General features: G+C 50.2%; 2 protein-coding genes across 3 annotated transcripts; one reads left to right on the forward strand and one right to left on the reverse strand.

Moving 5' to 3' along the window:
- Nucleotides 1-3,747: 3,747 nt before the first annotated feature.
- On the forward strand, nt 3,748-26,496 carry ANGEL1 (angel homolog 1). Of its 2 annotated transcripts, none has more exons than XM_084892816.1 (10): nt 3,748-3,880; nt 7,119-7,694; nt 8,925-9,151; nt 9,562-9,631; nt 10,884-11,317; nt 13,724-13,850; nt 14,149-14,259; nt 22,439-22,514; nt 23,497-23,660; nt 24,388-26,496. In XM_084892816.1, exons 1-10 carry the CDS (start codon nt 3,805-3,807, stop codon nt 24,546-24,548), a joined length of 2,022 nt encoding a protein of 673 aa, XP_084748942.1. In that variant the 5' UTR covers nt 3,748-3,804; the 3' UTR covers nt 24,549-26,496. The 2 variants fall into 2 exon arrangements, with proteins under 2 accessions (XP_084748942.1, XP_084748943.1); XM_084892817.1 differs by lacking the exon at nt 3,748-3,880 and adding an exon at nt 5,123-5,144.
- A 3,377-nt stretch (nt 26,497-29,873) lies between these two features.
- On the reverse strand, nt 29,874-49,994 carry VASH1 (vasohibin 1). Its single transcript, XM_084893003.1, has 7 exons — nt 48,343-49,994; nt 42,270-42,358; nt 41,085-41,141; nt 39,585-39,659; nt 36,557-36,938; nt 34,675-34,787; nt 29,874-33,851 (listed from the first exon to the last, which is right to left on the reverse strand). The coding sequence occupies exons 1-7, from the start codon at nt 48,637-48,639 to the stop codon at nt 33,779-33,781; spliced, it is 1,086 nt and encodes a 361-aa protein (XP_084749129.1). The 5' UTR covers nt 48,640-49,994; the 3' UTR covers nt 29,874-33,778.
- Between the last annotated feature and the right edge of the window lie 20,264 nt (nt 49,995-70,258).

Genomic DNA, 70,258 nt, shown 5'->3' on the forward strand with positions numbered 1-70,258 from the left:
ATGATCTCAGAGGTGGAGCAGTTCCCAGTAATGACACATCGTGTGTGTCTAAAGTCCAGAGGGAATGAGGTCAGTGAAGAGGCAGTGACAGTGAGCTTCTAGGATTTGAGATGGCTCATCCACATTAATAATGGAGGGAGGACTGGAGGTAGGGAATACTGTGAATCTAGTAGTAGTGTCTTGATGAGAGAGGAGGAATGAGATTAAAAAAAAAAAAAGATAAGGGTGAGGTAAACATGGATGAGTACTTGGGAAATCTCTAATGAACACGTGAATACATGAAACAGTGAATAAGGAACTGAATGAATGCATCAACTCAGACCGATCTGGGATATTCTGGGAATATCTAGATATACATCCTGAGATGCCAGAGGAAACACTGGGCTAAGAGAAGGCAAGTTACTGGGAGTGTATGGGTCAAAATTATCTTGAGAGTTAAACATAGATAATTCTTTTCTACCTCCTATTTATGATGTTGTTTGAGCCCTCTAGACCTGCACAGGTTCAATATGATAGTCACTTAGTGTAGTTACTTGAAATATGGCTAGTCTGAATTAAGATGTGCTGTTCACCTGAAACCCATGTTGGATTTCGAAAACTTAGCACCAATTAAAAAAAACAAACAAAAAAAGAACTACTTTTCATATGCTTTACTAGAGGCCCAGTGCATGAAATGTGTGTATTCGAGTGGTGATGAGGGTCCTGGGGGGGAGGAGGGGGTCCCTCTCACAGCCCAGGAGCCCTCAGGGGATGTCCAACTGATGGCTTAGGCCCACTCCCCGCTGGCAGTTGGACATCCTTAGTACTGCTCCAGAGGCGTGAGAGGCTCCCACCGCCACTGCGCTCACCAGCTGTGAGCCCATCTTCTAGCTGAGCAGTGCTTCCTATTTGGGAGCACACTGACCACCAGGGGGCAGCTCCTGCATTGAGTGTCGGCCCCCTGGTGGTCAGTGTGCGTCATAGCGACCGGTCATTCTGCTGTTTGGTCTATTTGCATATTAAGGTTTTATTATATAGGATTGATTTCAGAGAGAGGAAGGGAGAGGGAGAGATAGATATAAACATCAATGATGAGAGAGAACCATTGATTTCCTGTCTCCTGCACACCTCCCCACTAGGGATCAAGCCTGCAACCTGGGCATGTGTCCCAACTGGGAATTGAAACATGGCCTCCTAGTTCATAGGTTGACTCTTAACCACTGAGCCACACAAGTTGTGCCAAAAAAAAACTTCAGAACATAAAATATTCATTTAGAAATGTTGATGACATGAGCTTCATGTTAAATTTTTTTGATATATGGGGTTATATATATGTCACCTACTTTTTTCTTTATATGTGAGGCTACTAGAAAAATTTAAATTACATATCTGCTTCACATTATATTTCTCTTGGAAAACACTACTCTAGGCCTTGGTCAGTAGCCTCTGAATTCCCAAGGAAAGCATTATGCCACCTTGTGTAGTCAACCAATAGATCAATAAAGGCAGTTCTCATATTGAATTTCTACATGTACCTGTTGGCAGAGTAAAATTTGAAATCTCAAAGCTTAAATTTCCTATATGCAGGAAATTTGCCTCTAAAAGAACATTTTAAATTCCTCAAAGAATTGCAAAACCTTCCACTTGCCCCATTAAGTCAGTCTGTACCCTTGAAACCACTCAGTGGTGGACACAGAAGTTTATCATTGCTTCCACTGTTATCACAGTGAGGGTGAACTGAGGGGCTCATCCAGTCTCTCTTAGACTATTTCTGACATCATGAGGCTGCAGATGGTGTAGTTTATATTTGTAATTCTCTTTTGACTGGGGAAGCCTGTGTCTGCACTTCTGTAGGCCAAGTCTCCCTGAAATCTGTAGTCCTGGCTTGCTTAGCAGTGCCATATTGCAGTCTGAAGGGCCCTTATTTCTGCCAGGGATGGTAGAAGATGACCCTCCATTATCAGTAGCCAGAGATGTTTTTGGCTTAAATTTAAAAATGTATATAACAGTAAACATTGAAAGCTTACCCTGAGCTGAGCACGGTGAGGTAACTAAGCTTCCAAGAGGTTAGATTGACCTGAGAAGTTCCAAGGGTAGAAAGTGGCAGAGCCAGGATCTGGGCGCAGAGGTCTAACTCCAAAGCTTGTGATCCCTACATCATCCTACTCTTTCCAACAGACCGGATTGTGGATCGGGAAACAAAAGGAGACCAGCCATTCTTCATTGGCCTCAGGAAAAGCCTTTGAAAGAACATGGCATCAATTAGCCTGACACCCATTTACTCATACATGCAATGAATAGCCCAGTGGAGGCTAGATCCGTCTGCAGATGTTCCCAAAATGTAACCAGAATAACTTGGTCAGTTTTTAAGGGCTCCACCTCAGACCTGATCAGAACCCCAGGAGTAGGATCTAGGAATTTTTATTTTTAAGACATTTTCCAAGTGGATAAGGAAACCCTAATTTCACAAAACGATAAAAATAGTTTCTAGATAATTACTTTGATTTAGGGTCTGGTTTGGAACTTGGATTTCTGGGTAACCATTGGGGCAAAATGGCAGGAAGGTACAAGGAAGGGCTATTTAAGCCACATCAGAGGAGTGGGCCTGACTTGGGGGGACCCTTAGGTAACATTTGTGTACTAGTTTCTACCTTCAGATCGCTTTTGGGGTTTTTGCAGCTTTTGCTTCATGGGAGGCCAAGGCAGGAGTGCTGTTGCCTGAAGGCACACACTTCTCTGGAGCTAAATAAGGGAAAACAGCCAGAAAGCCACAATACTGACTCTTTCCTGCTTCCTCCTTTTAGCCTTTCAGTGTTATGATGTATCCAGCTGGTCCTGGATCTGGTGACTCCCCAGAGGGCTTTCCAGAACAACCGAGGCTCCAGCCACAAATCGGAAACTGCACAGCTCAGACACTGGGTACCGAAATTGGTAGTATGTACAGTCCTTTCTTCCTCAGTGTGGTTGGGGCAGAAGACTCCGGTTGCAGAGTGGAGAAGAGAGAGGAACAGAGGTCTTTTGGGTAGCATAGAATTGCCAGGGGATCTGGCCTCCCTTTCATGACATGTGCTTTGTTCAGTCAACGAAGATGTAGTTAGCCCTACTATGTGCCCGACACTGTTGCACAGAAATACCTCCACGAAAACCAGCCAAACAAACAACCAGACTTGGTCCCTGCCTGTCCTTGTGGAAGCCCCCTTCCCCATGGGACGTCACCTTTTACCTAGACCAGGTATAAAGAGGATCCATTTGACACAGGATGAGGAAGGAGACAAAGGTGTGGGCTCAGCTTGTGACCTAGAATCTGAGCTGGAGGAGACGGTAGGGTCAGGAAAAAGAAACACGGAGACCTCGCTCTTCCCTCTCTCTGGGCTGAGAAGGGTGACATTATGGAAGCCAGGGCTGGGTGAGGCCTTAGGAAACCCCAACTCCTCAGTGTACAGATGAGAAAACTGAAGGGCAGAGAAGGTACATGGTGGACCCCAGTGAGTGGGCGGAAGTGAGAATAAAACCGTGTCCTCTGGGTTAACTCTAGGGAGCCCCCAGCGTGGCGCTTAGTAATTTCAAACTGCGGCGCTAGGAGGGTTTCCCGGAGTCAGAGGCGGGTCCATTGCCATGGGAACAGGCCCCGCCCCTCATCCACGCGGGTTCCACGGCCCCAATAAAGTTGTTGTTGAAGCTGAGCGAGGCCACGTGAGCCTTCCGGGGGGCGGAGCTGTGGGCGGAGCCTGAGGCGGGGCGGGGCGAGCCGGGGGGCGGGGCCTCTCTGAGAGCGACCGGCGGCTGCAGCGCGGAGGGAGGCGGACGCCGGCGAGGCGGCCGGCCATGATAGCGTCGTGTCTGTGCTACCTGCTGCTGCCGGCCGCGCGCCTCTGTCGCGCCCTCTCCCGCGCCCTCTCAGGTACTGGCCCCGCGTCCTTGTAGGCGGGAGCCGGACCGGGGCAGGCCCCGCGGGGCCGAGGCGGCTTGCGGCGAGTCGGGCCTCACGACCCCCTTCCCTGGCAGTGCCCAGGGTGGTGGGCGGCCCTCCCCCCGGAGCCAGGCCTGGGCTCCAGGAGGCGCAGGCCTGGCCGGCGACCCCCGCGGACGGCCCCTCCTCACGCTGGCTGCGTGGGGCCGCAGTTAGCCCGGAGGCGGGCTGGGGAAGGCAGAAGCCGCCCCTCCCAGGCCCGGGCTGCAGAGCGGTTCCCTGGCCCGCCGGTCACTGCTTTGGGGGCTCGGAGAGGGTTGGCAACTCCGGGCCTAGGCGAATGCCCGAGTTCTCCGGGTAGGAAGGAGCCTGTCGGCCCCGGGTCAGTGGGCTGGAGACCTGTGTTCCCAGGGTCACTCCACAGTCAGTTTCCCCAGCGCCTCTCAGCTCTGCTCTCCGTGAAGGCTCCGGTGGAAAAACATTCTCAGCACCCAGAGCTGCGATCCACCCCAGCTCCGTAGCAGTCCCTGTGCGCTTAGGGATGTAGTGGGATGGATGGAAGCAATGCCCAATTGATGCTGAGGAGAGAGTCTTTCACTTTCCATGAACCGCCTGCCTATTTTCATTCCTGGTCTTTAAGATTCCCGAGGCACTCCGAAATCCTACAGAACTCCCAGATTTCTCTGGCGATCTGGGGGCAGGACAGGCTAACAAGCATGCTCTTAGAAATAAGGGTCCGACTGCATTCTGTGCCTTCCCTTCCTGGAACCCTTCCGCAGTGTGTTCACATAGAGGCCCGGTGCACACATATTACATAATATGTGTGTATTTCATATAAGATGTTTGTTTCTGTCTGCTTTTAGAACGCAAGCTCCAGGAGGGAGGGTGGGATCACACCTGCTGTGTCTCTAGTGCCTTGTACACTCCTCAGAATATAGAGGGCACGCAATTTAGGAATGGCTCAGGAGTAGGCACTTCTGAGGAATGAGAAACGCCACAGAAGTAATTGTTTTCAGGGAGCTAAAGAATATCCCTTCAGCCATGTCTGTCATTCTGGACTGAAGTTTTAAGGGGTCTCAGAGGAGGTTCAACCCCTCCCACCCCCATTAAAATAGCCCCAATGGTTTTAACTTTGTTATATGGTTTCTACATATTTTTAATTTTTTTTTAAATAAAAGGATTCTGCTGCTGAAACACAAACCACCACCATCAACAAAAAAACCTACTAAATTCGGAAACTAGTAACAGCCCACAGGTAAATCAAAGAACCTCTGCCATCTTTTACATATGGGGGGTTTTTCAAGAGACTAAAACCAGCAACCCAGCCCATGGGTTTGAAGCAGTTTTCCTGTCTCAGCACTATTGACATTTGGGCCTGGATAATTTGTTGTAGGGCTATCCTTTGCACTGTATGATGTTCAGCAGTCTCCTTCATCTCTAACCACAAGATGCCCGTAGCATCCCCACAGCTGTGACAACTATAGTGTCTCCAGACAAGGCCAAATGTCACCAAAACTGTTGAAAACCACTATTCACATAGAGGCCCGGTGCATGAAATTCGTGCATTGGTAGCATCCCTAGACCTGGCCAGCAATCAGTAGGCCCTGCTGGCACCTACTTGGGCTGGCCTGGGACCTGTGGGCTGGAGAAAGCTCCTGCATTGAGCGTCTACCCCCTGGTGGTCAGTGTGCATCATAGCGATTGGTTGTTCCACCAGTGATTCTGCTGTTCGGTTGATTTGCATATTAGGCTTTTATTATAGAGGATAGGCCATAAGATAGTGTCAACATTTGAACCATTTTGATGTTTTCCTTGCCTTAAAAAAAATAGAGCTGATAAAATTAATCCAGTGATTGAGGGTCAGCATCATGCATGCCACTTGTTCTGTACCACAAATAAGGGACTTGGTGTGTAAGGAGTGTTTGTTCGGACCAAAGTACTGAGCCTGGAGTTTAGGAGCCCTAATTTTAGAGTTTCCCCCACTTGCTTTCTTGCCTGTTGGCCGTCATTTGTGGATGCTGTAGCAGAAGGGTGACAGCTGTCTCTTGCTGTCACTTGTTGGCACCTGATTTACAGCCTCTGTTGTGTTATGGAATGGGAAAGCTAATGAAGTTTGTGAAAAATTGTGAGTAGAATAATTAACTTTGACAAAAGACCAAGGGTTTTTGTAGGAAGTAAATTGTAGTTCCCCCCCCCCCCCATGTTGCACAGTGGTTAGAGAGTTGGCTCATGTACCAAAGGGTCTTGGATTCGATTCCTGGTCAAGGGCACCTACCTGGGTTTCAGGTTCTGATTGGGGCATGTTCGGGAGGCAACCAATCGAGGTATCTCTCACATCTAAGATTCTCTCTCTCTTTCCCCTTCCCTGCCTCTTTCCCTCCCTCCCACTCGCTCCAAAAATCAATGGAAAAAAATGTCCTCTGGTGGGGATTCACAACAATAAAAAAAGAAGTAAATTGTATAGATTTTGAGACACCTTTCTTGTCTACTTTAGGGCTTTTTCTTTTGGAATTCACTCATAGACCAGGGGATGTATAGAAGTAGAAAACTTCTTGGAAATTATGTAGTTCACACGTCCCCTGTCCCCATTTCACAGTCAAGAGCAAGTCCATCTCACTAGGGGCATTGTCCAAGGTCACATAATTTTATTAACTTCAGTGCTAGACCACAGCTCACTGTTCTAACTCATGGTCGCGTTCTGGTTCCAGTGCAAGTGGCTCTTAGAACCAGAGAGTTGATGTTTCATAGGAGTCTCAACCTCGAAATAAAGAGGTGTGTTTATATGTGACCATCTCTGTCCTAGATTATGTGGGTCAGCCACTCTTTATTCCCACACTGAATATTTATCAGATCCATACCATATAGGTTAGTCAGCACTTGCAAAGCACTTAGAATAGTGCCTGCCACATAGTAAGAACTTGGCCCTGATGATGATGATGATGAACTTCCAGGCACTAAGATGGGTAGGCTCAGAGATGGAACAAAGATGAGCGAAGTGAATATGATTCTTCTTTGCTTTTTTTTTTTTTTAATAGCAAAGGTGGAAATTTATGAAAGAACAAGTACGGACTCCCATGTGGGGAGGGGAAAGAGTCCCCCAGAATGGACTTCCACTTGGGGGAGAGGGTCCCCGTGAATATGATTTTTGTATGGGATTCACATTCTAGCTGGGAAAAGAGTGTGGGCGGAGTGATGCTGTCGTAACATGGTATTTTGGCTCTCTTCCTAGATGCTCTCTTCACCTGTCGGAAAAATGCCCTCCTGGCGAAGAGCTCGCCCCCCCAGGTAGAGGGTGACTTTGCCATGGCCCCTCAGGGCCTGGACCAGGAAGAGTGTGAGGGGCTGCTGCAGCAGTGGCGAGAAGACGGGTCGAGCCAGGTGTTCTCGACTGTGAGCGAGGGTCCCCTCATAGATAAGGGACTAGCCCAGAGCAGCTTGGCACTCCTGATGGATTATCCTGGAGAACAGGACGCTGCTTCCGAGGACAAGTGGTGCAGCAGGCCGCTGAGTGACCTGCAGGCAGCAGAGAACCTAGAGGAGCCTTCCCCTGAGGTCCTGGGAGAGGAGTCACTGCCAGAGGGCGAGGGCCCAACGTGGGCAGCTGTCCCCATGCAGGTGGGCCCTCAGTATGCAGACTGCACCATCCTCCCAATGGGTGCACTGGCTGCAGAGGAGTGGGAAGAGGACCCCGCAGTGGTCGCCTGGAGCCTAGCACCTGAGCCTATGCCCCAGGAAGAGGCTCCCATCTGGTCCTTTGAGAGCCTGGGGCAGCTGCAGCCTCCCCCAGTAGAAATTCCTTATCATGGTGAGTCTGACAACTGGCTGAGAGAGCCAGGGGAGCAGGTGGTCAGGCTGTCGTGGGTGTGGGCAGAGCCATTGCTTAAGAAGTTGCTCGGTGGGCAGCTCTGCCAACTCTGCCACTGCATTCTTTTTCCAAAGACTCGTGCAGTGTCAGATCTAGATGGGTTTTAGAAATCACCTCATCTAGCCCCTGGTCTCTCAGAGGAAAGAATGCCAGTGCAGAGAGGTAGCAGGACATGCCTAAAGTTACTTAGCTCACTAATGGCAGAACAAAGCGGATCCTAGTTCTGATTCTCCATGAGACTGTGTGTCTGGAGGTGATCCAAGGGCTTCTTGGGAGGAAGTGGAGAGCCCTTGGGGCCTCTGCTCTGTGCCTCAACAGAAGGACTCCTGTTTGATCTGTGGCACATACTGGGCTTCCATTAAAATTTAAAGAATGAGTTCTGTGGCTCAGATAGGTTTGAAATCCACTATGCAGCTCCATGCTTTAAGGGAGATGGACAAGTGGTTTCTAGCCCTACAAAATTTTCCAGATTTCGAGGTTAGAAAATACCCAAGGCTGCCGAAACCGGTTTGGCTCAATGGATAGAGCGTCGGCCTGCGGACTGAAAGGTCTCAGGTTCGATTCCGGTCAAGGGCATGTACCTTGGTTGCGGGCACATCCCCATTGGGGGGTTGTGCAAGGGGCAGCTGATCTATGATTCTCATCAATGTTTCTAACTCTCTATCCCTCTCGCTTCCTCTTTGTAAAAATTAAAAAAAAAAAATATACACACACACACACACACACACACACACACACACACACACACACATATATATATATATATATATATATATATATATATATATATATATAAATACCCAAGCTGAGATTCTTGAGAAGTCTTTAAGCTCAGGTGACCATTAAGCACATTCATCTGAGTGAATCCTCTGAGACCAATGGATTTGTCAAAAGTGTGAACCTGCATTTATTGAGCATGCACTTGGTGCCAGGCATTATGCTAGGTACTGGGAGTACAGTAGTGAACAGCCCAAGATTGTCTCTGGCTTTATGGAGCTTACTGTCTAATGTGAGAATGTCCTTAGAGATCTGCTCAGATGGCCACAGAGAGGGATCGGTGACATGGAAGGGGAAAAACTTTGAGAACAGTATCACTGAGACGGGTGGAGATGGTGGGGCCTGTGGGTAATATGTACTTATCATGACCTCTTCTTTCCAACCCCTTTGCAGAAATCCTGTGGCGAGAATGGGAGGATTTCTCCACTCAGCTAGATATGCAGGGCCTGGAGGCAGGGGATGGCCCTCAGTTCCAATTCACTCTGATGTCCTATAACATCCTGGCCCAGGACCTGATGCAGCAGAGCTCTGAGCTCTATCTGCATTGCCACCCGGACATCCTCAACTGGAACTATCGCTTTGCAAATCTCATGCAGGAATTCCAGCACTGGGACCCTGATGTGAGTGAAGAGCGGGGAGGGCAGTGCATCTTACATTTGCTTTGGCCCTGGGCTATTTCCCAGTGCTCTTAGAAAATGAGTCATTCCCATAGTTGTCCACATGATTGGAGTCCTTCCTGGGGCTGAAGTCATTGAGTTTTGGCAGATGCTGAGAAGGCTTTCCCTAGGTGCACTTTCCAGCACCTTTGTGCAGGGAGGGGGACTTGAGGGGGAAAATCCAGTGTATGTGTCTGGTCTCCTCAGCTTCACTCTGGCCTGTTCTTGCTGGGACTGGCTCTCGGTCCTGTGGCAGGGTCAGTGCCTGAGACCCACAGCAGTTTCCCACCTGGCCCCTGTCTGCTCCTGGGGTGGGAGTCCCATTCAGCACTCTGGGCATTCTAGAGTGATTGGTTTCCTTGTAAATTCCCCAGATCCTGTGTCTTCAGGAAGTCCAAGAAGATCATTACTGGGAGCAGCTGGAGCCCTCGCTGCGAATGATGGGTAATGCAGCTCCCTGGCATGTGTGCCAGTCTTTGTTCCTGCAGCCCTGTCTGTTTTCTCCGAAGACACCATGTTTTTCCTTTGTCTCAGTAAACCTTCAGTCTCACCTGCGAGCTAGCTCCTTTATGTGGGTGAAAAAGAAAGAGTTCGAAGTTTTAAAGTAACTGTGACATGTTGCCCTTTAATTCTTGAAATAACCAAACCTGTGAGGTCGAGTATTATTAGTCCCAGTTTACAGTGAAGAAACTGAGTTTCTCAAAATTTCTGTGACTTGCTCAGGGTCACAGAACTACAAAGCTAGTAGGTTGTGGAGCGAGAACTCCAGCTTGTGTGACTTTATTTTATTAATATTATTATTATATATATATATTTTTTTGTTAATCCTTACCCAAGATTATTTTTTCCATTTATTTTTATTTTTGACATGTTTCCATTCTTTAAAAAAAAATTATATATATATATATATATATATATATATATATATATATATTTTTTTTTTTTTTTTTTTTTTTTTTAATTGATTTCAGAGAGGAAAGGTGAGGGAGAGAGAGATTGAAACATCAGTGATGAGAAAGAATCTTTGATTGGCTGCTTCCTGCACTCCCCCTACTGGGGACCGAGCCTGCAACCTGAGTATGGGCCCGTGACTGGGATCGAACCCGGGACCCTTCAGTCTGTAGGCGAACACACTCTATCCACTAAGCAAAACCAGATACGGCTCCATTGACTTTTAGAGAGTGGAAGGGTGGGAAGAGTGGGATAGTGAGATAGAAAGAGATAGATGAAAGAAAGAGAGAGAGAGAGAGAGAGAGAGAGTAGGGGATAGAGAGAAAAATTAGTGTGAGAATGAGAGAGACACATCAATTGGTTGCCTCCCACACATTTCCTGGGGGATTGAACCTGCACTCCAGGTACATGCCCTTGACTGGGAATGGAACAAGACACTTTGGTGCACAGGCCGACACTATCCAGTGACCAGGGCCAACTTGTCTGACTTTAGATTCCATGCTTTCCCTGTCAACTTATATTGCTTCAACCCCTCTCTCCTTCTTTCCCTTTAGAGCCTCTCACTCATCTGGTTGAAACTGTCAGGAAACCTCTGCAGAGCCAGGGGATTGGCAAGGGCAAGGACTCCCATTATTGAGCAGCAGGAGCAATGCCTTCTGCATACCCGTCTGGGTTACTGCCACTGGTTGGAGGGATTCAGGGTTCAAGGATTCTGATCCATCTTCTTGGTGGGGTGTTCCTGCAGGCTTTACCTGTTTCTACAAGAGGAGGACCGGGTGTAAGACGGATGGCTGTGCTGTCTGCTACAAGCCCACGAGATTCCGTCTGCTTTGCGCCAGCCCTGTGGAGTACTTCCGGCCTGGCTTGGAACTCCTCAATCGGGATAACGTGGGCTTAGTGTTGCTGCTGCAACCACTAGTCCCAGAAGGCCTGGGGCAAGTGTCGGTGGCCCCATTATGTGTGGCTAATACCCACATCCTGTACAACCCACGCCGGGGTGATGTCAAGTTGGCCCAGATGGCCATTCTCTTGGCTGAAGTGGACAAGGTGGCTAGGTTGTCAGATGGCAGCCACTGCCCCATCATCCTGTGTGGGGACCTGAATTCCGTCCCTGATTCACCTCTCTACAACTTCATCAGGGACGGAGAGCTCCAGTACGATGGGATGCCAGCCTGGAAGGTGAAATGGGCAGACCACTGCGGGTGGGAACACGGCCCAGGGAGAGGCTTGGGTGTGGCATCAGCGCTACTTCTGTGGCAGGGACTTCAGTTATCCCGATTCTGGCTCCCTCCTGCTTTCTTGTACCCAAAACCTGGAAGTTAGCTCTTGAGTGCCTTTGGCATATTGGAATCCTTTCAGTCTTTATCATTAATTTATGTTGAGTCTATAAGTAATACATAAGTACATCCTAGAAAGAATCCAAATATCATAAAATCAGGCCAAAGCCCCTTTTATTACCTACAATCCCTGCTTCTCCCCTTAGAGTCAAGTAATAGCTGAAGTTTGGTGGCATTTTTCCAGATCGTTTTTATGCATTTATAGTGATACTGATGTTCCCATGATAATATAATCTTAATTTACATTTATTAAGCAATTACTATGTGCCAGGTGCTATTTTAAGCACTTTAGATGTAATCATTAATTTTCATAATTTATATCATTGCCTCCATTTTACAAATAAGAAAACTTAAGGCACAGAGAAACTAGTAATTTGCTTACACTAGATCTGTGGTCGGCAAATTGTGGCTCGCGAGCCACATGCAGCTCTTTGGCCCCTTGAGTGTGGCTCTTCCACAAAATACCGCAGCCTGGGTGAGTATTTTGAAGAAGTGGCATTAGAAGAAGTTTAAGTTTAAAAAATTTGGCTCTCAAAAGAAATTTCAGTCATTATGCTGTTGATATTTGGCTCTGCTGACTAATAAGTTTGCCGACCACTGCTCTAGATTATGCAGGTCATTTTCGTGACGGAGCCAGGATTTGTGGCTGGGTGGTCTGGCTCCAGAGCTCTCACCCTCCAGCACTATCTGTGCTTCTAACAGCTGGTATATAATCTATCATGTATGTGTTTATAAACATTATATATTTTATTTTGTAGCTTTTTTTCACTTAACACTGTATATATGGATCTGTGTTATTCGCTTTAATGGCTAAATGTTGATAGCACAGATATCTTATAGTTTATCATAGTTTGTTTAGCTGTGCTCCTGGGCATTCAGCGTGTGCTAATTTTTTAGCTAATTTTTAATGTTACTTAATCTTCCTGTTCCTCTGTTTTGCTTTGACTGATCCATCCAACTTTTTGCTTAGCTTTTGGCAAGGCACAGTGGAGAAAGGACACAAAATGACTGAATTATTGAGCATTGTGGGCTTTTATTTTCATGAGGTTACTCAGGTGCCAGCAATGTCTTGGTTGCCTCATGTGAAAGGCATTATCCTTCCAGAAGATTGTTGTAATCAAGGAGCTCAGGAAACAGGCAAAGAATTTACTAAGTGCCTACCTTGGGTGGCACCGTTAGGTGTGGTGATTAAGAGCACTCATTTTGAATTCCCGCTCTTCCACCTTGGTCACGTCACTTAACTTCCAAAAGCCTCATTTGCCTGATCCAGACATTGGGGATATAATGGGACCTACTTCAGAGGTGTTCATTTGCTTGCTTGTTTGATGGGTTAAATAAAATAATGCACATGAAGTGTTTTCCAGTTCCTACTTCAAAGGAAGCAATCATACTTTGGTAGTGATTATTATTATCAACTAGTAATTACATGTGGTATCATTATACCATTTTATAGTACAGGATATTGAACCCAAGAGAGCTGGCTAACTTGCCCAAAGTCACACAGCCATTCAATTTCAGGTCTGTTTTTCTTCAGATGGCATATTGGAAAATAATGTCCTTCAAGGGCAAAGAGATTGTGCCTATCACTGCTTTCTTCCTAGCACTTAGCTCGTGTCCTACACATAGTTGGCATTCACATATTTGTTGTTAAATGAAATAAAGGGAATTTTGTTAACACACGTTGGAGATATGCAAATGGCTGATGTTGCCGAATGTTTCCCCTGCTGCCTTCTGTCCGTACCCAGGCTTTGACTGAGGATGGTGATGTAAGTAAAGTGCGTTGGTGCATGTGTCATTCCGCTCAACCCTGTGGTTTCCCAATAATAGGCTTACGATGCTAGACCTTGATCCAGAAGATCCAAAGATCAGGATAAACCTTTCCCCCTTGCACATTAAAGCTGCCGAAAGTTGATATTCTCTGTGGAGAATTGTGAAGATTTTTCTGAGGTAAAAGTTAGGGGATCACATGTTCATACAGTTCTATTCTCTGTCACTCACACACCTCATTCTCTTATCCCTCATTCCTGTCTCATGGACATTTCAGTGTTTTTAGAAAAAAAAAAGATTTTAATTAGTTCCTTATTTTTAACCTTCCCCTAAGACTTATGTTTTACTCATATTGTGTATGCAGTATATGAATGTGTGTGTGTGTGTGTGTGTGTGTGTGTGTGTCTGCATGTCCCCGAAAATGGGCTGTTTCCTTTTTTCATCTTGGTTTCCTTCATTCCCACCTGCTCTTTCCTTGTAGGTGTCTGGACAGGAAGACTTCTCCCATCAGCTTTACCAGAGGAAGCTGCAGGCCCCACTGTGGCCCAGTGCCCTGGGCATCACTGATGGCTGTCAGTATGTCACCTCCCGTCATCCCAAGAGATCAGGTGAGCATGCACCATGATCTTGGTGGCTGTGCCTTCATGCCCATTTTGAAAGAAAGCTGGCACCTCCATGACAAGAAAGTAGAATCTCCTCAGTTCCCTTAGCAAGGTCTTTGTTTTTCTCACTATCCTCATGGTCACCCAATGATTCTACAACTTTAAGTCATAGCCGTTGGAACACCTCCTTGTCTTCTGAGCCAGATTTCCCCTGCCCCTGTGCTGGAAGCTTTTTTATATTAAGGAGAGCTCACAAGTGGCTTCTCTTCCTTTCTTTTACTGTGTGGCTTTTCCTGGTTTACAGAGAGACGTAAATATAGCCGAGACTTCCTGCTACGTTTCCGCTTCTGCAGTATTGCCTGTCAGCGACCTGTAGGACTGATTCTTATGGAAGGAGTGACAGATACTAAGCCAGGTAATGGGAACTAAGTTGTTTTATTTTTAAAACCTCTTTACCCCTGATATTTGTCAATTATATGATTTCTTAGTCTTTCCTCGGCCTAATTCTTAGAGGTCAACTTCTGGTTATAAGTATGCTTAGAAGGAAGGTCAGTGGAGTTTAGTGGCCAGACACATGCATTGATGTGCAGTGTCATGAGAACATGGACAGGAATCAAGACCTGGGTTCTAACCAGCTCTGAAACCTTAAGGAAATGACTTACTACCTTTTTTAGGCCAAAGTTGCTACTAACTAGCACGTAGACAGCATATATGGGAGAGAAGATTCATGTGCTAGGGGTTTGAGAATCAAAAGGTAATGGTAGCCTTGGTTGTAATAAATAGTCCTACTGAGAACTTCCAGACTGGACATAGCAGAGCATACTTGACATTCTACTCTTCTTGACTCTGAAACCACTTTGAAGCAACAAGGAAAATGGAATAAAGAAATGTAAACTCCATCTTTAAGAATACAAGATCTAAGGTATCTGAAACCACAAACCACAACACAGTGGAATGGCTGTGAGAAGCACTAGAGATCATGCAGGGGTGTTGGAGGAAGTCTGGAGAGATTTATCTGTGAGGCGTATGGATTCCAAAAAGAATCAGCAGAGTGCCTTCCTCCAAGGTGAGGAATGTACCTGAGGCACCAAACCAAAATCCTTGTTTCAACAATAAGGAAAGGATGCCCAGGTGGTGATAGGACATTATCTCAACATGATTTAGTCCTAAGAGACAGTAGATGGAAGACTGATTAAGGAATCAAGCATATTTGCATCGAGCAGTCTAATATTCAGGGTTACACATCTTTTGCCTAGGGAGAAGCAAAAATGAAAAGGATTCATACACACCCTGTGTCATAAGGAAAATTCTGTTACTTGGGATGTATTTTTAATTCTCTTATATAAACTTCGTATAAAGAACTGGTAGTGAAACCTCAGCTAATTCAAAGCTGGACTGCCCAAAAGAAACCAGCATGAGATCTGCACTAAAATACTAAAAAAAAAAAAAAAAAAAAAAAAAAAAAAGATAGAAGGAACAGGAAAAATGAAAGGCAGATAAAGAATCCTAACTTCAAAGATAAAACTTCTTGCCATGGAGCATATGAAAATTGTAATTATTTTTCCATGAATAAAAATATGAAGCAATTGCCTTTATAAAATAAGAGCACAAAAATAAAACCATTGCCTTTTAAACATAAATTCAGGCACATGGCAAGACATCAGAAGATGAAATGTAAGCTGTAGAGCTGAGGAAAGAAATGGAATAAAAGATTTAAAAAATCACATAAAATGAATACAAAATTGGATGCAGCATAAGAAAGAATAGATATTGCTGAAAACAAGATGAGACAGTCAAAGAGGAGTGGGGGGAAGCAAAAGAAAAGGAAGTAAAAGGATAAAAAGGACTAGAGAGAAAATGGCAGTAGTGAAAGATAAGTCAAGGCAACATATAATTGGAGTTAACAAAGAAGAAAACCAATGTAATGGCACTAAAGGAATATATCAAGGTGTGATTCAGGGAAGATTTTCCAAAGATGAAAAGATCTGAATCTTCAGATTGAGAGGATATGCCATATCTTAGTAAAAAAAAAAATAATAATAATATTGGAGAAGCAACACTAACTTCCTAGTGAAGTTATCAGAAGTCAAAGATAAAAGAATCCTTTGGACAGTTGAACCAAAAAGATCGGGCTACTTCTAAGAGTAAAAATAATGAGGTTAGCATCTGACTTCTTTACATTAACATTCAACTCTAGAAGATGGGAGCAAGGCTTCAAGGAAAGAATTTTATACTCCACCAAAAGCCTTTCTTGGAGAGATGCCGGAAGACTAACTTATGACAACCAACAGTGACTGGAAAAAAACTGTAGTAAAAGGACTGGTGGTAAGCAATGAATTTATTTTTTTCTTGTTGGAACATAAATTGGCATTTTGCACAGAGCAGCAAACATTTCAATGGCTCAATTTTTTTCAATTGCAAAGGTAAATGTATTATTACAACTGTAGCAACATATAATGATGATGATGGCATGTGTTGGAACTGGGATAGGGCTTGTATCAGTTGGGCTCAGGCAGGGAAGCAGGGACTAGGTGTTTTAAGATTATAAAATCCTAAGGTTAAGCAGTAGTAGGATCCCACATAGGCAATTTTATGTTAAGAATAGGCTATTTTTTTTTAAATCCGTGCTATACTTGAAGCATAAAATAAACATTTCAGTTTTAACAAAATAAAAACCAGGAATCTTTTTAAAAAATATTTTTTATTTTTAAATTTATTTATTAACTAAGGTATTACATATGTGTCCTTATCCCCCCATTGCCTCCCACCCCACTCATGCCCTCACCCCCCTGTTGTCTGTGTCCATTGGTTAGGCTTATATGCATACATGCAAGTCCTTTGGTTGATCTCTTCCCCTTACCCCCATCCTCTCCTACCTTCCCTCTGAGGTTTGATGGTCTGATCGATGCTTCTCTGTTTCTGGATCTGCTTTTGTTCATCAGTTTATGTTGTTCATTATATTCCATAAATGAGTGAGATCATGTGATATTTATCTTTCTCTGACTGGCTCATTTCACTTAGCATAATGGTCTCCAGTTCCATCCATGTTGCAAATGGTAGGAATTCCTTCTTCTTCTTCTTCTTTTTTTTTTTTTTTTTTTTTACCACAGTGTAGTATTCCATTGTATAGATGTACCACACTTTTTTAATCCATTCATCTGCTGATGGGCACTTGGGCTGTTTCCAAATCTTAGCTGTGGTGAATTGTGCCACTATGAACATAGGGATACATATATTCTTTCTGATTGGTGTTTCTCGTTTCTTGAGATATATTCCTAGAAGTGGGATCACTGGATCAAATGGGAGTTCCATTTTTAGTTTTTTGAGGAAGCTCCATACTATTCTCCACAGTGGCTGCACCAGTCTGCATTCCCACCAGCAGTGCACAACCTTGCCAGAATTTGTCGTTTGTTGATTTGTTGATGATAGCCATTCTGACAGGTGTGAGATGGTACCACATTGTGGTTTTGATTTGCATCTCTCGAATAATTAGTGACTTTGAGCATGTTTTCATATGTCTCTTGGCTGTCCTGTCTTCTTTGGAGAAGTATCTATTTAGATCTTTTGCCCATTTTTTGATTGGGTTTTTTAATCTTCCTTTTGTTAAGTTGTATAAGTTCCCTGTAAATGTTGGAGATTAAACCCCAATCAGTGATAACATTGGCAAATATGTTCTCCCATGCAGTGGGCTTTCTTGTTGTTTTGTTGATGGTTTCTTTTGCTGTGCAAAAGCTTTTTATTTTGATGTAGTCCCATTTGTTTATTTTATCTTTAGTTTCCATTGCCCTAGGAGCAGTATTGGTGAAGAAATTGCTTCGGCATATGTCTGAGATTTTGCTGCCTATGGATTCCTCTAGTATTTTTGGTTTCCTGTCTTCTGTTTAAGTCTTGTTTAAACCCATTTTGAGTTTATTTTTGTGTATGATGTAAGTTGGTGGTCTAGTTTCATTTTTTTGCATGTATCTGTCCAATTTTCCCAACACCATTTATTGAAAAGATGTCTTGACTCCATTGTAGGTTCATGCCTCCTTTGTCGAATATTAATTGGGCATAATGGTTTGGGTCAATTTCTGGTTCTCTAAACTATTCCATCGATCTATATGTTTTTGTTCCAGTACCAGACTGTTTTGAGTACAGTGGTTTTGTAATATAGCTTGATATCTGATATTGAGATCCCACCTACTTTGTTCTTCTTTCTCAGGATTGCTGCAGCTACTTGGTTTTTTTTTTTTTATTCCAGATGAATTTTTGGGAAGTTTGTTCTAGGTCTGTGAAATATGCCGTTGGTATTTTAATGGGGAGTAGATTGCTTTGGGTAGTATGGACATTTTGATGATGTTGAGTCTACCAATCCACGAGCATGGTATGTTCTTCCATCTGTTTGTCTTCCTCTATCTCTTTTTTTAGTGTCCTGTAGTTTTCCACATATAGGTTTTTTACCTCCTTAGTTAATTTTATTCCTAGGTATCTTAATTTTTTAGGTGTGATGGATTGTTTTTTAGTCTCTCTTTCTGTAAGTTCACTATTGGTGTGTAGAAATGCCATAGATTTCTTGGAGTTAATTTTGTATCTTGCTACAATGCCAAATTCATTTATTAAGTCTAAAAATTTTTTGTTGGAGTCTTTAGGGTTTTCTATGTACAGTATTATGTCATCTGAGAATAAGGACAGTTTTATTTCTTCTTTTCCCATTTGGATGCCTTTTATTTTTTCTTCTTGTTTAATCACCATGGCTATACTTCCAATACTGTGTCAAACAGGAGTAGTGAGAGTGGGCATCTCTGTCTTGTTCCTGTTCTTAGGAGAAATGGTTTTAGTTTTTGCCCATTGAGTATGATGTTGGCTGTGGTTTTTTCATATATGGCTTTTATTACCGTATTTTTCGGACCATAAGACGCACTTTTTCCCCCCCAGAAGTGGGGGGAAAAAGTCCCTGCGTCTTATGGTCTAAATATAGCCTACACATATACTGTAAAAAAAAAAGTTTTTTTTACTTGCCCGGCTCTGTGTGGTCTCTGTGTGCTTGCCCGGCTCTAAAATGGTTCTAAATGCTGCTGTTTACTTTACAGGGTTGATTACATGTGTTTATGACTGTGATATTGGGTTTTAATGCACATAAAATATTTTAGGACACTATTTGTTTCAGAATCTTTTTTTCTTCATTTCCCTTCTCTAAAAACTGGTGCGTCTTATGGTCCGGTGCGTCTTATGGTCTGAAAAATACGGTATATTGAGGTATGATCCTTCTATTCCCACCTTGCTGAGAGTTTTTATCAAGAAAGAGTGTTGGATTTTGTCAATTGCTTTTTCTGCATCAATTGATATGACTGTGATTTTTATCTCTCAATTTGTTTATGTGATGTTTCACATTTATTGATTTGCAGATATTGTACCATCTTTGCATCCCTAGAATAAATCCTACTTGGTCATGGTATATGATCTTTCTGATGTAATGTTGGATCTGATTTGCTAGAATTTTGTTGAGGATTTTGACATCAAAATACTATCTCTGGAACATTTATAAAAATATTAAAAAATTTTAAGTCAAAGGTAAAATTTAAACTGAAACTACAGAATATCTAAAAATAATACTGAAAATACCATATATTTTTGGGATTATAGCTGTAACTGTTCAATGAAAAAAATCATAGAACAATATAAAATATTTAGAATCACAGAATTATATTAATAAAAAAAAGATGGAAGTAAGTATAGTAGGCATCCAGCTTAAGTCAGAAAAAAGAACAAACTGAAAGCAGAAGGATAGAAGATAAAAATGAAAATAATTTAGAAAACAAAAATAGAACTAGTAAACTCTAAGAGTTGATGATTTGGGTGAAAAACAGCTGTCAATTAGATAAGCCCATTTGCTGACCTATTTAAGGAGTAGGCAAAAGTGTCCAGATGCACAAGAATTAATCCTATATAATAAAAGCCTAATATGCTAAGTGCCCAGTGTTCATCTGTTCAATCAAAGCATAATATGCTAATGACATGTTAAGGTAGCTCAACTGCTCACTGTGATATGCACTGACCACCAGGGGGCAGACAGTCAACTGATTGACCAGTTGCTATGATGTGCACTGACTACCAAAGAGCAGATGCTCCTATCAGTAGGTTAGCTTGCTGCTGGGGACTGGCAAATCTGGACTGAGCTAGACTGGCCGGACACACCCTGGAGCCCTCCCTCGGTCTCTCCCTGGCTGGCCAACCTCCCATGTCCCTTCCCGGCCCCGATTGCGCACTGGTGGGGTCCCTCAGTCTGGCCTGCACCCTCTTGCAGTCCGGGATCCCTCAGGAGATGGTTTTTGGCCTGATCCCACAGGCTGGGTACAATATTAATATACAGAAAGCCATAGTAGTCATATAAAAATAATGACATATTTGTTAAGAGATATAATGAAGCCTGGCTGGTGTTGCCTAGTGGTTAGAGCACTGGCTTATGCACCAAAGGGTCGAGGTTTGATTCCTGATCAAGGGCATGCACCTGGGTTGCAGGTTCCATCCCTGGGCCCAATTGGGCACATATAGGAGGCAACCAGGCAATGTGTATCTCTCACATCAGTGTTTCTCTCTTTCTTTCCCCCTCCCTCTTTCCCTCCCTCCCTTCCTCTTTCTCCCTCCCTCCTTCCCTCTCTCCCTCTCTCTCCCTTCCTCTTCTCCTTTCTCTCTCTCTAAAAATCAATGGAAAAAATATTTTCAGGTGAGGATTAACAAGAACAAAAGAGGCATAATGAAAAAACTCTTTATAATAGCAACAAAAATAAAAAAATCAAATTAACATGGAAATGTAAGATATATAAAGGAATATTTCATTTCATCTAAATTATCAAATTTGCATGAAATTGTAACATTTCCTTATCCTTTTTTAAGACCTTTATCGAGAATAAATGCACATACCATAAAATCCACCCACTTAAAGTATACAAGTCAGTGACAATATAATCAGAGTTGTGTAACCAACACCAAAATCATTACCCTCAAAGGAACCCCACATCTATTAGCAGTCACTTTCCATTCACCCCTCTCCTTAGGACAAATCAATTGACTGTGGACATATGGGTTTTTGGACTCTAAATTATATTCTATTCACCTATATGTCTATCTTTAGGCCAGTACCACACTGTCTTGATTATCTTAACTCTGTATAAGTTTGAAATAGAGAACTGTAAGACCTGTAACTTAGTTATTGTTTTCACTATTAGGTATGATATTTGCTCTCTGGGATCCCTTCATAGGGCATTAATTCCATTCATGAGGTCTCCTGGGTTGCAGGTTCAATCCCTAGGCCCAGTTGGGGCATGTAGATGACCTAATTACTCCCAAAAACCCCGGCTCCTAATGCCATCCCATTGGGGGCTTAGGATTTTAATGTATTTTGGAGAGACACAAACATTTAGTCCATAACACCCATTAATGTCAGTAGGGAGGGTCTGTAATAATTTCCCCTCTTTCTTTCCTGATATTGATAATGTGCCTTTTTCTTTGTGTGTCTGTGTATATATACATGTGTGTAAAAGTATATATATGTGTACATGCATATATACACATATATATGTATACATATACACACAATAGATGGTGTGTGATAGGAAATCTCTGGAGGAATATACCAGAAATTTGGTGCCATTGGTTGCCTCCGGAGAGGAGAATTGTATGGCAAGGGACCTGGAATGGGAGGAAGATTTTTCACTGATATATATATATATATATATATATATATATATATATATATATATTTATACTATGTGACTATATTACCTTCTTAAATTTATTTTTGTTGTTAATCCTCACCTGAGGATATTTTTTTTCATTGATTTTTCTTTTTTTTTTTTTCTTTTTTTTTTTTTTTTTAAGAGAGAGTGAAAGGGGTGAGGGGGAAAAGAGAGAGAGACAACTATGTGAGAGAGACACATTGCCTGGTTGCGTCCCCCACTTGCTCCAGTGGGCTGGGAATGGAACCTGCAGTGAGGTACATGCCCTGGACTGGGAATCGAACCCAAGATCCTTTGGTGTATGGGGTCTAGCACTCTAACCATGGAGCAACGCCAGCCTGAGCTGACTACATCACCTTTTTATTTATTTATTTATTTATTTTTTTGTAATGTACAGCACATTACATTTTATTTATTTATTAAATATATTTTATTGATTTTTCACAGAGAGGAAGAGAGAGGGATAGAGAGTTAGAAACATCGATGAGAGAGAATCATCGATCATATGCCCCTACTGGGGATGTGCCCGCAACCAAGATACATGCCCTTGACCTTCCGGAATCGAACCCGGTACCCCTCAGTCCGCAGGCCGATGCTCCATCCACTGAGCCAAACCGGTTTCGGCTACATCACCTTTTAAAAATAAATTTAAATTTTAAGAGAAGGTGCTGAGTCAAGGAAGATAAATGTCTACATTAGAGGCCTCTATCTTCCTGCGGTTCCTGACTTTGATCCATTGTTTTTTTCCACCCTTCACTATTTTTCCTTTTACCCTTTGGGAGCAATCCAGTCATGGATCTGAGAAGGATTTCAGGGTGCAAGGTTCTGACCCTGCTTCACTGTCTGCGAATGACAAAACATCTTTCCGGTCTTCTACAGAGCGACCTGCTGGCTGGGCCGAGTCCGTTCTGGAGGAAGACACGCCTGAGCCTGAGCCTGAGCCCATCTCCCCCAGGTAATCCTACTTCCCTTCAGCTTGCATTCCAGAATATGAGAGAGATTCCTGTTGGTCTTCCTAAGGCTAAATTGGGGAGCATTTGTTGTTGAGCTCTCCCTTCCCTCAATACCTGCTAAGCTTATGGAGGGACATACGAGTGAACAGAGGCCAGAGGGGACCCACCCAGGTGCCTGCAGAGGAAAAGCCCACACACTTTTCCTCAATGGAGTGAGGCCTCACAGAAGAGCTTGCTGACCATGACAGGGTATGCTTCGTCAGGGGTTAAGGGGAGACGGGGGGTGAGGAACGTTGGGGGGAATGAGTTGCATGTGCTATTTCTAGGCTAATTTTACCCAAGACTGTCAGCCTCTTATTAGCATGGGGAGGAATTTTTGTTGAGAATGTTACTTGGGATCATTCATTAAAAATACTTTATAGCCGAAACCTGCCGAAGCCGGTTTGGCTCAGTGGTAGAGCGTCGGTCTGCGGACTGAAAGGTCCCGGGTTCGATTCCGGTCAAGGGCATGTACATTGGTTGCGGGCACATCCCCGGTGGGGGGTGTGCAGGAGGCAGCTGGTCGATGTTTCTCTCTCATCGACATTTCTAGCTCTCTATCTCTCTCCCTTCCTCTCTGCAAAAAATCAATAAAATATATTTTAATAAAATAAAAAAAATACTTTATAGCCAAAACCGGTTTGGCTCAGTGGATGGAGCGTCGGCCTGCAGACTGAAAGGTCCTGGGTTCGATTCTGGTCAAGAGCATGTACCTTGGTTGCGGGCACATCCCCAGTAGTGGGTGTGCAAGAGGCAGCTGGTCGATGATTCTCTCTCATCGATGTTTCTCTCTATCCCTCTCTCTTCCTCTCTGTAAAAAATCAATAAAAAATATTTTTAAAAAACCAAAAAAAAAAAAAAATACTTTATAAAACCCAGAGAGAAAGTAACCTTGAAAAAAGTTCAATAATGTTTGCTGACTGAAACTATCCTCTATTCCCGTAGGACTATAGGCACCATCCAGCACTGCCTCCACCTGACCTCGGTGTATACTCACTTCCTGCCCCAGCATTGCCGCCCAGAGGTCACCACAATGCCCTTGGGTATTGGAACCACGGTGGATTACATCTTCTTCTCAGCTGAGTCCTGCGAGAACGGGAACAGGACTGGTAAGCCTGGTGGGTCCTGGGTTCCTAAGAGCCATCCACATGAGTCCCTGGGACAGCTGATGGTAGGTCAGGCATTTGGTGGCATGACTTGGGCTGCTGGGATTTGACCAGCAAAAGAGCAGGTTTCATACCTACCTAGCACTGCTCATCCTCATCATCCTTCTCTTAGGCCACTTGTCTGACTTCTCTTTCGATCCTTGTAGCATTAGAGAGAGGGGGGCAGAACAAGCACTCTCCATCCCTGTTTTGGAGGGGGGGAAATAGAGCACCACGAGATTACTGGGTCTGTTCAGCGGTGTCTGGTTAGTGAGGAACTGGTTAGGTTAGAGACCCTGTTTCTTATCTCCTCACCCCACTCTGGTGGCCACAGTGTATCGGTCTATATGCCGTGTCTGTTTAAAGCATGTCTTTTAAAATGTTTAAATTGATTGCCTATGTTTAAAAATAAAGTTTTTTAATAAAAAAATCTGGATTTCCAGTTTCTCTTAGAAAATCAGATTTTGTAATGTTGGGCCTGGGCATATACTCTGAACCCACCCTGCTTCATTCATTGCTATATCACGGAGTATCTGAGAAAAATGAGGCCTCTCCTAGAGGCAGCAGGAGGTGAAGGAGGGTGGGCAGCCAAGGGGATGCAGTCTCTGCGAGGCATAGCTTCCATAGGCCCCGCCCTCTCCATGCAGTGCGACTGACTCTCTTACCCTCTGCCTTCTGCTTTGTGCCCCAGGTCACAGGCTATATCAAGATGGAACTCTCAAGCTCCTGGGCCGCCTCTCCCTCCTCTCTGAAGAGATTCTCTGGGCTGCCAATGGCTTACCCAACCCCTTCTGCTCTTCAGACCACCTCTGCCTGCTGGCCAGCTTCGGGATGGAAGTGACCGCCCCATGATGGGCTCCCAGGGGAAGAGAGCCGCTCTTCTAGAAGAGCCCACTGGGTCAGAGACTGGAAATATCCCATGCTTCTGGAAACTTAGGTCCAAGAAACTTACAGCCCCCGTCCTGTTCCCCTTTCCCATGGTTAGATTATCTGCGGGCCTGTCCAGGCTCTCTGCCTGTGGTCCCTTCCCTGCCCCAACCTCTTCCTAATCCTCTTGTGCCACATCCTTGGTGGCCCTGGGCGAGGTGGAAGGGGGGGTTCCCCCTTCCTTCCATGTATCCAGCGCTCCTCTTGATTTTTAATTACCAGGGTTGTAGGAGCTACTGATCTCATTTGTTATTTGCTTTCAGGCCATTTCTTGGTGGTACTTTCTGATCCGACCTCCTCCCCGTCCTCACAACCTCTGTGCCCAGCCCTCTTGCCAGGCACACACGTGTGACATGTGTATAGTGTGTGTGCATCCTCTCAAGGTGGACTGTTCTGTGCGGCCGTACCTGCCTCCCTCAGCCTGCTGTCCACACGGAGGCTGTCAGCCTAGGGGCAGGTTGAGAGCACGACCTGGTGCCTGTGTGCTGCCAGGCAGCAGGGGCATGGGCCTTTCTCCTTTTACCCTCTGTGTCATTAGGCGTTCATCATGCCAGCCAGGGCATGCTCATCATCCGAGCTCTGGGAACGCATGGGTCCCCAGCCTGGAGCAGCACAATTGGGGATGCAGTACCTGCCCCAGAGGCCTCTGAGCCTCCGCCCCCGAGCTCCCCACAGGCCCCGTATGCTTTCACTAGGCTTGTCCCTGAGGAGGGTGAAAGTTCGTGTGGGGTCAGTGGGCTGGGATAGTGATTTGAGATTTAAAACTCCTTGAGGGTGAGGAGAAAGAACTTCAAGAAACAATGGGCTCACTGGACTCTGTAGCCCAGCGATCGCCAACCTTTCGGACCTAACGGACCACCAGTGGTCTGCGGACTATTGTTGGCGACCATTGCCCCAAAGGTTTCCTTAAACCAGCGGTTGCCAACCTTTTGGGCCTCACCGGTCACCAGTTGGCGATTGCTGCTGCACTAGGGCGAAGGTGGGAGTGTCCAGTAGGGAAAGAGCAGGCGGGCTCTGCAGCTGCCTCAGCTGGGACTCAGGACCTCAGGGACCTGTTCTCTTCCCTCCACCACTTTTACTGTTTGCTGCCTCCCTCGTTCCCTTCCGTTTTCTCCCTAGAAAAGCCTGCTATTTAGCTCAGGCCAAACCTTCTCAGGGAAAAGGTGGCCTTGGGCACAAGTGCTTGAGGAGTTGTTCAAGCCAGCAATGCCTTGCTGCTCGTTGCCTCTGCTTTCCCTCTCCTCGAGCAGGGCACCTGGCCCACTCAGGGGGCTTCCGTGCCCACACGCGTCACCTGCCTGCCTTAACCTTCTGTTGCTGGGGATGGCCCTGCGGGTTCCCTGAACACAGAGCAACCGCTGGCCCCGGTGGATTTGACTTGCTGTTGCCCACTTGCCCTCCAGCACAAGGCTGAAGGGATGGCTGGGAAGCCTGAGACAGGCAGACAGCCAGAGGTGAATTTAATGACCTCTCCTTCTTCTGAAAGCCAAAGACCCAGCTTGAATTCTTCTGCTATGTTCATGGTTATAAACTTTCCACATCTAGGTTCTTGGAAATTTAAATGCGTGTATTCTTAAACAGTGTTTCCTGGGTACTGGGCGTGTGCCTGTCTGAGCCCCAGGCCTGTCTGTCCATCCCCACCGTACAGTCTGTCTGTCTCTCTGTGGGCACCACCGGAGAGGACAGTGCCCGGTTGTTTTCTACAATAAGACGATTGTCCTTCCCTGTTCTCTGCCAGGAAATGCAGTTTAAATATGGCTGAAGATGGCAGAGGGCAGGTAGCCTGCTAATCATTTTTGTTTTGTTATTTGTTTCTGTTTTGGAAACAAAATGGGGCTTTAAATTCTCTTTTCCAAATAAAGGTTTACTTCCCCCCGCCCCCCTCCTGTTGGTCATTTTATTAGGATCTTGCAGGGCACGGGGGAGAGAAGGCCTGGAGAATGAGGTGGGCTGAGAGGAGGAGACTGGCCTTGTGGTGGGGTCTCAAGTCTAAATCTCCACGGGAGAAAAGTGAGGGAATCTCCCTCTGCTCACGGAGGCGTTGGGGGAACAGGGCTTGGGCGAAGCCTCTGCCCTGACTTTTCTTGTGGGGCAGCTCTCTTCTCCATCCTTGCCAAGCTAGAGGAGAATAGCTCTTTCAGCCACTGTTGTTCTTGTTCCATCTGCTGCCCCCTCCCACTCCCCGCTCCGTCCAGACTGCATTTCAGAAGGGTCCGTGTGGAGTGGAAAGTGGGACGAGAGTGTTTTCCTATGGCAGCTGCATGAGGCCTGGTGCTTGCAGCAGATGCCTCTCACTGAGCTGCTATTTTTGATAATCTCTTTTGTGTTCTGGAGCCAGAGCTGAGCTGTGGGCCATCTGTTGCGGGAAAGGTTTCTCTTCTTCCTGGGCCTCACTCTGCTGGTACTTTTGTCCTGCAGCCTCCTTAAGCCGCAAGTCCACCAAGCCCGCGTGGGCATGGGAAGCTCTGAAATGGGGGTGGTTTTCTGCCTTACCTGACCAGATTCCCAGCCCCCACACCTGTGAGTCAGCCTCTGAGGATCTGAGTCACTGAAAGCTGCCAGGGTGATTCTGTTGAACCACCTGGGTTGGGAGTCAGTGGAGAGAGCACCGCCTGGGAGTAGGAACACCACTTGTCATCTTGGCCTGGGGACTGTGGGTGAGTTAACACTTGCGTTTCGGTTCACACATCTTGGTGAAATGGAAATTAAAGCAATAATCTTTTCCACTTGGGAGGAATTTTCAGCTCTGAGATTGTATTGGGCATTGACAAGCAAGGGCTGCTGAAGATTCTGGAGTATTGTAGGGAGGTGCGGGTGGGTAGTCCTCCCCAGCCAGGCTGGACGATTGGCCCACGGGCTGGGATTGTTTGATACCTCCTAAGCTTTGAGGTGTATCCCCAGACCCCTTTCCTGGCCTAGAGGGTTCCCTACAGCACTTCATCAACCAGGACTCAGTGCCCACTCTGCACAGATCACAGCACTATGACGGGCAGTCCAGGTGTTCATGTATTACCTTTACACCCAAGGAAACAGAAACCCCAAAGAGGTAAATCGCGAGTCTCCTTTGCTTTATTTCTTGCCACCCCATGCTCCTCAGCACACAGCCTTTCCAGGAGCGAGAGAGGCTATCTTTCAGGGCAGATGCATTGTCAGGGTGGTGGTGGTGGGGGAGTGTGGGTAGGGAGGGAAACCACACACCAGGTTGCAACTGGTGTGCTTTTATTTTTAAACTCAGTTTTGTTTTTCTCTGCAGTTCTTGCCCTGGTATAGCTACTAATGGGTTGTTTTTTGATTGGTTACAGAATGCAGTGCGGGGCTTCTCTCCTCCAGGTGTATGAGGGACCCAGGGGCAGAGAGCTGACCTATAGCCCTGCACTTCTAGGCTCATCCTGTGCACCTCCTGTCTCTTTCCCTCCTGAGAACTGTGCAGAACAAAGCTGCTCCAGGCGAGGTCAGCCTGATGAGAGCTTGGGGTGCCGATCTTGCCTGGGTTGGGAGAAAGTAAACTTGGTGTTTTGAAGGGAACTGCCTCTGCCCCGACCCTAATCAGTTTCTATGCTCCTCAGGCCCGAGGCCTCACCCTGCTGTGGGGAGGAAGGTGCCTACACTTAAATTCTTGGAGGTGCTGTCTTCCCTACAACTAAGTTCTTTCTGGCTGCAGGTTCGAAAGGATACATTACCAGGTGGGCTGGCCTCAGAGAGCCGTCCTTCCCACTGACCTGAGGTGGCCCATCTCTACCACCTGCCAGGCTCAGCAGCACGTCCCCTCACCCTCTTGGCAAACACTAAGGATGGCCAAGCAGCCTGCAAGTAGGCCACTGTTTGGTCTGACTACCACTGTCTATCATCATCCCTGCCCCCGACACATTGGTCAAGATGTCAGGTCCTGGCAGATGGGGTGGCAGAGCTTCAGCCTCCTCACGTTCAGGGCTCTGAGAAGTGCTACCTCCATCCAAAGGCCCACCCCAAATCATGTGCCAAAAGTCGGCAGGCACCTGCTGGGAGCCTGACAGCAAGTAGCAGGGCAGCAGGCCAAGCGGAACCCCCGCAGGTTGGGTTCTGACCCTCCTGGAGCCACATTTACCTCTGCATCAGCTCTGAGCAGCCGAGCGTGTCCAGCACCAGCCTGCTAGACTCAAGATGCTCACCCCAGCCCTTACTCAGCTTTCATTTGCAAGAGAGCAGCCCCGGCCCACTGTGAGTCCATCTCGCTGGAGCCCACCCAGAGGCCCTTACTTAAAGGTATTTTAGCGGGATTGAATGTGTCAATGACAACATTGCCTTTGGGTAAAGGTGTTGGTCCTAGTTAGTCCCAAGTTCTGTTACCTTTATTGAAAGGTGCTTTTTGGTATTAACCTGGTTTATATGAGCCTGTATGTAACAAAGCTGCACCTATTTAATGGTGACATTTGTGGATTCCAATGGCCGGCCTCTCCTCTTCCCAGCTGCCATGCCTCAGCAGCACACACTGCAAGTAAGGAGCTTGCTGTGCTCAACTACGCTTCTAGTTAGGACTTCTCAGGATTTGCTGGGATAAGAAGTAGGAAGCATTCCACCTCTGATAAGTCTAGGTTTTACTCTCCAGCTGAATGAGAGCAGGAAGAGGGGAGGAAGGGTTAAAGGTGAAAAATGCTTCTGGGTCTGAGAGATTTCTGTGCAAGCTGCTTGCAACTGTTTGGGCTTATCTTAAAGCGTGGGGAGAGGCCCAGAGCCGGAGGGATGATGCAGCGGAATGGGTGACGGATGGACCCAGATGTGTTTTCCAAAGCTGTGGCTTCAACTACCATAGATTCTGTACTGGTAACTGATGAGAAGGACTTCAGGTCCCGTTGCTATGGTTTCCTGAAATAACCTCATCTTCCAGGAGGACATTCAGCCTTCCTCTGTTCTGGAGGGACTGACTGCTGGGGAAGAGGAGAGGAAGAGCAGGGCTCTGGACTGTAGGCTCCGGGGAGCAGACTCCAGCCCCCCTGCGGGGACCAGGCTGGCTGTGCGAAGGAGAAGGGGTGCACTTACAGCCAGCAGGAAAGGTCTCCCCAGTGAGGCTTTATAAGAGCTCTGTGGCTTCAGCAGGCTGAGGGGGACAGACTAGGAACCCTGAAGTTCCATCCTGACTGCAGGGCCTGTGGGGCTTCCTGTTGGCTGGTTTGGGGCTCCCCTCACCTCCGGTCAGGCTCTTCCCGGAGATGCCGAGGCTGACGGTGGCCCGGTGGGCTCCAGCCCCGGCTCCCAGAGGAAAGGAGACAAGGCTTGCAGGTCCTGGTTCCCAGCCAGCCATGCAGCCGGAGCTGGGGAGACTTTATTCATTTGGGCAGGGTGGGAAAGGAATGAGACAAAGTGTAAAAGTGGAAGGGGAGGCGCAATACTGATATGAGAAGAGGAAGGACAAAACTAGTACAGCACACAGCCCAACACAAACTCAAGGGAAAAGGTCGGCCGCTATCTCCAGGCCTGGGGCCACGCACACCCGGTTCCCCCTCTGGTCATATTTGAAGAAAAAGTGGAACTTGGGACAATGGAGCACCAAGGCGGGGTGAGAGGGTCAATACTGATGGGCCTGCAGCTAGCACCACAGCAGCCCTGCCTGGCCTGGGCAGCCCTCCCCGCTCCAATCCCACACTCCTCCCCACACTCCTCGGAGGACCTCCCAGTTGCACTGGGAACAAGGGAAGTGGGGATGTGAACACCATGGAGCTGGCTATGCAATCAATAGGCCAGCCCAGCTCTCCCTCCCTGCGCTCTGAGGCCAGAGGGTGGGCTGGGGATGCTCTGTGGCTAAGCCAGAAAACAGCCCAGACAAGAGGCCCAGGCGCGCACAGGCCTCTGGAGAGGCTGCTGACCAGAATCAGACCCATCCCAGAGCCAGGAAGTCGGGTCCCAGCTGGGAGGGGTGGGTGTGATGACACGGCTCCTCTGGCCCTAGGCTTCACCATTGTACCAGGGCTGGGGCTACCGCACTCCCCACTTAGCCAGGCCTGCGAAGGATGGGTTGGCCGGTGTGATGGGTGAGAGTGACTATGTGTTGAGGCCATGGGAGGGAGAGGACTGGCAGTTAGGGGGGTGGGCACCAAGCACAAGGAGCCAGGCTTGGGGAGCAATCACCCCCCCACCCCACCTGACCCACCTTCATCCAGAAGCTTTTTCTGACCTCACCTTGACCCCTCAGCCAGCAGCCCACACCCCAGGGGCAGAGGAGCCCACACTGAGAGCTGGCAGGCAGTCCTGAGTCGGGGGAGCCAGGCTGCTGGTCCTCACAGGAAGTGAGATGAGGTGATACTGAGGATGGTGACTAAGGCTTCAAAGTCCCTGCCTCTGCCTCCCCAGAAACTGCAGCCAGGCCAGCCCCAGGAAGCAGAGCCTGTGTAAACACGCCTGAAGGGGAGGAGGGGTTGCTACATATGAGAAAGAGGAGTTAAAAATAAATTAAAAAGCACCACTGCATCTACATTCCCAATATCCGTGGTGATCTCCCCAGGCCCTAGGTCTCAGCCAGGAGCGGGGTGCTGAGGATTATCAGCTAGAATTATAGCTTGTTCCCTCACAGACAGCAATTGGGGTGGGGCCTTCATTCTGCTTCCTTCTCTCCAGAGGACTCTGTGGTGGGACCTGTGGGTTGGAGCATTCTTCCTGGCTTCTGTTCTGGAAGCAGCTTCCCTGTTTCCCTGACCTAAGCTTCCAGCTCCCAGCTGCCTCTTGCGTGTCTCAAGCTCTGTGGTCCACTGGGGCAGGTGGGGCCACTTCCCTGCTGAGCGGCCTGCATGAGGCATTCACATCCAGACCGGAAATGGCCTCGTTTTCAGCCTCATGCCTCCCAAGTGAGCCATCCCTGTCTCAGGTGAATGTGGCAGCATGAGGACCACCACCCACTCCCTGAAAGCTGGACGGGATGGTGAGTCAGGGGTCACAGTGGCCTTCGCTTCCTCTGGCTGCGGTGTCGCCCAGAGGCAGGTTTAGTACCTCCCCAGGGACTGGCCAGCTGGCCTCCCTGCTGGGCCTGGCTCTGGGCTAATTGCTGCTGGTTTGAAGAGCTGCCAGTCCCGGTGCCACTCTTGATGCATACTCCCATTAGCAAAGAAAGCCTGTCTCCCTCTCCCTCCTCCTTTCTTTGCTTCCCGAGTCCCATCCATCTCCAGAGCAGCTGAGAACTGCACTCTCGCTACTCCACTCCACCCCGTCTGGTGACACAGCAGCCATGGAGTCTCCGGTGTGTCTGGTCTGCAGGGAGCATGAGGAACATGGGACACTGCCCGCTCCGGGAGCCTCCGCAGCGGGGCCCCTGCCCTGGCCCGGCCAGCCCTGGGAAGCCTAGGACTTTCACATTTCCCTCCTCAAAGCCCTGCTTCCCAGCACAAGCTCTCCACTTCAGAGATTACAAGGAGGCATTCTCTTTCATGTTGGTTTTTAAAATTTCCTGAACGGATTGCCAACATTTAAAAATCGGGATATTTCACATAAAAATTCAGAGTTCTGGCCTCTGAAAATCTCAGAAGATCTGGCAATGCAGGGCCTGCACTCTGAGAACAACTGAGCAGCAGTGGCTGCTTTAATGGGACCTCTGCCCTCTTTAGTTTGCCACCTTCCCCACCCAGCCCTGCGGTCCTCCTTTCCATCACCTGCCTGGCCCTGTGAGGTTATCTGAGTTTACAAATCTAGTTCTGACCCTCCCTTTTCCATGCTCCCAGCCCCTCTGCTGCCTCACGACAGCTGCCCCTGGCTGAATCAGAGCCTCTCAGTTAAAATTAACCTGAATGGTCCTTCCACCCAGCTACCCTTCCATAACCTGAGTCCTCTCAACCGCTTTCTGACAAGTACTAGTAGCCATCTAGTCATTGCCTAAGTCCCTCCGGCAGTAGGGAACTCACCGCTCCCCAGGGCAGCCTGACTCTAACTTCTCCCCCATATCCTTTCCTCACGTACACCCACCCCCATTCTCAGACTCTGCCCCTCCTCAGGGGCCACACTGCACCCTTGCCCTCCACCTCCTTGTTGCTTAAAACTCTGGAACATTCCCCCAACCCTACCAGCCTCTTTCTACTACCTCTCGCCTGCCCGCCAGTTCTCTCATGCCAGTGGAAGGGCTGTGCAAACTCCGGCTGTTCAAGTTCTTCCCTGACAACAGGCCTGATCATCGCTGGGACCCCCAAACCTAAATAGGCTGCTAGATGAGGGGAGATGGACCTGGGGCACAAGCATTCTGGCCAGGTCTCATTTCCCCACAAGGGCTGAGGTAATGGGAGGGGGGAGGAAAGGGGACAGACCCAGGCCTGCGTGTATGTCCCCAGCCACAGCTCCTGGGCCACCAGCTCTGTTCAGTCCCCACAGTCATGCTGAGCCCAGTGCAAATCTGAGCCCTTGGCTCTGCCCAGACCTCTGCAGTGAACCCAGCCTCAGCAAGAGGCAGATCTGGGCTGAGCAAGAGGGGATAGAGGCTCCGGAACTCTTCCCCCAGTGGTTCTCTCGTGTGCTCTCCCTCAGCTCCCCAGCAGGGGGCGTGCCAGTGGTCAGTGTCAGTCCTCAAAGCACCATCTATCTGTCTGCGGGCTGCAAGGTCAGGAAGGCTCTTCTGGGCCGTGGACTCTCGCCCTTGGGGAGATGTCACTGTGTGAACCTCCTGAGATGGGCACAGACCTCTCCCAGGATGTTTCCTACCCTGCTTCCTTTCCCTGTGTCGAGATGCCGCCAGGGCAGGTGGACGTGGAGAAACACCCCACCCTCTGCCGCTCTGCCACAGGCCTTGTGGGCTGGGAGATTTCCCGCCCGTGGGACAGACCCACATCCCAGAGTCGCCAGGGGCAGGGGAACCAGCAGAGCCAGCCACGCCCCCTCACTCAGCCGCATGGCAATTAGTTTCCCCCAAGCACAGGCCTGCCAGCCGTCGGCAGGTCCATCACATTTTTAGTTTTCCCCAAATACCGTAAACTGTAGTGTCAAGTTAAAAACCCCAAGTAAAACACTAACTGCCTCTCGGCCCAAAGTTGGGAGCTTGGCCCCGTCCGAGGGAGGGGCCGCAGCCTGGGTGGCTCAGCTGGAACACACTCTTCCTGCCGCCGCTCACCTGCCCCATCGCCAGCCCTGCCTGCCCCAGGTGCCAGGCTGGTTCTGGCAGGCGATCCTGGCCCCCCCGGTGTGGGCGAGGCCGGGTGCTGCCACCCACTTCACACCCGGATCTGGTACCCATTGAGGTCTGGCATGGCTTTGGGCTCAGAAGGCTTCTTCTCACCCGAAGGCCTGCAGGGAGGAGAGAGCGGAGGGAGGAGAAGGGTGAGTGGTCCATCAGGGAGGTGGGGGAGGAGGCTGCCCCCGGGACCTCCCCGCTCCATTCTTCGTGGTGCCCAAATGCAACAGCAGAGTCCACGTGGGGGTGTGCTTCTGGAATCCCGGCCGGTGCTGTCCGGAGTGTGGACCCTGCGATCCCTTATAGCTCCCACCCTTTGCCGGAGGCCAGCTAATCCGGCCACAGTTGGCTATAAAAGCTTCAGGTGTAAATCTCTGTGAGGGGACCCAGTTCTCCAGATGGAAGCGAAAGATGCTGGATATTGGAAGCCTGCTTGGTGCCCCTAAATCATACCAGACAGGTGGCTCCTGAATGACAAGGGTATTGAAAGCAAGAGCCAGACTGACAGGTAGGAGACAAATCAGAGGCGGTAGCCTGACGTTTTAATGGGATATTTCTGCCATCCAGATAGAGGCAAAAACCACAGACTCCCAGGGGCAAAAGTTCTGTCCAAAGCTGCTGCTACCTGATGTTCACACCTTTCTCAGCAATATCCTGGGAGAAGCCCTGTCTGGCAGGGCCCCTCCCACACACGCTGGCCTCAGACCTCTCGCCAGGGGCCAGGGTAACCAGAGGGCCAGGGAGTGCTGCTTTCTCTGGGGAAATGGAACTGCTGGGAGGTGTCAACACATAAACACACAAACCCTCCACCCCAAATAACCTCTCTTCAGTGGGGGCCAAAGAGAACAGTGGGAATGAGAAAAGTGGGGTGAACAAAAGTAGGACCCCGAAGATGAGAGGAAAGGAGAGAGCCTTCTTCCGGCCCCTGTCACTCACCGCCTCTCGCTGCGGCTGTTCCTGCGGTGGGGGCTGGACTGGCCCCGCTGTGGGGAGGACACGTCCTTCTTCCGGTCCTTGGTCGGGGAGGGAGGGCCGGTCCCTTTGCCGATCTTGGGGGAAGGAGGGGAGAGAAACAGAGACTCATTCCAGGGCCGCCCTCCAGGCTGTGGCCTGGCCTGCTCTATGGGAGCCACATGCCCCAAGGCTACACTGGGTAGACCAGGAAGATCAAGCCACCACTTTGCCCAGCCTCCCAGCTCTCCCAAACCTGTTCCGGGCACTAAAGCTGCCAGGGCAGGGGGTCCTCAATCCCAGTTACCCCTAAGATAGTGTGGATGTTGGGGGATGCCACTGAGCTTTCGTGATAAGAGACCTCCGAGAAAAGGGCCATTTCCCCATGCCAGGCAGCTGGGGAAGCGGCCCATGTCTGAGTTTTGGGCTGGGATCCTACCAGCCCCAAGGGTGACACTGGTTATCTCCAGCTCAGACTGGTAGCTATTCAGAAACAGTTGAGGAAAGCAAATGAATTATCCTTTATGCAGTACAATCAGCTTGATCTGAATTCTGAAAACATGGGGTACACAGTGGGGCTGCTGGAGAGAGGCAAACACTATGGGGACTCTTCAGCACTAAACAGACTGAAAATCACAGCATTAAAGATGAGGCAACCACTGGTTTCAACTCAGGTCCAAACTGTCCCCCTTGAAGGGGTAAAACACTCCAGCAGCAGGAGCCGGGGAGCTGGGCAGCCAGTGCTACAGAGGAAGGGCGGCTCAGGGCAGCGGAGAGCAGCCCGGAAAGCAGCAGGCTGGCTGCGGCTGCTTCTGCCCTGGGGAAGTGCTGTCACCCATAAGGTCATGGCCTCGGGCTGGCAGGGCGGGCTGTGGGGAGCATCAGTGGATGTGAAAGTACTGAGGTCATGGTTTTGGCACCAGGCTGCTGGGAGGGGCAGATCACAGCACAGCAGTGACTAAGCAATGGGGCGGGCCTGGTAGGCCCCAGGGGAGGCACCCTCAGTCCAGGGAGACTGAGGGAGAGGCCAAGATTCTGTCCACTTTCAAGCTCGGGGGCAAACTCCTCAGCAGCTCAGCCCCCCTGCTCAGGGGGCAGCAGCCCCTCCCACTCCTGCTCATTGGAGTGGGGGAGCAGAAGGAACTACTATCTCACTGTCTTCCCATGCTCTGACTTCCTTCTTTTTCTGACTTCCTCCTAGTCCTTTACTGGAGGGCGGGTGTGTGTGAGGGGGTCAAGAGTCAGGATGGCTCAGTGTTTGAGTGTCGACCTAGGAACCAGGAGGTCATGGTTCGATTCCCGGTCAGGGACATGCCCGGGTTGAGGGCTCAATCCCCAGTAGGAAGTATGCAGGAGGCAGCTGATCAATGATTCTCTCTCGTCATTGATGCTTTTCTCTCCCGCTTCATTCCTCTCTGAAGAAAAATATATGTTTTTTAAAAAAGAAAAAAGGAAAAGAGGTAGGATGCATGGGGTCACGTGATAGAGGCCACTTGTACCCAATCCACCAGTCCCTCCAGTCAGGCCCTGACTTCCCACCTGTGGATCTTTACTCAGAGATCTTTATCCTCCTCCTGGAGTGTCCCCCTCCCCTTCCCTCCCCACCAAGGCCTGCCCTCTCCCCAAACCCAGCTCGCTGGCTGCCTCCTTCTGGAGCCTTCCCTGGCCTGCCCGCCTGAGGGACTCTCACAACAGTGACCTCTGAGCACAGGTACTGTTCAAACTTCCCACCCACCAGCCCCTCCCCCTCCGCTGGGGTAGCCGTGGGGTGGGTGAGGGGTGATGGCATCCCTGTAGGAAGCAGCAGCCCCTTTATTTCCACCTGAGGTGGGGTGGGGGGTGGCGGGGGGAGAGGGCCCGCACTGACCTTGAGCCGCATGTCGCGGGCGTGCCGCTCCAGCTCCTTGCGGAAGTCCTCGCGGCCCAGCCTGTCCACGTCCAGGACCGAGTGCTTCCACTCGATCTGCTCCACGCTGTGCGGGTCGTGGGACACGCAATGGCCCAGCTTCACCTTCTTGAGCACGTGCCAGCAGCGGCCGTAGGCGGCCTCGTAGTCCAGCACGAGGTCGCTGAGCGTGCGGAAGGCGGGCGGCTTGTACATCAGGTCCTCGCGCCGGCTCATGCCCAGGGCCCCGTAGCGGCCCCCGAAGTTCACCCCCAGCACAATGTGGCGGAAGTAGTTCCCTGAGAAATAGCTCTTGAAGCTGATGGGGAAGCGTTCCAGGGTGGGCATGCTGTTGGTGAGGTAACTGGCAGTGTCAGCGCAGCTAAGGAGCCAGCCCGGGTGAGGCACGGGGCCAACACGTAAGGACTGGGGCTGCACGCCCCTCACCCCAGGGACAGCCTGAGTGAGGTCCCCTGCTCACACCCCTCCACCCCCACGTTCCTGACACCATGCCTTGCTCACCTCCATATCCTCTTGCCTCGCCTGGTGCCTGGCATACAGTAGGTGCTCACTAAACAGAATCTCTAAGGGGCAGGGCTCTCAGTGACTGGTGGCCGCTGCTACCATATCAAGCACCATTCACAGAATAACAGCTAAAAGTGAGTCCTTCACTCCAAACCGCAGGCTCTCCAAAGTCCTTGCAGCTTAAGGAGGCATGAGAGAGGCCTGCTGGCTGCACCCACTGCCCCGCTTCGCCCTCTCGCCTTCTTTCCATCAGTCTCACATACACTTCCCCTCTTCCCTGCCTTTCCTCCCAGATGCGTTCTCACGTGGCTTTTCTCTCTCATGCATCCATTTCCTCGCAGATGCAGACAACCCTGTTCTCTTCCACTCCCGCTGCTCCTCCCCATACTCTCTTACTGCCCATCACCCTGCAAATAAAACTACGCCTGTTCCCCCAGCCCTGGAGGCCATGCCGCCTGGCCCGGTGGCCACTCCAACCTCCTCCTCGCTCCCCTACTTGCTCAGCCTCCCCATCCACCTGGGTTTCCCACCAGAGGACCTTCTGCACTAGCTTTTGCCAGAGGGCTGCTCCCCCCACCCACCCCTCCTCCCCACCCTGGGCTGGCTCCTCCACATGCCTCAGGCCTGGCCATCATCACTGACCTCCCTTTCTAAAGCAGGCCTGCTCCACTCTTCCTTCTCCCCACAGCATGCTCACCACAGTCTGTCACTATTTTACCTGTTTACTAGCTTTTTTTTCTGGCTTATAAACTCCTGAGAACGGGGACCTTGTCTGTCATGCGCTTTGCTGTACCTCTGGGACTCAGCGCGGAGGTGGGCACGTAATAGTCTCTCAATCAAACTCTTCTTGAACGAGTGGGTAGAAGATGAGGGAGATAAAAACTCAGAGTAGATACTGTGTACAGACACTGTGCCACGTGTCCTGCATGTACCCACTCATTCAGTCGTCCTAGCAACCTGTGAGGCAGGCACGGCCACTGTCCCCCACTGCACAGAAGCTGATGAGACTCTGAGATGTGGAGGAACATGCTCGGGGTCACACAGTAAGTGGGTGAGAACTAGGATTCAGGACCCCGAAGCCAATGCCCGAAGTCATTACCATACTTCTGAGCGACTCCTTGCAAGTGACGGAGGACACAGAGCTGGGCACGGCACAGGCTCCGTGCAGAGGGTGAGGCACAGGGACAGACGCAGTCCCGTGGCAGCATGTGTGCAGCGTCTAAGGGAGTGGCTGTGGGGCCAGTATAGGGAGGCCCTCCGCCCAGATGGGGGCTGTCCTGTTTTCTTCCTGCCCAGGAGCCACCCAGCAAAGGCCTTGGAGATGGCGTGACCCTGCGTGGACCTGCTTCTATGTGTCGGTGGAGGGGAGGTGTCTCCCTCCTCCACTGTGGGTGGGAGCCCCACTTTGGTGTGTGACCCCCTGAAGGAGGAGCAATATGGGGTCAGGAAGGAGGCGCTGGTAGTGGCCGGAAGTTCTCAGGCTGACCTCACCCTCGTCCCTGCAAAGGACCCTTCAGACAGGCTCTGGGAGTGGGGACTGCCGGCCCAGAAGGTCCCGCGGTCTCTGTATGATCTAAGGCAGCTATGCTCTGGGGGAGGAGTGGCCCCCCTTGGCTGCGGTCCTGCTCGGAGAGGCTGTGCCCCTGCCCTCGGACCATCTTCTCCCCGACCTCTTCCAGCGAGTGGACTCTTATTGTGTTGGGCCCCTTCCCCTCATCCTCTCTGCACACGGAGCCAGGGGCCTGCTCCAGAGGGGCAGGCAGAATATCTAAAAGCCGATGGCACCATGGGAAAGGGGGCCTGTGACGGATACACAGAGATGAATCTAGATTGGCCCTGAACTGGTAAAACTGAGTGCTGGGCACACGGGGTTTATTATATTGATCTATGCTCATACCGGCTTAAATTTTCCTATAGTAAAAGAAAACAACAAAAAAGGGCAAGGCTCCCGCATGAACCAATCAGGTCAGAGAACTGACCCTGTGCACCTGCCTGACCCGCCTCTCCTCCCCGCAACTAGAGGCTTATCTGCCCACCTTGGGGCCAAGCTATAGTTCCATCTCTGCCCGTTGGGAGGAATGACTACTTGCTTTCCCTTTTAAAGGCAGGAAGTTCTGTTCCAAAGTTCCCACCCATCATCTTCACAAATCACCATGCCCTGGAAATGCCAACCTGTTGGCATTCACCCTGCTTTTCCCAGTCTGTTTGGTCCTTGGAAATGGCACAGTAGCCTTTGTGAGACAATGTGCCCTGATCCCGGGGTCAGAGAACAGGGTCACAGTATCCACGTGGCTCAAAAGAGAGCTTCCCGGTAAGCCTGAGGCATGGGGGATAGAGACCCACTCAAGCCCCTTCACTTTGGAGCCAATTCAAGTGCTGGGAGAGCGAGCTGTGAGCGCCCCTCCCCTCAGCCCCCACCCTCTTCCAGAGGAGAGAGCTGGGGCCCAGAGTGTGCCTGCCCCCTCCCAGGGCTGAGGAAGGATACATTCCCAGGATCACGGCTTCCAGGCATTTGATTGGCAGAGCCTCTTTGGTCATTTCCTTGGCCAGGTCCATCAGCCTGGGGGCAGGGAGGCAGAGCCATGAGGACAGAGCCTCTAGCCCTTCCCAGTGGGGGAGTGTTAGGAGCAGGGGCAGGCAGATGAGAAGTGCTAGAACAGAGACTCTTCTCCCATCCAAGCTGCCCCAGCTTAGGCCCAGCACCTCCCTTCCCTCCCCCAGGTCCATCCCGAGCCAGAGAGGGTAAAAGAAGAGACAGCCAACCAAAGATAAGGAAGGAGGTCCCTTCCCTTTCCTCCTTTCACTTCCTCCTCCCACCCAGGCTCCTGACCTCTGGGGGCGGGAGCATGAATGGGGAGCGCAGTCACAGACAGCCACTGGAGGGGGCAGGGGTGGGGGCCGGTGGGAAAGCGTGCCATGGATGCCGGGAACCTTGGCATTGATCCTGTCCCTTCTGGAGCACAGTGGACGCTCCTGACCCAACCCCGGTACCTCTAAAGAGCTTGTGATTGATTGCAACTGCCCCCACAAGACTGGCCAGCAGCCCGAGTCCTGGACGTGGCATCTCAGGCGGTTAGCTGGTGACTCCCCGGCCGGTCCTGAACTTGGAATTCAGGCCACTTTAAGACAGCCTGTTCCTGAGGCCTGGTTCCTTCTTCCGCCCCAATGCTGCCTCCAGGTCCAAGAATGCAGCCTGGCCGCTGGCTTTTTCGCCCAGGACGGAGCTGGACTCCTCCACCCACGAGGCTAGGCCTGTCACTCCGCAGCCCCAGGACAAGAGCAAAGCTTTTAGGGTGCAAGAGGCTGCCTTCCACCAGGGGGTCATTAAGGAATGTAGCTAATGGCCCACTTAAAGCATTCTTCGCTGGAAAGTGGACTTGGACAGGCTATGGGTGGAAGGAGATGTAAAATCCACATTAATTTTTAAAACACAGGGCTTTAAGCCCATGGACAGCTCTGGGGTGAGGTCCCAGGCCCAGTGAGGAGGTGGCACTCAGTCCTCTCTCTCCTCTGTCCCGGGGCTTCCTCAGGGCCAAGCCAACCAGGGCTCTGGTGGGTTAGGAGTGAGAGACACGGGGTCTTGTACTAAACGACCAGAGGAGTCCCATGAGGCGAATGGGGTGACCACAGGTTCCCTGTGATGGGGGGAGCTCTCTCCTGCTAGACTCCCCTCATTAAAAAGAAACCAATAAGGCTTCTACCTGGGACCACCCTGTCATTCCCAAGGCAATCAGGGGGGCTGCCCATCACCCCAGCTCAGCACGGGAGCCCAGTGGTCATCTCGGCCCCAGTTCCTCTTCGTGGCATTCTGGGGCCCCTGAGGTGTGCGGTGAAGGAGATGGGGCGCAGGGGGCCATGCCTCTGTGGCCTGCTCCCTGGGAGAGGCTCTGCCTGCCCCACAAGCTTCCACCCCAAGGCCCCGAGGCGCTCCAACCCGCCAAGGAGCACCGTCCGCCTGGCGGAGGGACAGCGCGCCCACACTTACCCAGTGAGGGGTCTGCTCTTCTTGATTTCAAAGAACTGGGTCCCTGTGTGATTGTACCTGCAGGGCTGGTTAAGGGCTTCCCGCGTGGTTTGGCAGAGGCATGTCCCACCTCCCCACCCATCCATCAGACCCTGGGCCCAGCATGCCCAGGGGTGCAGGCTGGGTCAGGACCCCATGAAGTGTTTCTTGAGAGGAACCTGGGGGGGAGGAGGGACGCTGAGCTTCTGGAGGAGCACATGCTCCGCACGGCTCCCCCCCCCCCCCCCCCCCCCCCCGTCCTCTCTATCCTCTGTGGTTTCCACCTTGCTCTCCCCCAGCCTCTCCTCTCAGGAAGGGGGCCGTGGAGCAGGCAGCCAGGCCAGCTGGGGCTGGGAAAGTGGCTGGGCTCAGACAGCGGGAAGCAGCAGGAACCACAGGAAGAGGCTGGTGTGTGTTTGGGAGGTGTGGGGGAGGAAGGCGGGGAGGGGTCCAGCATGGCTAAATTGCTAGGTGCTGCTCCTGGGCCATCCTCCCGTTTCAAGGCCGAAATGTCCCCACTGACAAAGGGGGAGCTGGATCTGATTCTCAGTAACCAGCCTGGCTTTCTCCTGCTCAGGGCCCGGTCCTCCCATTTCTGCCTTCCCTGCAGCCGGAGGGGCTGGGGGAGAGACCCGGGACATACAGGGCAGAGAGCAAGAGGGGCCCAGAGCAGGAAACCCGTGGGGTCTGGGCTCATGGGGGTCCAGCTCTGCATGGCTGGGCATCGGGCCCCCTGCGAGGGAAGCAGCAGGCACAGAACGGGGAGAGCATGCCAAGATGTGGTGCCACCTCCCGGAGCATAAAATCCTTTTCCGCTTCTACCTGTCCCCCCACCCCGACCCCCACTGCCTTTAAACTACTAGTGTTTAAAGTCCCTCTCCCTCCTGCTGGGCTGAGGAGGTCTGGGCTAGTGGACCTAGACGGGGCCACGGCCAGCAGGCAGCACAGGGAACATTTGCCCCATCACACGGAGAAGGAAGCGGGTGGCGAGAGTGGATCTGGCACTCGTCACAGCCCTGGGACTTGCCCACCTCCAGGGGCGCGAGGTGCCCTGTGAGCTGTGGCTGGGCCGTGGCCGGTGCTGCTCTGCAGATACCTCTCCAGCCCAGTCTGAAAACAAGCCCCGCTGGCCGCTGGCCCAGCAGCCGGCCCGGCCTGGGAGGATACTGCAGCTCCCTGATGTAGCGCTGCACGGCTTCCAGGCGCTCAGGGACCGGCGTGGAGGGCGGGAACGCAGGCACAGTCGGTATGGGAATCTGGGGACAGAGAAAGAACCCTGGTCACAGAGGAAGGCTCCCCAAAGCTTCCGGCCCCCAGAAACCCAGATTCCACTCCCCTGCCCAGAAGCCTCCCCGCTTCCCTCCTACCCTAAGCCTCTCTCCTTGGCAACCCTTTATGGAGGCTCCGGCCAGACCTCCCCCAGGACCATCCCTCTCCCTCCCGGCGCTTCATAGCATTCCTAATCTGGAGCTTCGGTTGCTGTTCCCGTTTTGTTTTCCTTAATAATTTAAGAAAAACACAGGTTGACGCACCGACTGTTTTGAATCTTAAACAGTCATCGACTCTACGGCTTAAGGAGAACGTCAGTTTTGCGGTTAAGTTCATCGGGATGTGGGGCTGGCTCTGGTTCAAGTGCGGGATCAAAGCCGGTTTACCTGGTGTCCCATCCTGGCAGGGCTGGCCCTGGGCTGGGGGAGCACTCCAGCGATGGAGGAACGCCCCCAACCCCCGGCAGAAGGTGCTCCCCACCCGTCATGGCACATTGACCAGGCCTCTAGTTCCTGCCGGGCTGGACTGCGGTGGTGGCAGGCAGAGGGACACGTTGCGACAGGTCTTGCTGTGGCTCTACTGGCCACGGTCTAACCACTTTGGAGGGGTTTTGTGGAGGCACAGGAGCCCTGGCTTCCCTTCAAAACCCCCCTTCCTGCTGCCACCACACCCGGAAGCAGCCCGGTGACCAGGTCACCAGGTAGTCCTCCCACCAGGAGGGGCTTTCCAGTGCTCAGCGCAGAAGGGGAGAGACGGGGCATCAGCAGGAGCCTCCTGATGGCTGGACGTGGGCTGCGAGGAGCTAGGTCAGAGCTGCAGACCCCTGAGGCCGTCCCCTCAACAACCAGGCGGCCTCCAGGGCAAGGGCCACCGCGCGGGTGTGGGTCCTCGGAGCCCAAATCCTGGCAGTTTGGCTACAACAAGTCAGCGAGGGAGGAGGCAGAGGAGCACCGGCTGGTTCTCTGGGGCCACAGGACAGGCTTCTTTGGGCAGAAGAACCAGATCTCTAGGAGTAAGTCCCACTCCTCTGGGCTCCCCCTTGGCTACTGCCAGCTGTGGGGTGGCCTGAGGGTTCCCCACCCTCATGTCCCAGGTCCCCGCCAAGCTTCTCTTCAGAGAGCCAGTGGCTGGGGCTGTTGAGAGCCAGTCTGGCGGACAGGGGTGTGTGAAGGGGAGGGGTAAAGCAGGGCTGGGTGGGGGAGGCTCTCCCTGGAGTAAGGTGCTGAGCCTACAGGGCACAGCCTTTTGTTTCTGACAAAGGAAATGACACACAATGGTCACTGCACCCCTGGTGGCCAGGGTCCCAGGACAGCCTGTGGTAGACACCTGCTCACTCCAAAGGGCCTGGATGCAGGAGGTGACAGCCCTGCATGAACTTCCTCTCCCAGCTCGCTGGGCCCCTCCTCCCAGGCTGGGCAGCCCCCAGGCTGACTCCTCTGTCAGGAAGAGGCTATTTCCCCTTTCACATCACACAGCTGCCTGAACCTGGCCCCCACTCACAGTGGCCAGGGCGGTGGGGGGGGTCCCTCTTCCTGCCTGATCACCCTGTGCCAACGTCCCCTGGGTCAGGATACGGGGTGGGGGTGGGAAAGGAATCACTTCTCACTTTACTATACCGCATAGCACCTCGCCTCCTCAGGAGGAAGGTCCCTGAGAGGCCACCTGCATGTCTCCGGTGAGGGCACCCCGTGATTTCCAGAAGCCATGGCTGCAGACTGTAAGTGCACCCCCCCTGAGACACTCCAACCAGGGAGGGAGCTGCAGCCCAAAGATCCTGTGCCCAAGCTCACCCAGCCCTGGGCTAGGAGCAGCGGCACCCAGGAAATCATCCCGGGCCGCCCAGACAGAGCACCCGGGCACTGGCCGCTCGGGGAGAAGGAAATGACTCTGAAGAGCAAAGGGCCTGGACTCCCAGCAGGGCCTCGGAGGCCACATCACTGAGGCTCAGCGGGAAGACACTGCGGCCAGCTCCGGGACTCAGGCTGATGCATGCAACCACTGCAGCCAGCACCACACCTTTCTTCTGGATAGTCACACAGCATGCACTCACCCGCTCAGAAACAAATGGGCAAGTTTCTGTACGTCCCATCGACCAGGCCCACTTTAGGACTGGTAGCTGGATCTGCCCTGACACCTTTCCCTCCTCCCGAATCAGAAGCCATGAAATGCTTCTCACTGTTGAGCGTTGGGGTGCCTTGGGGGTGAGCGAGTTTGGCTTCCCAGACAACTCCTTCTCCACTACCAAGGCCAAGGGGTGGCCTTGCTGCAGGAACCCCTAAATCCTGAGCTCATTCCATTGGACTCGTTCAAGTCCATTTCAGTCCAGCACAACAGGGAGGCTCGGGGAGGGAGGACAGCTGAGGGTATGGGCAAGAAGCAGGAGAAGCCTAGAGGTTGCAGATGGTTCCCGAACCGGACTATCGCTGTCTAATCCCAGCCCTGCCATTCACTGTCTGGCATCAAGCTCCCTAATGAGTCTGTGCCTCAGACACCTCGTTTGTAAAAGGGGCACCATAATAGAACCATAGTACCTAACTGGGATCCTCATGTCAAAGCCTCAAAACAGGCTCAGGCACACGGCAAAGCTCAGTTCCTGCTGTCACTGTCACTCCCGTGTGTGCCAACCACTGGTCAGCACACGCTGGCTCGAAGTCCAAACCTGTATTTCGCAGGAGCCCTGGTGCCAGAGCTGCAGTCAGGCCTTCAGCAGCTGGCTCTGGGCTGCATGGCCACTGAGCTTTTAGAGGTGGTGGCAGCCTAGAACATCAAGGTGAGATTCTTATGAGAGAGCACAAACTGTCCCTGGTTCTGGGATCCTTTTAGAAACAGCAGCCTTTTAACATACGGGTACCATCCTTTTAAAGGACGTTTCTCTACAGCGCCTGTAGGGTGGCTGCACCCTTCATCCTAGCTCCATTTGCTGGGTATGCATGATGTGTTCACTCGTTTCACATGCTTTTACTTCACCAGTTCTTCCCGACATCCTCGAAAAAGGATATTGCTATTATCCCCATTTTATAGCTGAGAAAATGGAGGCACAAGAGGAGCTTGCAGACAAAAGGCATTGTGGGAGAGCCAGGATTTTAACATGGTGCTGCCTCTGAGAGCAGAGCTCTCTCTCTTTGTCACACTACACGGCAGGGATGGCAGGAATCCCAGACTCAACAACCTGCAGGGACCACACGGGTAACAAATGGGGAAGGCAGGCTGGGAGTGAGTGGTGGGGACCGTGGCCAATGGGGGGAGGGGGGACCACACCTCAGCTCCAGCTGCCACTGCCATGTGTGACTGCCGATTCTCTGTGCCCAGATCTTCCTCTGAAAAGATGCCCCAAATCTGGATCTTCCTGTGAAATCTCCCAATTTTAAATTTTAGCCCAAGGGTCTTCTAAAACATTGTGCTGTCCCAACAAAACACCTCTTGGGCCCACCGTGGTGTGACCTCTGCAGAGAATGCCAGCTCCAAGGACGTGGCCAGTCAGGAGGGGCCAGTCCAGTGGTCAGTCCACTCTGCTGGCACAGTGGGATCCAACCACGGATGCCTCCCAGACTCTGGGGCTGCTTTCTCCTCTGGGCCAAAGCCAACGAGGAACCCCACACAGATTGGGTGGGTTTTCTCTCTGCAACACTTTTTTCCCTGTGGTTTGAGGAGGGGAAGTTTTGGATTTTCCCAATCTTCTCACAAAATTCCTGTGACACTACCATACTCCTATTGGCCAGGACACAGACTCCCCTACCAACAACCGCTTCAGTCCTTCACTGGTACCTTTCCTATACATGACGGTTGAGGATGACATTATAGACCAGTCCCTAATGAACTCATTGATATTTTTTTCTTCTTTTTTTAGTCTCTAGTACCATTCACATTCTTCTATAACATGGCTTAGACATAAACAATGGCTGGAGAGCTGTCTGCTACACACCAACTTGTTCATGTGGCAGAAGTGTGTGGCTCTGGCTTCATGAGCTCATATGTTCTGCGTGATAAAGGACGTGGAAATGAACACCCAATAGCCAGTGTTGGTTTGAGGCTTTCGTTTGGCAGATGTTTTAGTGCAGCCTCTCACTTAATCTTCACCACCATCAACCCCAGGTGACAGTTGAGAAAACTGTGGCTCAGGTAGGCTCAAGGGACCTGTTTAAGGTCAGGTAGATAAGTGAGCAACCTGGACCCAAGGGTCATATCCTCTGACTCAATACTTTCTCTTCTAGGAATTTATCTCCAGGAGATAACCAGAGATGGACCCCCAAGTTTGCCATAGTGTTCATTTTAAGAATACATTACAGGACAAACTGTCTACCCATAGTGGATTAGCTAAATAAATGCTAAGTTAGTAAGAGTGCAACTGTGTAGCCCTTCAAAATCAATCCACATTTTATTTACTCAGGAAACATCAGGCAGTTGCTCAAATTCCAACCTCTGAATTCCCTTTTCCCAGAAGGCAACTTCTCATGGCTCTACCGTAACGTGGTGAAAACAAAACAGGACTCTTGTCTCTGCCTAATCTACTTGAACTGCCACTCTGCCCAGCCCCTTCCTTCTCACCTGAGCCATCAGGGCTAACTTCTGGGTTCTGACCTCTGTCCCAAGAGCTTTTATTTGGGGAGTTCAAGCCTCTGCTTCTTTAGTTAACTTGACCATAGATGTTAGAGAGAAAAACCAGGCATGTGTTCCCACTGTACAGCACACAAAGTCTCCAGCAACCCCTTTCACTGAGCAAATACATGTAAATGCCTGTTCTGTGCTCAGCACACAGGAAACCTTGGGAAAACAAAGAGGAATGCAACACAGCCTCAGCCTTTGTGGGTGACACCACTGAAGACAGCCGTCATGGAGGACTTCTAGCTGTGCACAGAAAATTTATTTAATTTACTCCTCTCCATGGGCCCTTAAAAAAATAAATTTTATATATATATATATATATATATATATATATATATATATATATATTATTGCTTTCAGAGAGGAAGGGAGAGGGAGAGATAGAAACATCAATAATGAGAGAATCATTGATTTTGGCTGCCTCTTGCTCAGCCCTCACTGGGGATTAAGAGCCAGCAACTGGGCATGTGCCCTGACTGGGAATTGAACTGTGACCTCCTGGTTCATAGGTCAACACTCAACCACTGAGCCACTCCAGCTGGTTCTTTTTATATAAAAAGTTTTTTGTTTTTGTTTTTTTAATTATTGCTTTGTATAGAGAGAAGGAGGAGAGGGAGAGAAAAACATTGATGTGAGAGTGGAACATCTATTGGATGCCTCCTGCATGACCCCCACCAGGGATCAAGCCCACAACCCCAGTATATGCCCTGACTTGGAATCGAACTGGCAACTTATTGGTGCATGGGACAACACCCAACCAAGCCACAGCAGCCAGGGCACAACTTACTGTCCCCATCTTGTGTCCAGCACAGTAGATGGCCTGGAACCTGAGGGCCCAGTTCTACCACTTACTGCCTATGGGACCCTGAGTTCCGACTTGAGTTTTCATATTTCCCATCTGGAAAATGGGCCTCAATCTGCATTTACTTCACAAGACCGTTGGGGAATTCAGTGACATAACACATGAGAACATTTTTTCAATATGTGAAGCCCCGTATCCTCCTTAGTCATTCATTCTCTCTCTGCCCACAGTTCTCTGGTTTAGCAAATAAGACATCAATCCACATTAGTGTACCTGTCAATCTGCTGCCCTGCCCATAAAGCACGGGCATTTTTAAAAAGACAGAGGAGGGCCTCCAGGAAATGGGGCTGTGGGCCTCACAGAGCCCCCTCAGCTGCAGCTGGGAGAAAGTTCTGGAAGGCACAACCTGCCTGCATTTTTAATCTTACCATGACAGCCCCCTACTCCACCAAGCAAAGTGTGGCTTTGCTCTCTCAACCTCAAGGTCACGAAAACCCAGATCCCCTACCCTGCCTCCAACACACACACACACACACACACACACACACACACACGTACACCCCTCACCTTGGGCAGGTCCATGGCCCCACGGATCCGCTGGGCCACCTTTTCTCCATCGGGATGGATCTTGGCCACGTGCTTCCACATCCTTTCCCAGGTGGCCTCGTCCACAGGCAGTCCACCCCGGTTGACATAGAAGGGGACGCCTCCATCTCGCAGGTCCTCTTCCCCTTCCTCCTCTGGCTCATCCTCTCTCTGGGCTGATGCCCCTTCGCTGGTCTCCAACCGCCTGGCCCCAGGGGAGGCAGCGGGGGCAGCGGTGGGGGCAGCACCGCCCCCTATCACCTTCTTCCCTCCTGGCATCCCCAAATCCTTGACAGGGGCCCAGGGGCCGGAAGGAAGGAGGTTTCAGAAGGCAGGGAAAAACTGGTGGCTACAGGCAGCCTCCCACATACCAGCTGCAGAGATAACACATGGCCAAACAGCACAGGCGCCTTTAAGAAACCAGGGCGTGGCTCCCGTACAATAAAATACTACTCAATAAGAAAATAATCAGTGCCTCAGCGTGCAGTGGGGGACAGGAGGGGTTAGTGATCCGGGGTCATCCTAAAAGGCCTTGAACTCTCTGGAAAAAAAAAAAAAACAACCCACAAAAAACGGGATAAAGAGGGACCACCCCAACTTGGCAGCCTTCAGAAAGCACCCCAATGTGACAGCGAGAACAATGACTGGCAGCCGTCTGGGCTTTCAGAGAGAACAGTCCGGAGGGGGGGGCGGGGGGACCGGACGGACTGAGGCCCGGCAGCTCAGACCTGCGGCCGCGGAGAGGGTCGAGGCACGGATGCCCAGGCCGGCTGGGCCCCCCGGGTTCTGGTTGTGGACAGAACAAAGTCCTCGGCAAAACACCGCACGCTCACACCTGCGCGCACTCCTGGGCTGCGGGTACCGAGGCGACTTCAGGCCGCATCAGCTCTGAGCCCGGACCCCCAAAACCCCGTCCGGGGCCGGGAAGGGGGGCGAGGGGGCGCGATTTCTTCACCGGGACCCGTCCGGGAGCCGAGACTCGCAGCCGGCGGGGTGCGGGGAGGGGGCCCGCGCCGACGCGCACATCCCACGCCCGCAGCCAGCTCCCCGCACAGAGCGGGCTTTGTCTCCGCCCTGTCCCCTCGCTCCCCGGACGCGGCAGCGGAGCCCCCAGAAGGGGGAAGGGCGAGGCGGGGCGGATCCGCAGCCGGGCACGTCTCAGCGGGCGGAAAGCGGGCACCGGGCGCGGCGAGGCGCCAGCCCGGCCATCGCGGGGCGCGGATCCCTCCCCGGGGTGCGGGGGTCAGCGGCGGTGCCCCGTGCGGCGCGCAGGGGCCAGGCTGGAGTCACCGCGCTGCAGGCTCCGGCTGCCGGGTCGCCACCCCCGACTGGCTGCAGCATGGGCGGCGGCGCGGCCAGGGCGGGCCGGGGATGATGCTTCGGGGTGGTTCGCCCGCTCGGGCTCCTGCGGCCCCGGCTGAGGAGGTGGAGACAGGATCCGCGGGGCGGGGGAGCCAGTCTCCGGCCGGCGAGCGGAGCTGATGCGAGTGGTAAAGCCTGGGCGAGCGCGAGCTGCGCTGGTCCCCGGAGAGCAGCCCGCAGAGCGCGGGGCGCATGCACAGGCGGAGCCGGGCCGCTGTGGTTCCCGCCGCCCCAGGGCCCGGCTGTCGTCCGCCTCATCCCCTCTCGCCACCCTCCTCCCCCCTCCCCGCCCTCCCACCGCCCACCCAGCTGGGCTCCGGCCCGTGCAGCGCATGCGCTCTGTCCCCCCCTTAAAGGGACAGCGCGTCCCGCGGGTCCGGTGACTCCCGCTCCGAGTTGCCTCTAGGACGCGGGTGAGCGTTGGCTCCCCTGGCACCTCTCTCTCCCGGCTGGTGCGGAGCTGCGGAGGAAGTTTACAATAAGCCAAACGGTGCAGACCCCCAGGCGATTCCGGGCTCGGAAGGTCCGCGGTCGGGAATGTAGGGAAGCACCTCGCGAGGGACCCTGATTCCTGGGGTAGAAGCCAGGGCATGGCCTGGAAGACCGCGGTTCTAGACCGGACTCAACGTCTGTTTTCCTGCGGGACATCTAACAGGTCACGTCCCTCTGGGGGCCTCAGTTGACATAGAAGGGACCCAAGGTCATCACGCTGGGTGAGCGTGAAGCCCCAAGGGCGCGCGCGTTCCTAAAAGGTGGATGGATAGCTGGGGGATAGGGTCACTCTCTGGAAGCGAAAGGGTTAAAATCTCAGTTCCACCCCAAAACCTGCCCCCTCGGGAACGTGGTGCCCAGGGTTCTCTTCTAGCCCACCTCCCTGGACAGGGCTCTGGGTACCCCCCCCCCTCCCGCCCCGCAGGAAGCAAGCTGCGCCCTCCAGTCCTGGGACTGCAACCCATGGGAAGGTTTGGGGATGGTCAGCCGGCCCAGAAGAAGGTGTAGTGGCGCCCATGTGTTGATTGAGCTCAGGAATGCAGAGGCCCAATGCCCCCACCCCTCCTCACAGATGTAACTCGGAAAAGGCACGGGAACTTCACTAAGTTGAAGCAGCCAGACTGCTTTAAAACTCCTCCTCACTCTCCCACCACATTTAAGTGTGTATAACAGGATCATGGGGTCAATGTGGACCCCTGGGCGCCTGCAGGCAGACTCGGCTTCCTGGGTCTGAGGTGGTGGCATTTCTCACCATCCCCTTCTCTGATAAACACAAGTTTCCACACCTGGGCTGGGACAGACAAGGCCTTGGAGAATCTGAGGTCCTCAGTGGTTCCCCATCTGTTTCTTAAAGTTGTTCCTGGTGTTCAAACTTTATAGGTCCGGGAAGCTCCAAAAGCAGCCTCTTGATGCCTCCAGAAATCAAGGGTGATCAGTGAAGGGTCACAGGACTTCCAGAAAGCTAATTAAGGGGGGATCCTCTTAAAAAAATTTTAAAAATCGATTTTAGGAATGGAAAAGGAGAGATAGATAGATAGAAACATCAATGATGGGAGTTCCTGAATGCCCCCTACTGGGGATGGAGCCCACAACCTGCACATGTGTCCTGACCAGAAACCAAACTGTGACCTCCTGGTTCATAGATCCACATTCAACCCCTGGGCCACACCAGCCAGGCAAGGCAGGGGGGTAGGTGGTCCTCTTAAGCTCATTGAGGCAAGAATACTCCATGCATGTAAAAAACCACTAGGGACCACTGATTGCAGCATGCTAATTGTATAGATGGGGACCCTCAGTCTCAGAGAGTGATTTTCCCTAGATCACACAACTAACAACTTGAACTGACGTCTTCACTTATTCAGACACTAGCTCTGTACCAGCCCTGGGGACACAGCCGTGAACAGGAGAGATATGGTCTTTGTCCTACTAGGGCTTACGGTCTGCTAGTGGAGGAGACGGTTAAACACGATTACAATAAAGTGCTTTGACAGAGACTTAGTACACGAAGCTATGGGAGTACTTGCCCAGGGAAACTCCCTGCTCAGGTGGTTTGCTGGGGAAAGAAGAAATGAGTTGCATACAAGGCTAGTATGGTCTAAGCTAGAAAGCTGTCTTCATAGAAATGGGAGTGAATCAGAGTCAGACAAGGTGAAACTGGGAAGGGATGTGTCTAACTCAATCTCAAAATCCCAGAGAAGACTAGTGTCTTGCCTGGCATCACACAGCTTGTGAATTGAGTCCAGATACTAGGTCCTGCATCATACTCTCCCATGACTCTCCCACCCCTCACACCTAGAACAACACCTCTAACAGATACTTGGGTAACTCCTTGTTGGCTCTAAGCTCTTAGAATCCTTGCCTGTCTTCACAAGAACCCTGGAAGAAATGAGGAGAAGTTAATTCCCGTTTTACAGGTGAAGAAATGACGCACTATGAGCACCTAGTCCAGGAGCTAGCACGTCAGAGCTGCTCTGTACAGTGACTTTGACGATGACAGGGATGGTGATGCTAATGATGCCTCACTCATCACCTGTCACGGTTGTTATCTTCAAGCTTGGACTAAGACTGATGTTCTGGAAGCTAACACAGTGTCTCTGGGCATCAACATCTGTATTAATCTGCTCTAACTCATTTTCTAGTCTTACAAGACTGCAGCTAGAATCAAGTTCCCAGAGAGGAAAGTCTGGCTGACGTAGCTTGGGTCCTGGGCCCACCCCTTGGCTGGAGAAGGGCAAAGCACCTTCACAAGCTGCCCTCCAAAGACTACTCTCCAGTGGGGGCAAGGGGCTTTCTTAAATGCAAATGGGCACAGTTAGTAAAAGAGGGGCACAGGGGTAGACAGATAGAGATGTGTTTGTAAAAGGTAGACACCGTGTCAGCACTGTCCAATGGGGCAGCCAGAGTCATAGGTGGCTACTTAACTGGAATCAACATGAAATAAAATTAAAAATGCAGCTCCCCAATCACAGTAGCCACATTTCGAGCAGCCAAGAGCCACCCATGGCTGTGGCTACTGTATTGACAGCATAGACTATAGAGCATTTCCATCATTGCAGGGATTTCTATCTGCTCTGAGATTCTTACTTAGAATTCAATTCTTCTCTTGCCTCAGACACTGGGAAGGTGGAAATAGCAAAAGAGGTGAGTCAGAATCTTTATTCATTTATTAACACATATAATAAATATGTACCCTGAATCAAACACTGTTGTAGGCACCAGGGTCCCTAGGAGGGATGTGGGAGAACTCCTGTCCAGTGCATCTTGCAGTAGAATCATCTTAAAAGCACTGATACCCAGGCCCCACCCAGCAGAGATCCCGGTGAGATTGGTTTGGGGTGGGGCTTGCTCACCCAGGGCTTGGAAAGCTCCCAGGTGATGCTACTATGCAGCCAGGCTTGAAAACCACCACCGTCTGGTCGGACCGGTGAAGTGATTGGCCTCAGATAACCTGCAGATCCGAATTCAGGTGGGTCTCACCTCTGCTTTGGGGTTCTTGTGACATCATCAGTGTTCTCCGTGGGCTCAGCACCTGTGTGAATGGAGGCACAATTCTTAGGGGAGAACACGTCTATTCTCCCTTAATCCACAGGGAATCTAATCCACTGAGAATAAAGCGCCCAAAGAACTGCTGGTGTAAATTGCTTCTTTCTCAAACTGGGTGTTTCAGGCCTGGAACTGCACTCTTCAGCCAAGTGGGTGAAATGCCTTTAAAAATAGTGCCCTTTCTGAGCAGGCCAGGCACGTCACATGCAGCTTTGTTTAAGCACCACAACACTCTTAGGAGACGAATTTGGCTGACACCACTTTACAGATGAGCACACCGGCATGCAGAGGGGTTAGGGACACTAATTGCCCAAGTTGGCACAGCTGGGGTTCCTACTGCAGCGTCTGTGTCCTTTCCTCCCCACCACCCTGCGCCTAGCTCAGTGCTCGGCAAACTCATTAGTCAGCAGAGCCAAATATCAACAGGACAACGACTGAAATTTCTTTTGAGAGCCAAATTTTTTAAACTTAGACTTCTTCTAATGCCGCTTCTTCAAAATAGACTCGCCCAGGCCGTGGTATTTTGTGGAAGAGCCACACTCCAGGGGCCAAAGAGCCATATGTGGCTCGAGAGCCGCGATTTGCCAACCATGGGCCTAGCCCTTGGCAGAGAGTGCAGGGCAGCTGGCAGGCAGCGGTGTTGTGCTCTGGGTGGCACAGGGAAGAAAGCTCTGGGAAGGTAAGTGCCAGGGGAAGCCCCGAGCAGATATGACCTGGACCCTGTGCTGAGTGAAAGCGCTGGGGGCCAGGAGGGAAGGGGCCGCAGGGGTCTGACAGGCGAGGGGTTGGTTGTGCCTGGGTTCCTTTTATTAAGGATTTGGAGGAAGCAGCTCAGAGCCGTGTCGTGCTGGGAGAAGTTAGCTCCTAGACAGCTAGCAATTATGGTGCATGCTCAGTATAAGCACTATCTCTTCTTGGCTGGATTCCTGTGGGCTGGCAGGATGTCTATGTCGCCATGTATCTTTGCAATCTGAACCCCCACCCGATACTTCCTGGGCAGCCTGGCCTGGCCGGGGCGGGCTGAGAAGGGGCAGGATTCATTGTGTCCACGCCAGAGGACTTCAACAGTCAGGGAGCTATCTCTCGCCTGCCATTCTCAGGGGGCCACCTCGCACAGAAATAGGAGACCCAGCCTCGGAGGGAAGCAATGGAGCTGGGTCAGATCAGGGCTTGTCTGTGTGGCATTCAGCAGGCCTGCGTCCCTCCTATTAGGAAGCTGGCTTTCCCATGGACTGTTTGCTCCATGCACAGTAGCAGGTGTTTGGCTCGTGGTGGATTATCACGTCGGTCAGCGAGAAATGGCCAGTCTGCTTAGTGGTTCCCAGGCAGTGGCCTACGTTTTGGCAGGCCCAGAAATAACCAAAAGGCAAGTCTCAACTTCCCTACTCACCAGAAGGGCCCGGGACCTGGAGATAGGGAGAAACAGGCTATTCTGAGATGTCAGTTCATCCTGAGGATGAGGTTAAAACCATTTAAAATTGCAGGATGATAGATCATGCGGTAGGCTGGGCTTATTTCTCAAACTGTGGCTTCCAGGGAAGACTTCACTTGAGTTCAATGGTCTGCAAACTGCGGCTCTCAAACCACATGTGACTCGCGAGCTGCAGTTTGCTGCTCTGTTGACTAATGAGTTTGCCGACCACTGCGTAAGGCCCAGAAGTTTTGACTTCAGGTTAAAGACATTAGTACATTATTTAAAATGTTTCTTTAAGTGTTTTTCCCTAAGGCAGTGGTCGGCAAACTCATTAGTCAGGAGAGCGGCAAACCACGGCTTAGGAACCGCATGTGGCTTGAGAACCGCAGTTTGCCGACCACTGCTTTAGTTCAACAACAGCTTTGAGTGCCTATTATGTGCATGGCATAGCCTAGGATGCTGCAGATGAGATGCAAAGATATGCAAGGCCTTATGGCCTTCTGGGCTGCCTCTAGCGCTATGCCTCTATAATTGACTGAGCACTCACCAGTAAGCCAGGTGTTCTACATAGATTATTTTATGCAATCCTTACCATAACCTTGTAAATAGGGATTCTAATTTCCCCCTTTCAGATGCGGGAAAGGTCTCAGAGAAGATAAACGACTGTTTCTGGGTCCTAGACAGTGAGGGGCTGAGCCAGGGTTCAGAGCCCGTGCCCTTTCTGCTGTGCCCGAAGGCCACCAGCTCACTACAGCATCTGGCAGGGTCAGGCCAGTGCCCCAACGTAGGCTCAGACAAGGTGTGTGAAGGGCGTACAGGAGGTAGAGATTGTTGTAATCAGGCAACAGTGTTTGGCTTTGGGCACTATTGATATTCGAGGTCCCACAATGCTTTGTTGAGGGGGGCTGTCCTGTGCACTGTAGGATGTTCAGCATCCAGAGCCTCTAATCCACTAGAGGCCAATAGTAAGCCCCCCTCTGGGACAATCACTCTCAATTGGGAACCACTGGTTTCAGGTGAGAAGCAGTCTTCCACCTGGGCCTCTGAGGCTCTTAGAGACAAGACAAGGATTTTGGTAACTAAAGAAAGGAGGAAGGAATTAATCTGCTTAGTGTTTTTCCACTTGACAAAGAGCTTCCCCTTTGATTTTTCCAACCTGGTCTTTCCACTGGCACAGAGGCTTGCTGTGTCCCCGTACAAGGTCAATGACGGCCCGGGAAGTTGCCACGGGACCGAGGTGCGTCGGGGGTGCATCTCGTGGGTGGCATAGTTCCTCTGTGACCAGCTCCTTCCTGGCCTCATAGCTCAGCCTGCACTGGATGCCTGTTTTCCTCCTTCCAGGGGCTTTTGGGGGATCTGCTTCATCATCAGCCACCACCACTACGCCACTAACGTCCACCCAGTACCTACTGGGGGAGTGGCTCTGTGTTTAGGGCTGTAGTTATAACCATCAACCCATTTAGCCCTCACAGCACCCCCAGAGGAAATGGGGGCTGGGAGAAGGGAGGCAACACACCCGAATTCACTCCTCTGCTAAGTGGTAGAGGAAGATTTGCTGAATCTCCTCTCTTAATCACTGTGCTCTGCTGTCTCCCAAGGGCGCCCCTCCCCCACTGTGCTGCCCACTGGGCGTTAGGTGTCCCTGTGATGAGGCCCAGGAGAGTGACGGGCAGCAGCCAGTGTTAGCTGTGGGAGTGAGAAGCGGCTCCCATGCCCTGCCCATCCCATCAGTTGTGCGGAGGAAGGGCACACTTTTCGTTGGTCTTCCCCGGCGAAGGGCAGGTATGAGGCTCTCTGGCTGTCAGGGAGGGCTTCCTGGACCAGGGCAGAGCTCCAGTCAGGCTGCAGGCAGATGGGTGGCATGTGCACTCCAGACCAGCAGACAATGGGCTTGTTAGTTTGCATCTGCCGGCAACGGAATAACACTCTATGACTGCAGGAGGCAGAGAATAACTAAACTCAACATTTGGGGCTGGTGCTGAGATTGGCTTTTCTCTGTCCTCACTTCTCTCTGGGGTTATGGCCCCTGTGGGACCAGTAGTTCTGAAGCTTGGGGGTTCTGGTCGCCACGGAGCCAGGCCAGCAGGTGCAAACAGGCCCTAGATGAACCCCCTCAAGGGTGTCTTGACATTCATGTTCTGTCCGGCCCACAAAAGACCCTTGTTTCATCCTTTCACGCTGCAGGGAGAGACGGGGAGTGGGTAATGGGGCAGCCGAGCTGTCTCTGGCGACGAGAGAGGCTGGCCTGGCTTGTTCTCATCCGTCACAGACAGGCTGTGACAGAGTCCACATCGATGGTCAGGTTCCAAGTTTCAACCCAAGCCAGGAATAAGGCAGCATCATGACTGCCTGTGATGGATGTGCTAACCCAGTGCTTCTCAAACTCCAGCGTGCAGCAGAACCTGGGGGCTCCCCACAGAGCAAAGGGCGAAGGGCAAAGGGCGAAGGGCTGGGCCCTCCCCCAGAGACTCTGATTCTGCTGGTCTGGGCGGGGTCTAAGGATTTGCATCTCTAACGTGTCCCCAGGTGATACTGCGGCTGGTGGAGGACTTAATTGTGAGAATCACTGTGCTAAAGTATACTTTTCAAAAAGGTGAAGTATGGCTCTCATTCATATAGATAAATGAATTTGTATTAAAGATTGCATTTATTTAGCTTAATTACTGAGGGGAACAGGGAGTTAAGACCAGTTAAGGGGAAAATCTGAATAGACATATACCATCGGTCATCCTGGAATGAATCTGCCAGTGGATGTAAATATCCTACTGTATAGGATAACGAACTAGGATGAGGTTGTCTTTCCTGAAAACCAATGCTTCTCTAGTGGGCAAAATTCACTTGCATTTCTGTGGACAATAGAAAATAGCATTACTGTCAGTTTTTCTACAACTAAACTTGTAACCATATAAGGATATAAAATAGCCGAGTACATAGAAAGACAACCATAGTGTGCATGTGCAAGCCAATGGAATCAGGTACGTCCCAGAAAGTCCTGTTTATGAGCCCCCCTGCCCCCCGTCATGAGGAGGGCTTGAAAAACCCAGATTCATGGGCCCCACCCGGAGTCTCTGCCAGGCAGTTGGGGGCAGGGGGAGGATTTAGGACTCTTAAAAGGACTTTCCTGTTCTTTGCCCCACCTTCACCCTCACTTCTAGAGGTGTCTGTCTGGTGGCTAATGTTTGGGCAAGCTGCATTTCCTCTTGGCGGTTTTCATATTTAACTTTCTCTTCTAACTGAGCCGTGTGCCCATCGACCCTCTATTTGCTGGCTTCCAGCCTGTTGCTGCTCTCATTTCCTCGCCTGTTGCTTTGTCATTGTGGGCTTATGATCCCCCTTTAAAAACCCACATCCCTTCGCTGTCATTTTTGACAGAGTTCCGGAAGGATCGGCACACAAGGCATGCATCATCTGGCCTCTGGGGCCCGGAACCGCACTGGGAGACATGCCGTGGCCTGACTGTTGTTGTGTCTGCTCTACAAGTGAGGACACGGTCTCAGGGAATCTACTTGGCCAAGAATTGGCTTTTTCAGATCTCCTTTCATATCCCCGGCTCTTTCCACAAGAAAATGGTCTGGCATGTCCTGGTGTCTCGAAGCACTTTCCCGATGTGTCTCCCACTGACTCCCCATCACTGTCCATGAGGCTGGCAAGGCAGGTATGCGGGTCCCTGTTCTGTGACTGTGCAGGCAGAGATGGGGAAGGAGAGGGGACTTTCTCTGGTCACACAGACTGATGTGCTTTGAGCCCTCTATTTCTAAGTCCCCTGCTGACTCTGAAATAGCTGTAAGGACCTCTCCAGGTGAGAAACATCCAATCTCTCAATCAATATCATCAAGTGCCTGCTCTGCACCTGAAACCCCGTTAGTGCTGGGCCTAAAACAGGGATGAGATGATTGGGAGTAGCTGATGCTGCCAGGGGCACCCATATCCCCATAGGCCAGTGTTTCCCAACCTTCTCTCATGATGAGAATCACCTGGTGGAGTTGTTAAAACACAGATTCCTGAATCCCAACTAAGAAGTGCTAAACTAGAATTTTTGAGAACATATAGGTAAAATTGCATACCTAACTTAGTGCTCTGTATATAACATCTGTGTTAGAGCACTAAGTTAGGTATACAATTTTACCTATATGTTCCCAAAAATTCTAGTTTAGCACTTCTTAGTTGGGATTCAGGAATCTGTGTTTTAACAACTCCACCAGGTGATTCTCATCATGAGAGAAGGTTGGGAAACACTGCCATAGGCCATCCCCAGGGCTCCTGCAGACAGTTCCTGTACATGCTCGTGGGGTACTGCCACTTTCTGCCTGAGGTGCCAGAGGTGCCAGGGAGGGCAGACCTGAGGAGCCACCCTCCACTAGTGAGGGTGGGGGTTGGGGGGAACCCCTGAGCTTCCTTGCCCTTCAGTGGGAAACTGTTGTGGCACCTTGGGTGCCATCGCTTGAAGGTCCCCCAAGGACTGAACCCGTCGTGGTAACCCTCTCACTAACAAGCTGGCTTTCCTCCTCCTGTCACTTTCCCCGCTTGCTCACCTCGGCTTCCTGGGATCCCTTCTTCAATAGGCACCTGGTTCTCAAATCCTCCTAGCATCTACTTTTGAGGTGGGGGACCCAAACTAAGCCCCCGGGCTTTTTAAAATACACTTTTATTGATTTCAGAGAGGAAGGGAGAGGAAGAGAGAGAAAAACACATCAACGATGAGGGAGAATCATTGATCGGCTACCTCCTGCACACCCCCTACTGAGTATCAAGCCCGCAATCTGGGCATCTGCCCTGGCTGAGAATTGAACCGTGACCTCCTGGTTCATAGGTCGATGCTCAGCCACGAAGCCCCACCGGCCGGGCCCCCAAAATCCTCTTGTTTTGTAACTGATGGTCCTGTTCCCTGCCCCTGTCGGCTTTCCCCAGCGGCATGCTCACCCCTCCTCCCAACAATGCAGCTACAGGAAGGGAGGGACTTGACTGTGCAGCTCATTGCTGCACCTCAGGTGCCTAAAACATTTGCTGATTCATGTTCGGTGCTCAGTAAATATTTGTTGACTCAATGAATAGTGATCATTCTTGGCCATTTTCTTGTCCAGACTGGTGGGAAGAGGAAGGAGGTGAGACCCCGAGCTGGGTCTGTGGTGGGCGGGGCTTGGCAGGTGCAGGGAAGGGGGGGGTAGATGCCTGGGAGGCTGGGCTCTGAGAAGGTGGTGTGAGTCCCTGGGTCAGACTCGCATCAGCATTGCTGGGGGCTGTTCCCAGGAAGAAGCCAGGCCTGGCCTTCCTTGGTCTGTTCTGCAGATGAGAATTCTCGTGAAGGTGGGAGGAGGGCAGAGAACAGAGGTCAGGCCTCAGCTCCCCGTGACGGCTTGTCTAGGCTAATTTTCAGCAACAGTTTCAGGAACTCATGGCTTAAATGAGACCTTGTATCAAGTATAGCAAGTCCCTGAGTTTTGACTGCATGGTGTCCTTTTTGAGATCCATCCTCCCCCTCTATCCCCCAGGCCATCTGGTGCTGTTGGGTAAAATTCAAACTCAGAGTGAGAACTTGCTTTCCCTTAGAGTTTATTCCAGGTCAGTAATTCTCTTCTTGACCTCTGATGTCACTTTTTGGCCGTCCTGGTTTGTATAGCTTCAGCATCTCGGGTCATTAATAGCTACTGGGAAAAATGCCTCAAGAATGTGCAGACTGGGCTTTCCAAAATGATGTGTTCAGTGGGGCTGGAATCTCAAATTTGTGTCAAGTTTTACATGTTGTAAAGTACTTCCCCAAGGTGCTATTTCATTTAATTCCTATCTTTATTATTTGCCTACAATAATCACCTAAAACATCACGTATCTTGGAATATATTTAACAAAACACATGCAAGACCTCTTTACCGAAAATGGCATATCATTATGGAAAGAAATGAATGAAAACCGAAATAAATGGAGGGCTAGCCCACATTCATAGAGTTGAAACTTCAGTACCACAAAGGTGTCATTTTTCTTCACATCAATCTTTGGAATTCATGCCAACCAAGTCAAAATACTAGCACATTTTATTTTGTGGAACTTGACAAGCTGATTCTAAACTTCGTATGGAAGTTCAGAGAGCCAGGAAGAGGATAATCTGGAAGAAGAAAAAGGAAGCTGGGAGACGGATGCCAGAAGAATCGAGACGTGCTATAAATCTGTGGCACGGAGGACAGCGCAGTACCCTCCTTCGCCCCATTTGAGTCTAAGTTTTACTTGTTTGTATGGCTCTGAAGGCTGGGATGGAGGGTGGAGGAAGCATTGAGATCCCCTGCACATCCCTGTTGTCTAACCCAGGCTGCAGTAAGCTTTCCCATGGGGTTTATGCCGCACAACCATCACCAGCGACTGAAGGGCCACGAGTGGAGTTCAAGGCAATCCATTCTTCACCCAGGAGCAGAGCAGCCCTTTGCTTAGGACTCTGCGATAATTCCCCTGGCAGTCAGGGCAGTAGCCCAAGCTCCTTAACTGGACGCACGGCCCGTCACATTCCAGCTCCTCTCTGCCTTCCCAGCCGTGCCTCACTCCCCAGCCCTCTGGGACACCTTCAGTCCTTAGCGACTTACAGACGCTAGGTGCAGATTCTGGGCACTGGCACATTCTCCTGCCTGGTGCATTCTTCTTCCTCCCCTTCCCGCTTGGCCCACTCCTACTTACCTTCCAGGCTGGGTTTAAATTTTCATTGCTTGGGGAGACGGGTCCTTGAGTTCTTTAGGTGCAGTCCCCTGGTCCCACACACTCAGTGCACCCATTGCTTCTCCCTTTCCAGAGCATGCTGCACCTTGTTCTGTCTCTCCTTCCAGCAACATGAGAACAGGAGCTGTGTCTGTCTTTTTTTTAAAATATATTTATTGATTTTTTTTACATCGATGAGAGAGAAACATTGATCAGCTGCCTCTTGCACACCTCCCACTGGGGATGTGTCCAAAACCAAGGCACATGCTCCTGACTGGAATTGAACCCGGGACCTTTCAGTCGACGTTCTATTCACTGAGCGAAATGTTTCAGCAGCTGTGTCTGTCTTGTTCACCATTGTGCCTCCTGCTCATAGAAAAGTGCCTGGCACAGAGTAGATACTTTACCGATATTTATGGAGCACGCCTATAGATAAGGGAAGGTACACATTACAAATCCATCCTGGAAAGGCTGACTTTGTAACATCAAACCTATTCAAGGGTTGACAAACTTCACAGGGTGGCAAAGATGACCAGCTACGGTGCCATGAGTGACCCTGGAAGGGCTGGTTGGTGTCGCTCCATAATTAAGATGCCACCCTTCCTGTCTAAATGCCTGTCGGACTGGGTCCGGGAGTGTGTTGGAATCTGGCCAACCATCTTCACCCCTGGAGAAATAGGGCCAGTGTGGGCGGGTGGTGTACATCTTTGTGGGCGAAGGACAGGGCGTGGGACCTTTCTCTTTGGTCAGCAGAGAGCTGCTTGGTTCTGAAAACCAGAGGTTTTGTCTTGTTGGTTGGTTAAAGCAGGGAGTCACCTGATAGGCCAGATCAGCAGCACCGTGCGGGTGCCAAGCTGTACCCAATGGGGTGCTTTACAGTTCCCGGAGGGTGTTGCCCCAGAGTCTGCCTTGGCTGTCAGTTGTGTGTGTGTTGGCATGGCATAAAATGGGCCATTAATTTATGTTCACCCTTTTATTTGTTCAAATAGTTTTTCATTATAATAAAAAAATAATTCTTTGGTATTGAAAATGTAGAAAATGCAGATGGGCCAAAAGAAGGAAAAAAAAAAATCAGATAATCTCATTACTTAGAAATCAGGGCTGACTTTCCCAATAGGCCCAGGAGGTATACAGCCTAGGGCCCACAATGTTTTAATTTTACTTCATCTTAAAATAAGAAGGGGAAAATGACTATCATAGCAATGAACATATAACAGTGCACCTAGCCTGGCTTGTATCCATCTTTATACCAATGCGATCATAAAATATAATTTTCAATTATTTTTATTTTTCACAGAGGAAAGGATCTATGAAGGCAAAGTGCCTATTGCCTTCAAAAGTCATAATGCAACCCTGACAGAAATAACCACTTTTAATATTTTGTTGTGAATTCTCCTGTTCCCCCTGTGTCCTGTGTACACAAAACACATGCATATATGTCCTTTTTATAAAAATACTAGATGCCTGGTGCACAAAATTCGTGCATGGCGGTGTGTGTGTGTGTGTCCATCAGCCCAGCCTGCACCCACTCCAATCTGGGATCCCTTGAAGGGTCCCAGTGGGATTGGGCCTAAATGGGTAGTCAGACATCCCCCTCACAATCCAGGACTGCTGGCTCCCAACTGCTCGCCTGACTGCCTGCCTGATTGCCCCTAACCACTTCTGCCTGCCAGCCTGAACACCCCCCTAACTACTCCCCTGCCAGCCTGATTAACTCCTAATTGCTCCCCTGCTGCCTCGATTGCCCCTAATTGCCAGCATGGTCACCCTAACTGCCCTCCCCTGCTGGCCTGATCATCCCTAACTGTCCTCCCCTGCTGGTCTGGTCACATAATTGGGCAAAATATGTGTTTTTCCTTGTTCAGTTTTTTTTTTTTCCTACTTATCTCCAACTGACTTTGGGGTTGATAGTCTCCAACACAAAGCAGATCAAACCACATATGTATTATTGCAGATTTCATTTGGCTTGAGTTAAATGGGAATGAGACGGTTGGAAACAGGGTATGATTTTGAGAGGAAGCCAGTGTTTTCTGAAACTTTTGTTTTGGGTGTGCCTTAACTGCACCTGCATTTCTTGCAGTTTCTTACAAAGAAACTTCCTTTTGAGAGTCAACATGTTTCAGCTGAAGTTGTTTCCAACCAGAGGGAAATGTTTGAAAGCTCAGCCCAAAGAACATTGTTTCATCAACAGTGATTTAAAGAGAAACTTCCTTTGGGAGCCTATACCATTGAAACAAACTTTGATTCTGGAAGCAAATGTTTTGGCTGTAAAGATGGTATCCAAATGTCACAAGCTCTTCTAATAGTTACCCAGCCATTTATTGTTATGCTATGACAGTGAGGTTTTTTTTGGGTTATAACAAGAAAACTCAGCTCTGGCAGTGCGGCTGACGTTTGGAGGCAGTATGTTCAGTGGCGAGGCCAGATGCTTTATAGCCAGGGTTCAAAGACCTCACTCTGCACCTTGCAAGCTGTAATCTTTGGCACATTAGGTAGCTGGTCTGAATCTCAGTTTCTGCATCTACAAAATAAGGGTGATAGTATTTACTTGTAATTACTAAAGAATTAGTGTGATAAAAAGCACTTAGAGAAATCTAATACGAGTCCTTAGTTGATAGCATAGTATCCACATGAATTTTCTGGTTTTGATAATTATACTGTGATTATATAGGATACTATCATTGAAGAAAGTTGGGCAAAGGGTACATGGGAATTATGTACTATTTCTATGTGAGTTTAAAGTTACTTCAAAATAAGAAGAGCATTTAGAGGAACTATTTGTGTGATTCTTTGAATCAGGTTTGTCTTTTAAATACTATATATATATATATATATATATACACACAATATATATATATATATATTTTTTATTGGTTTTAGAGAGGAAGAGAGAAGAAGAGAGAGATAGAAACATCAATGATGAGAAACAATAATTGATCGGCTGCCTCCTGCACACTCCCTACTATTGATCGAGCCTGCAAACCAGGCATGTCCTGACCAGAAATAGAACCTTGACCTCCTTGTTCATAGGTTGATGCTCAACGACTGAGCTACACCAGCCAGGCATGAACCATGCTTGTCTTTGACGTGAGACTGTAGGCTCTCTGAAGTTAGGGATCATGACTATTTCCCCCAGCACCTAGCACAATGCCTGGCACAGAGTAGGCCTTCAATAAATATTTGTTGACTGAATAAAGAAGTTGAGATGATGAAGGCACTGGCCAGCAGGTGTCTAAGCAACAAAAGAGACAAACCAGTTCCTGCACTTGGGGTGGGAAGAAAGAGGTGATAGGACTGTGTACTGATTTTTAGTAGAGCCTTCAAAACACACACACACACACACACACACACACACACACACGCACGCATGCACACAATTGGGGAAGTGATTTGAGCACAGTACTTGGGTCCATTATATGTAGACAAATGACTACCTGAAGGGATGGCAAGGTGATTCTTAACATTAAACAATTTAGAGGAAGCAGCTCAGAACTGGAAGGGACCATGAGAATGTGGGGTGAATGAATATAATCCAGATCTTGGGTGGTTCAGGAAGCCAGACAATAGTTTTAATAAATTAACACAGACGATTGTAAGAGAGGCAAAACATTACTTCTACCCTTTGAGGGTCTTGGGATGGCCCTGAGAATGAGATTGACATAAGACATTAACAGGAGAAAAGCGTACAGACCTTATATGTGCTTGGGAGCTGCCATAGGAAAATGAAGACCCCCCAAAGCAGATAGCAGCAAGTGCTCATATAGTAGGTTGAACAAAGTGTAGCAATTGTGGTAAAATGACTAAGATATGTGGGGAAGTAGAGTAAGGTAGGAGTTACCTTAACAAGGTCTGTTTGTACAGATTTCTCTCGGTCTTGACTCCGTCTTGGTGATGATGGTGTTTCTTTCTCTCTTGTATAGGGAGGGTATCATTAGCTCCTGCTTTCAGGAAATAAAAGGGAGGCCAGATGACATTTTTGCATCTCTTCTTCAAGTGTCTTTAGCTCAACATAGTCCTTATGCCAAGAACATGTTTTGATGTTTTGGGGTGATGCATTCAGCCCCTTGCGCTCGCCACCCTCTCCCTCCCCCCGAAGATATTTTCCTGTACTCAAATGTTAATGTAATCACAGTTGTCTTAATACTATTCCAGTGTAAGGAGTGTTGGCATGCTACTGATTTTGCTGGAATATACTGGGAGACAGGGTCAGACTCGGGAATTAAGCTGAGCTGGTGGCAGCATCCAGGCCAGGCGAAGTAAGTTTATCACAGAGTTTAAGCTGAAAACACTATTTATGATTTGGAAGTATTCTACACATTGGGAGATCCTGCCTCTAAGAAATACAATGGGCTTTGGTATGAATGAGATTTCTTGATTACAAATAGGGTGTCAAATCAGAATTTTTGAACAATTCTTAGGCACATTTCCAAAGCCTGAAGCCATTTCCTAGGAGCCATTCATAATGCCTGAATTAGACATACTCAGTCTGTACCATGTATAGCACAAAATGTTTTGTTTAGAGTTTTTTCGTAAGACCAGATACTTACAAGTCACTGCTTTGCTTCTATTTACGTTATATCACTGGGGTGTTGGGATATGTCGCAAATAAGCGACAGCCCACAGAACTGGATGGAACCAGCTCCCCTTTCTATGTCTTAGCTCCCCAAAAAGGTGGTTGGTTCTTTGAAACCTTGAACTGTGGGTCTATTTTTGGTATTTTCCACTCCCATCCCCTCTATATATCTTGTAATTCTGCAAACAATAGCTTATTTACTGCGCTCGATTAGCATACATAGTCTTGCTAATCAGTTGTATCTGTAAATATTAGTACTGGAACTATTACAAAAATGTGTGTTAATTACAACAAATGTAAAAGTACAGAAAAGTGTAAAGGAAATAAAAATCTATCATAATTTGATTTTTTACAATAATCACCCCAGACAGCTTTACATTTAACCTAGACTCAGATATCCCTGCCTAAGGGTAGGCTGATATAACACATATTTAATAACAGGGTGTTTTCTTTCCCCTGATTATTATCTAAAGAATCCCCTTTACTAAATATAGGTCAACATCATCTTTAATGACTTCATAATATCTATGTCTGGGCTGTCATTTCAACCCCTATTATCGAACATTTGGATATGTCTACATTTTCTCCATTATATGTTACAGTACAGTAGCTACCTTTATACGCGTTCTCTGTGGGAAAATTTGTGGGAGTGGGATTGCTCTGTTTATTTTAGTTTAAAACTTGATTACATTACAAGTTAATTTTGAAGGGCAATGTATGATGAACATTTGACTAGGTTCCTCACTTTAGCTATAAACTTCTAGGCTAGAAGGAGGAGCCCAAGGCTGGATGTCTCTGTATCCTTAACATTCCTAGCATGGTCCCGGGGGTCAGAAATGCTTTGTGCAGCAAGAACACCCACACAGAGCAGCTTAAACGTAAGAGCCACTTCATGATCTCACATCATTAGGAAGCCCTGGTGTAGACTGTGTAGAGGCTGGTGCCCCAGCTCAGCAGGGTCCCTGAGGACCCAGGCTCCTTCTCTCATCCATCTCCAGCACACTTCCTGTCCTGGGGCTTGCCATCTCACGACAGGGGGATGGCGGCCTCAGCACCAGGCATCTTGTCTTCCCACACCCAGAAATATTTCCCGAAAGTCATTCGGGAGGATTTTCCTTCTCTCTTGGTGGCCAGAACTGGGTGACAAGGCTCCCTCCAGCTGCAGAGGAGGCTGGGAAGGCGTCTTTGGCATTTTTCATCCCCTCCCGCGAGATGGTGGCTCATGGTGGAAGGCATCAAAGAAAGGCTGTTGGGTGGGCCACCAACACATGGGGACACAATGCCGGGGCCAGGAATAGCCCTGAGTTGGTATACAGGTGATCTCCTTTCTCCCCTCCTCTTAGTCCCTCTCGAAGGAAAACTAATCGTGTGTCCCAGTAGCTGTGGGGCTCTCTGAGATAAAGTGTCCGTGACGGACAAAGACGGTCCCCCCACCAAACCTGAGTCAGGCTCCCCTGAGCCTCCTTCTCCTTGAGGCTTGGCCCCATCCTTGCTGGGCCTACACAGGCCAGTGAGAGCCAGAATCCTAAGTCGGTTTAGAAAGAATCCTCTCACCCAGGATACCTGGTCACCTGGCTGCCATCAGCAGGAATCCCGTGAAGTCACTATAGTAGCAGCACCCCTACCCTTGACATTTTCTTTAGTAATTTCCCACTCACTGACCCTCACCCAGACCTGCCTCTCGGCTATAAACCCCCATTTCTTCTTGTACTTGGAGTTGACCCCAGTCTCCTCTATTGCAATGGTCTTAACACCCATGGCTGAATAAAGGCTTCCTTACCCTTTTGACAGGGTCAGGACAATGTTTTTCTGTAACAGTTACAGACTGCTTCCTTCCTGAGCCTTTGCCGGAACTCTCCTGGGGTGTCCTCCAGGGGAAATTCTGGCCCCACAGAGGCCTCGGGCTGTGAGAGGTGGCGTCAGTGCTTCTCAGAGAGTGGGGGAGACTTGGGTCCCCTGTGTTTTCAAAAGCTTCTTGTTAATTAAAAAATGAAGAGCAGAACCCTAGCAGCATTCTAAAAATTGTGATTTATTTTTAATCTTTGCCTCCCACAGATCAGCTCATTAAGTACGCAGGGAGCCCGCAGGACAGCTGGGCGGGAGGATCACAGAGTCTGCGAACAAACAGACGCATCCACAGCGGGCTGCCCTGGCGTGACCAGGGCGGGGACAAGCTCAAGTGGAGGGTGGAGCAGCCGCTTTGTGAAATGCAGGTCTGTAGCTCCTTTGGAGGTCGTTGTGAATCTAAATTTGAGGTGATGCGCGACCAAGGTTCAGCACACAGTCCTCAGAGCAGGCAAGAGCTGACCCAGAGGCCCAGGCCAGTTTCACAACGAATCACTCACTGGTTTCTCTCCCCCTGTCTGATTCTCCCTCCAGTCAGTACCCCCATCCCTCTCCTCTCCTCACCTCCCCATTATCTTATTGTTTCCCTCCCCCTCTTTCCTTCCTTCCTTCCCCCTTTTGAAAAGTCTGGCTGTCAGGAGCAGTGGGAAAAACTGTAATCTGAGCTCTGGCCAGCAGCCAGCAGGGGAAGAGGAACACCTGTGGGGGTCACAGCGGGGTCACATCCCACAGACAGGAAGCAGGGCTGCCTGAGCTTAGGGGACTCTCCCAGGCAGACCGCCCCACCTCATCCCCTGATCCTGGGCTGAGGTCACGCTCCTCTGAGGTCAGGGCTTATTTTAAAAGCAGCCCCTGCCTCCGTCATCCCAGCGTCTTTTGCGCAGGATTGCTCAGGTTGAGGAGCTCCTTCCAATCCCAACGCAGGAGGCTTTTCCTTCTCTCTCCTGTGTGTCAGCCGCCCCGGGGATGGGCAGCGTTTGGTTGATCTGGGCCTAGCAGGAAGAGACACTGTTTTGGGGAGAAATCCTGCAGCTTTCTGCGCTCCGGGGGTCTGCCCCTCTGCCTGCAGCATCAACTCCTCTCCTCCTCCTCCTCTTCCTCCTAAGTTTCTGAGTCTTATGGTTCTGAGATCCTAATGATGTCAGGGCATTTGGTCCTGGTTATTGGCCCAGGAATCGGAGGCCGGGAGTTCTCACAGGCTGTTCTCAGCTGTCTGTCCTTCCACTACTATCGAGGCAAGGACTATGGCTCTGCTTGCAAGGGCAGAGGGCAGAGGAGACAGATATCTCAAAAATGTAACCCTGTTTCTGAGCTCTTGTCCTGGGGCATGGTGCCCAGCATGCAGGGAGTGAGTGTTACATCAACGCGCACCCTGGCTGTGGCTCCGTTGGTTGGCGCTGTGTCCCGATGTGCCGGGGTTGTGGGTTCAAGCCCAGGTCAGGGCACGAAGGGGAGGCAACCAATGGGTGCATACATGAGTGGAACAACAAATGGATGTGTGTCTCTGTCTCTTAAATCAATAAATAAAAATTAAAAAAAGAAAATGAATGAGCGAGGGAGACAATGAATAAATGCAGGACACTCTGGCTACGGCTGCAGGGCTTGAACTCGAATCCCAGCCCCTTGCTGACCTACCCACCTACCCTGTGGGTCCCAGTGACCTCATCCGTAAAGAAGGGGCAGGATCAGATCATCTCCTGATTCCCTCCAGCCCCTCCAGCTCCAGATTTTGCATCCATGTAGGAAAAAGAAAGTGTGTTGATGCCATCATCCCACTGAACTTGAGCAGGGAAGGACCCTCCTCAGAAATCCAGGCTCACACACCGTTGTCTCCAACCACTTCCCCCTCCTGTCAAATATCACCTCCCCCGTCACCACAGCCACACGTGGATATGGCAAGGACGAGTTTATTGCTCCCCATGGGGCCCAGAACCTCCCAAAGCAGGAAAGCAAAATTGGGGTCTCTGTGAGATTTTACAGCCAGGCTTCAGGTGGAGGTGGCATGTTTGAGTAGGATTGGTAAGAATCATGGCGAAATATTAATCTGTTTTCAAAATAAGGTAATTACCAAAGAAAGCCTGAATCATGACGCTCATACCAATATAAATGAATGCACAAAAGACTTTGCTTAGCTCATTGCTAATGAGAGCTGGTGAGGTGTCACCTCCAGTTCAAATGAGAAGCAAAGCTCACATCTATGTGGAGTAAACGAACAATACAGCGCATTTTTAAAAGGAAGGAAACTGGCTTTTCCCTTGGAGGGTGGGGAGGGGTGTCAATCAACGCTCCACGGGATGGAATTTACTTACGCCTGTAAACAGTAATTATTCCTATTGCTGCCACTTCCCACAATCCACAGAGTTGTAACATAGCTCAAAGGCAGTGAAGGGGCCTTCTAGCATCACAATCACATCAGCCAGAAGAGTGCATTCTAAATGATGCACAGTTTTCCATTGAATCAGACACCTAACACCCCCCTCCCCCCCAAAAAACAA

The sequence above is a fragment of the Pipistrellus hanaki genome (assembly GCF_964339955.1).
Source record: "Pipistrellus hanaki genome assembly, chromosome: 1".
In the NCBI taxonomy this organism is placed as follows: Eukaryota; Metazoa; Chordata; class Mammalia; order Chiroptera; family Vespertilionidae; genus Pipistrellus; species Pipistrellus hanaki.

Coding starts and splice junctions, on each gene's coding strand:
- ANGEL1 (XM_084892816.1), top strand. CDS start 3,805: ATGATAGCGTCGTGTCTGTGCTACCTGCTGCTGCCGGCCGCGCGCCTC. Junction 14,260..22,438: donor AGTGACAGATACTAAGCCAG/GTAATGGGAACT, acceptor GGTCTTCTACAG/AGCGACCTGCTGGCTGGGCC. Junction 23,661..24,387: donor CGAGAACGGGAACAGGACTG/GTAAGCCTGGTG, acceptor TTTGTGCCCCAG/GTCACAGGCTATATCAAGAT.
- VASH1 (XM_084893003.1), bottom strand. CDS start 48,639: ATGCCAGGAGGGAAGAAGGTGATAGGGGGCGGTGCTGCCCCCACCGCT. Junction 41,142..42,269: donor CGCTACATCAGGGAGCTGCA/GTATCCTCCCAG, acceptor CCAGCCCTGCAG/GTACAATCACACAGGGACCC. Junction 39,660..41,084: donor AAGAGCAGACCCCTCACTGG/GTAAGTGTGGGC, acceptor CCCTGCCCCCAG/GCTGATGGACCTGGCCAAGG.